The 58,070-nt window shown below is 49.7% G+C and overlaps 2 protein-coding genes across 2 annotated transcripts; one reads left to right on the forward strand and one right to left on the reverse strand.

Annotated features, from left to right (window-relative positions):
• Positions 1 to 4,832: 4,832 nt before the first annotated feature.
• KLHL28 (kelch like family member 28) lies at positions 4,833 to 16,227 on the reverse strand. Its single transcript, XM_054971070.1, has 5 exons — positions 16,047 to 16,227; positions 12,888 to 13,786; positions 10,551 to 10,994; positions 7,971 to 8,179; positions 4,833 to 5,149 (listed from the first exon to the last, which is right to left on the reverse strand). The coding sequence occupies exons 2-5, from the start codon at positions 13,784 to 13,786 to the stop codon at positions 4,986 to 4,988; spliced, it is 1,716 nt and encodes a 571-aa protein (XP_054827045.1). The 5' UTR covers positions 16,047 to 16,227; the 3' UTR covers positions 4,833 to 4,985.
• Positions 16,212 to 52,181, forward strand: TOGARAM1 (TOG array regulator of axonemal microtubules 1). Its single transcript, XM_054971633.1, has 23 exons — positions 16,212 to 16,283; positions 16,457 to 17,422; positions 22,726 to 22,777; positions 26,770 to 26,895; positions 27,977 to 28,279; positions 30,211 to 30,467; positions 31,712 to 31,944; positions 33,360 to 33,454; positions 34,798 to 34,965; positions 35,875 to 35,973; positions 36,388 to 36,566; positions 37,488 to 37,644; positions 38,019 to 38,096; positions 38,427 to 38,565; positions 38,818 to 38,923; positions 39,894 to 40,129; positions 41,584 to 41,742; positions 42,290 to 42,416; positions 44,240 to 44,358; positions 47,032 to 47,221; positions 48,342 to 48,561; positions 49,299 to 49,385; positions 51,028 to 52,181. Exons 1-23 carry the CDS (start codon positions 16,212 to 16,214, stop codon positions 51,270 to 51,272), a joined length of 4,413 nt encoding a protein of 1,470 aa, XP_054827608.1. The 3' UTR covers positions 51,273 to 52,181.
• Positions 52,182 to 58,070: the final 5,889 nt, after the last annotated feature.

Genomic DNA, 58,070 nt, shown 5'->3' on the forward strand with positions numbered 1-58,070 from the left:
CAGCAAACAAAACAAACAAAAATTCTTCTTGGAGCAGTTCCCCGCTCGAATCAAACGCGACCTTTGTAAACCAAAATGGGAACACACAGGGAAGGCAGAATGCAAACACCCAAAACTGCACTAGTTGTCTGATAAATTCATAGAAGACCCCCACCCCTCATGCATGTCAAAGCACCACGTAGCGCGTGAAGGGTCAGGATCTTGTGGAGAACTAACTTGCCTCAGACCACAGAGGTTATAGCACAGTTATGTAAGGCAAAGAGGAATCGTCACCCAATTCTTGAATGAAGTGAAAGAAATTTAAGGCAAACATGGAGAGTTCCTATTCTTTTTACAATGCTGGGAGCTGCAAAAACAATGAATTTAACTAGCTCTGGCAGGTAGGATGGACAGAAGAGAATGCAAGGAAGGAACCCAGCCTCCAGAAGGGTTCCAAAGCCAACGCTATGCTCCTGCACACCTCCACAGAAGCCGCTGCTGATCCATCTTATTCTGCACTTTAACTGGAAGGAAGAGCACCTTTGAGCATGAATAAAATGCTCACAGGGGTAGAGGGACAACATTTTCAGGCAAGTCTGGACATCGGCTCTGCCCCTTTCACTGCTACAACTTTCTGGCTCCAAGAGTGCTTTCCTGCACAAACGATGGTTATGCATCCCGCCGACTTCCATACAACACCGCAAGTTTAAGCAATTATACTTCCAGACAACTGAACAGCTTTACAACAGGAAGCTAGGGCATTTGGAAGTGCTTTCCCTTAAAGTCTAAACGTTGTTTGAATGATTTCCTAGAACTGGATGATAATTTAAGGTGTATGACATCTTAATGCAAAAAGACGTTCCCTGCAAGATAAAACTGTTGAACAATGGTTAGCTTATTGCAGCCTGCAGGTATTAAAACCAGCTGTCCAATTTGCCTGCACCTGAGTGCTTCAGTGAATAGGACATTATACTCCCAAAGAGAGAAACAAGTATGGTGTTGTGGTGGACTGCACGTAAAGTGCAGCAAAATCAGAGAGCTGGGAGGGAAAGGGTTGACTATTCCCTAGAATAGAGAGCTTGAGTGACAGGTTGCTCTCTCTTCTCTGAATTGTCAGCGATAGATTGGGGGGGAAATATATGATAAGTGCCGAGGAGCGGAGTTTTTTTAAAAAAAAACTCCATTCTGGAGTGACTGTCAGAACCAGTTTGAAGGCAGTCATTTGGTTTCTGACAGGATTTGGAGTCAGGGAGTCTGACAAGAAAAGTGAGACTGGTTCACCTTTAGAGTAGTTTTACTGTCCTGAGGAAGACTTCTATCTAAGAATTCAAAGTATAAGTGTCAGAATAAGCTTTACACAGACACCAGAGAACTGGGAGTGTGTTTTGGAGAGAGTGATTGGGTTGAGACTCCCTTTCAACCCAAAAAGAAGAGGAGTTATATCTTCTAAGGAGAAGAAGATTAATTCTGGCCGTGTTTCGAAGGGGGTTTGGGCTCTGAGGAGGACCCTGGGTCTGTGGTGAAGAGAAAAAAAGTTTTAGACTACTCAAGAGATAGAAATACCCTCTAGTTTCAAGAAAGGAGTTAGGTGCACAGAGAAAGTGACTAAGTCCAGAAAATCTGAACTGTCATAGGAAACTTCCTGAAGAAACATGGTTGCTGTAACTAAATTACTAAGTAAAACACCTCTCACTATTAAGAACCGAGGATTCATGAAAATAAGCTTCAAGGATACTATTTTGCCTGTTACATGGAGTGTATTCTGTAATAACAACATTCTACCTCCACATTTCCATCCCCTGACTATATTTATTCAACTCTTGCCTGTTAAATAAAGTTGTTAATTCCTTTTTAAATGCTGTTTCTAGTACCGTTTCCAAGAAAAAAGGAAGGAGGCTCCTGCTTTCCCCATCAAATTCCTGGGCTAGGCAAAAAGCCAAAATTATATCTGCATGTCAGGATGGGACAAACAGACTTTCAAAACCACAAATATTAACACGCTACTTGGGGCTGCTCAGTCAAAGCAGGGAAACTGAATTTTTGGCGGGAAAATATGCTCACAGTGGGAAGCGTTAAGGGTGGGGGTCCGTCATAGGTGTCTTCAGCAGAATAAAGGATTTCCTGTATTTGACACACAACTGGTACCTACGGCATTTATCAATTCATCAGCAAGAAGGAAGTCCATGCAGCCCCATCTCAAAATGATGGCTGTTCCCCCTCACACTTACCCGATTGTAATGCAGACACTCTGCATCACTTAACACACCTACGAAGAACCCAATTTCAATCAGCTAACAATTCTGAATACTGCCCAACAAGAATGATCCCCCCCCTTCCACATGCCCAGAAATCCTTGAGAAAAAGTTGTGACATACATAGCAACCTGGAATGCTTCTACAGGGAAAGTGCCTTCTTCCTACAGGTCAGACCTTGGAACACCGAATCTCATTCTAACAACCAGATTCAGGACTATTATGGAAACACATCCCTGGCTCAAGCATATTCAAGGTTGCTAAGAAATGTTCACGTCTGGCCAACCATTTGCAGGAGACACCAGCAACGTGGCCAAGCTCTCCTCTTAAAGCCATGTGGCTTACCTACAGAAATGCTCTTACATCTTCTCCTTCCAACACGGACTGCATCAGCCATTTTTCTCCCTCTCTCACACATCTGTCTTTCACCTGTCCCAAAATCTCACTCAGCACACAGCCCTCTTAAGAGTGGGAGAGGAGAGAGGGAGAGAGACTAAGCCAGCATCAGTTTAGTCCAGCAGTTCTGGGACTGATCAGAACAACACTGGCTGCTCTCTGCAGCCGCTCACAAGCTTTCCTTCACACAAGCCCCAAGGAAATGAATGGGTTCCCGCCCCCGCCCAGCACACACACACGCTCCCACTCACTTGCCATGAAAGTCACTGTTATTATTGCTACATAACAAGAATCAACAAGCCACTCCAGGGCTGCTTTGCAGAACAGCACGTGCTTGCCCATTACCCGCTTGAAAACTCTTCTGTGAGTATCTGAGGACCAGTTTCAGGAACTCGTATGTGCAAAGGTTTGCAGACGGGCAAGGCTTCCCCCTCGCGAGCACGTGACCCCAGGAGACAGCGGGCACGCTCCCACCTTCGGCCTGAGTGTCAGCCAGCTCCAAGGAGAGCAAGACCCCGCAAAGGGCAGCTTTCCAGCTGCCGGTCGGAACAAAGAAAGTCCCCTCACGAGAACCTCATCTTTAGATACTCTGAAGAAAAAGGCTTTTCAACCCGCCTCCTATTATTGCATGTTTGTGAATACAGAAAAAATGGAATAGTGCACACAGTCGAAGTACAAAACTAATCTGTGTCGGCAAACATGTAAAAACATAGCTGGAGTGTCACTTTAAAAGCTGAGTGCATACAAGGATAAGCCAGCCGGGCTTTGCTTCCCTCCCACCAAACGTCAGCTTGGCTTACAGGACACACACAAAGGGCTGCCTCTGCAGGCTGGGACAGGCCTCAAGTCTGACTCTTCTAGAGGGCAATCCCTCAAGCACAGGAGGGTCCCACGGACACAAGCAGGGGCCAGGGGGCAGCTCTCCCGAGGGACACAGCTGCCAATGCCCATCTATGCGGAGGGGTGGGGGGGTGGGGTGGCGCTTCCTCTCTTCAACCCCTAAAGAACCTGTTTGAATCTGATCAGCTCATCGGGAGGAAACAAAAACTTGGCTTGTTAAAGACTGGACACTTTCCGTAGGCACAGATGATTTAACGGGCATGGAAAACAAGGAACTTGGAAGAATTGCAGGCATGAGCCACCTCTGCGGCTGGCAGGGCTCCCTAAGCAGTCCGCTGCCTGCCAAGCCAGGGCTGCGATGCAGGCGCCACCGCTTCTGTCAGACTGCCCTCGGATTATTAACGCCCGTGCTAGATAGCTCACCTTTTAGCACCACGTCAGAACAGGGACACGCGAAAAATAAATCACTCTCCTGTTCTTTACAGCCGTTTGTGAGTCCATATCCACAGAGCGGCAGGGGAGGAGGGTGCTCGTCTCGTGGGCTGCAATCATCCACTCTGCTCAACGAACAGCACAAGGAGCTTTCTTCCAACACATGCGAGCTCAGGTCTCTTTGGGTAAGCTGGAGTCAGGCGCCACCACTAGCCGGGCAGAGGGGCGGGAGCACAACCCTGTGACGAAGTCTTCAGACACCGGCTCGGAAGCTTATCTGTCATTTCAGAAAACCAGGAGGCCGCGTGGGATCTGCTGCAGAAAGCTGGACCTCTGGGCTAAGCCTGTAAGCGAGGTGACTTCCCAGCCAAATAAGAACCCAAGAGTTAGAAAAGGGATGGGAGAACTTGGGCAGGTCCAAAGAATACAGGGCAAAAAGGCATTAAGTGTGCCGCCTGAAGGTTTTTACTGAAAAACCAGCCCCTCCTTATTAGGATCCCTAAACCTATTGAGGAAGTCATCCAAAAAAAAAAGGGGGGGGAGGAGGGAGGGAGGAAGAGAGAGAGTCTGGGCACACGGACTACGGCATGGATTATTTACAAACCTTGAGTTGAAGAAAAAAGGCAGCCCTTAGGTTAGTGTTTGTAAAAAACCGTGAAGCAATGGTAGTCTCCCAACGCAAAGATGTAGCCGGACCTCTACAGAAAAGACCGCCTGCGCTCAGAGGACCCCTCATCGCCAGCAAGGTTAACTAAGTCAGTTGCCTGGGAGGCGGCAGAGGCCCCAGCGGGGCCAGAGGGAATGGGGAGCTCCTACGGCTGGTTCTGGCCATGCAGCACTTCTCGTGTCGGTGACCTCGTGCGGCCTGACTCCCCGCCTGAAACCCTGCTCCACACCTCCTCCCCCCCCCCCGCCCCCGCCCACTTTTCTGGGATTAAGAACCACCAGAACCACATTCTCAGTGGGGATCAGCAGTCTGCGCTTCAAGCAAGCCTTCAGCCCTTTCTCCCGACTCCCAGGAAGGCAGCATCCGGGCCCCGTTCGCCAGGCACCTTCAAGCCAGTTGCGTCCACCAGCGCAGCCTCTTCAAAGTGCAGTCAAGCCAAAGTTGCATCGGCAATGCATCATGCCAGCCACGTCCTGCCAGGTGTCCGAGAGGGGATCGTATTTCTGGACAGTGTCCAGGTAGGAGGAACCGGAGTGGCCGCCGACCACATAAAGGTCAGTGTCAATGACAGCAGCACCAACTCCTGCAGAGGAGGAAGAGACACAAACAGAACGGCTGAGAGAGAATTTTAAAGAAAAGGTTTCTGAAGCACAAGCACACCAATGATGAGGAACTTAATCCTGTATCAATATCCGTATGATGGAGTGCAAGCCCTATCTAGTTCGATATGACTGATTTTGATGTGTGTACATAATCAGAATCTTACAGTGCCCTCCTAAGCACAGAATTATAGGGTTGGAAGGGACCACCAGGGTCATCTAGTCCAACCCCCTGCACAATGCAGGAAATTCACAACTACATCCCCCCCCACACACACACACTGACCCTTACTCCATACCCAGAAGATGGTAAAACACTGTCAGGATCCCTAGCTAAACTGGCCTGGGGAAAATTGCTTCCTGACCCCAAGGTGGTGATTGGCCTTACCCTGAGTACATACAAAGGGGCCACGAGAACGAAGCACTGATGTAACCCTTCCTTCCCTCCCTCTCAGGATCTGCCCAGGTCCACAGAAACAGCCTTGCTGTCCGATGGCCATCGAGCCTCTGCTTAAAGACCTCCAAAGGAGGAGAGCCCACCACCTCCCGAGGAAGCCTGTTCCACTGAGGGACTGCTCTAACTGACAGGAAGTCCTTCCTAATGTTTAGCCAAAAGCTCTTTTGATTTAATTTCAGCCCGTTGGTGCTGGTCTATCCTTCTGGGGCAGTGAAAACCACTCCACGCCCTCCTCTATTTGACAGCCCTTCAAGTACTTGAAGACGGTCATCCTATCACCTCTCAGTCGTCTCCTCTCCTGGCTAAACATTCCGAGCTCCTTCAACCTTTCCTCATAGGACTTGGTCGCCAGACCCCTCACCATCTTTGTTGCCCTCCTCTTGGAGATGTTCCAGAGTGTCCATATCCTTCTTAAATGGTGGTGCCCAAAACAGGACACAGTACTCTAGCTGAGGTCTAACCAGAGCAGAGTAGAGCGATACCATCGCTTCTCATGATTTGGACACGATGCTTCTGCTGATACAGCCCCAAACTGCATTTGCCTTTTTAGCTACCACATCACACTGCTGACTCATGTTCAGTGTATGGTCTACTAAGACCCCTAGATCCTTTTCATTTTTAAAAAAAAAATTTCAAAAAAATTTTTATTGGTGAGTACATAAATTTACATACATTCCCCATATTACCTAAATGATAACAACCACCCTTCCCCCCCTCCTTATTGACTTCCAACAGCTTTCCAACCCTTAACCCATCTTATCGTTTAAATTATTTTTAACTATATTCTTCTAAATCTTATATATATTGTATCCCTTATTCTAAGCATGTTCAAATTATTCTATATCTCAGATTCTCTAATATATCCATTCTATTCCTAGCTGTTTGACCAATCTATTTTTAATACAATCTTCTTAATAATAGTATTAGCTTAGATTAATTAATAACTAAATTTCCCCATTAATGGTAAAGTTACTTCTCTCCCCTTTATAAAATCACAAATTAATAATTCTCAAACTGCCACAGTCCTCCTTTCACATCCCATTTTTTTTCTAAATATTGTTTCAGTTTCCCCCAGTCTGCAATGTATTCTCCTGGATCAAGATCTTTCAGTTTTCTTGTCATTTTGTCCATTTCTGCCATGTACAACAATTTGTAAATCCAATCTTCTATAGTTGGTATTTCTTGCACTTTCCATTTCTGCACATACAAAAGTCTTGCTGCTGTAGTCATGTAAAATAGCAATGTTCTGTACTGCCTTGGAACGTCTTCCATTCCCAAGTTCAGTAGCAGCAATTCTGGGTTCTTATTTATTTGGGTTTGCAAAACCTCATTAATTATTTCTATTATATCTCCCCAGTATTGCTTAGCTACCTCACAAGTCCACCATATATGATAAAATGATCCTTCATGCTTTTTACATTTCCAGCATTTATCTGACATATTTGCATTTCCAAGCGCAACCCCTAGATCCTTTTCACCTACTGCCAAGACAAGTCTCCCCCATCCTATAATTATGCTTTTGATTTTTCCTTCCTAAATGCAGAAGTTTACATTTACAGAACTACACTCTTCTAAAGCCACTGAAGCCAAGAGGAGGACATAACTCTGTCTGGCAAAGTCAGCATACAGGATGGGCTAACCTGTTACCAAGCAAGAACAGAGAACCTACAGCACTCAGATTCCAGAGGGGTTGCTGTGTTCGTCTGCTGCTGTAAAACAAAGCATTGTGGCACTGGAAAGATTAACGACTTTATTGTGGCAGAAGTTTTTGTACACAAGATAACGTGGGCAGCTCAGGAGAACAGAACACCCCAGGAATAAGGGGCAAAGGAGTTCCCAGCAAGGTTTACTCTGGCTTAAAAGAACTCGGGTCTAGGATCTGGTGCATCCCTATAACAATAATAACCATAACGAAGACGATGATAGATTTATATACCACCCTTCAGGACAACACCCATTCAGAGCGGTTTATAAAGTATGTTATTGTTATCCCCGCAACAATCACCCTGTGAGGTGGGTGGGGCTGAGAGAGCTCTGAGAGAGCTGTGACTGACCCAAGGTCACCCAGCTGGCTTCAAGCGGAGGAGGGGGGAATCAAACCCAGTTCTCCAGATTAGAGTCCCACCACTCACAACCACTATGCCAGAGTTTTTGAAAGTGGTTTTAACTGCATCCACTCCTGATAGCATATGTTTTGCATGTTCTTATATTATGACATTGGGCTTTGCACAGCAATTTGGTTTTTGCGTGTGTATGTGTTAATGTCTGTCTGCTTGTGAACTGGCTTGCTACTGGTGATATTATGAGAGACATACACACACACCCCTCCCTCTTGGGATTCATCCTACCTGTTCTGGGTTCCTTCATTGGCCGACAAACAATCCACTGGTTTTGGTGAGGGTCGTATCGCTCAATGCTGGATAAGTGAGAAACTCCGTTGTGTCCTCCGACTACGAAAATGAAGCCCAGCATAACTCCAACACCAAAGTTTATTCGTTTGTCAGCCATCGGAGCGACTGTTTCCCACGAGTCCTTGCTGGGATCGTATCGTTCCACACTGCAGATGGGGACAAACAGCAGGTTAATAGCACCGATTCTGTGCTGAATTAAGCACTCACGAGGCCTTCCCAACATCACTGCTGCATTTTGGGAATCTCCTGCGCTACTGCACAAGACAGGAGATACTGTCTTTAAGATATGCTGACAGCACAGAGAACCTCTGCGTACCACAAAGAAAGAGGATTGATCAGACTTCTCAAGATGGGTTTTCCCTTGGCAGGCAAAGGAGGAAAATCTGCAAAGTACTTGGTTGTAAAAGACTCCTGCCCTTGAGACTGAGAAGGAGAACAAGAAGTGGGGTAGCAGTAAAGTGGTTAGGTTGTGGCATCAGCACTCTGCTGGTTCGACTCCCTCAACTGCCATGAGCTCAGCAGGCAGCCTCGGGGAAGCCCCGCCTCTCAACCCAGCTCCCCAGCTGTATTGCGGGGATAATAACGGCACTGACTTTGTTCGCTGCTATGAGCATTAATCTGTCTAGAAGAGCAGTATATAAGTGCAGTTATTATTATTACATCCAACAACATGCCCAGCCAGATGAAAAATCACCCCACTTCATGGGCCTAAGCACCTGGATGGATAAAAGCCACGCCTGCAATCACACGCCAGCTCACCAGAAAGGTAAGAAACAGCATCTCAACAGAGAGACGATGCAGACGACGGGATCCCCGCATCCACTTTCTGCATTTGCTCAACCAAACAGAAGCACTCACGTTGGTCCTATTGTTGGCCCCACCCTTCCCCCAGGCGGTTTCACGGGGGAAAAAGAAACGCTGCCCCGTCACCCTTCCTCCACCTCTAAGCAAGGAGCCTGCCTTCTGGCTTTTCAGAGGCACTGTGCTGGGCTCCAAACCTCCTGACACTCTTCCCGCTTGTCTCTCTACTCCAGCACACCTGCTTTGTCCCAGTACTGGGTTTCAGGGAGGTGGGAGGAGGAGAGGAAGGTTTGCCCAAGGTACAGCAGGACTATCTTTTGTGCGGGGGTTTAAAGACATTTCCTTCCAAAGCTTCCTGCCTCCCCTCACCCAAAGCAACAATCCAGAATTCAAAGGATGTTTTATTTTCAGGGTTAGCATCACCACCTGCGGCAAGCCTTCAGGGAGAGCAGACGTATAAAGACCTACTGCGGGAAGGTCTAGAAGACCCACCGTGCTGAAAGAACACCTTAAAGATGGAGATTAGTAACACAGTTAATCTAAGAAATTATCAAAAATATTTTTATCCAAGCCGCTAGGCACTAACAAACCAATAACCAAAATACAATTACAGTGTTCCAAAGATAAGCCAGTCAGAATCCAACAGATCTGAGCATCAACTTGATTTAAACTACCCTGTAAGCAAGTCTGGATTCTCCAGAGTCCACACAAAATGAATGCGGAGGCGAAGCTCTCTTCTTTGTATTTCTCCAGGGAAACCCAAAGACACCAGGAAGCCAGAAGCCAACTCCTGAGCTGGAGGCCCCACAGTGGAGACGCCGGGCCGGCAGGGGAGGAGATGCAGCGACCAACTGCTCGGGGTAGTTTAAATCTAGCTGATGCTCAAATCTATTGGATTCTGAATGACTTATCTTCGGAACACTGCAGTTGTATTTTGGTTATTGATTTGTTAACGCCTAGCTGGCTTGGATAAAAATGATCAAAAATATTTTTGATAATTACTTAGATTAACTGTGTTACTAATTTCCAGCTTTAAGGTGTTCCCTAAGTGTAGTGGGTCTTCTAGACCTTCCCGCAGTAGGTCTTTACCCTGCTAGTTGCCTATTACTATGCGGTGCCCTTAGCCTTCAGGAAGAGGCCAGGCATGAATATAATTAAAGAAAGACCACCATTTCCACAGGCTAGTTCTCTACCGGCGGGGCAAAACACCCCACGGCTGGCATTCCAGACATTCCAGAGAACACACCTTCCTATTCCAATATGGCCCCCCTGCTCTCAGGGTGCGAATACTGGGATGCCCCTGCTGTATCACCAGCCATCCCTGGAGGAGCCCCTTCCTTCAAGCAAGTTGTAAAACCAAACCAACGCCGATGTGGCTGTGCTCTTAGCCTGATAAAAGGACCCCAAGCTAACACACGCAGGGATCGCTTTGTATGGGCCTCCAATTAGCAGCGTCAAACTGATTTACAGCTTCATTAACATGCAGCTCTTCTCTCACAAGATTTGCACTGAAGGAAAACATGCTGAACTCAGCTACAGGCTTTATCTGAAGATCATCAAGATTTCCTTGTGCGAATTCTCCAGAGCAAGAACTAACAAGCCCCCTGAGGGCAGCTACCGGTTGTTTGGCAGAAGATCCAGCAAGGCTGAACCCCCGAGGCACGCAAGGGCTTAGCATCCTTCTCTTCCAAGCTTCAGGGACCCCACCGCACTCACCTGTTCATATGAGCGGGGCCGTAGCCGCCAATGGCATAGATCATTCCGTCCAAAACAGCTGCAGCAAAACAACTCCGGGTTTTGCTCATGGGGGCGACGGGCTGCCACTCCTTTACTTTCGGAATGTACTTCTCCACTGACTGCAAGTAGGACTGTCCATCGTAGCCCCCCAAGGCGTAGATTTCTCGCGCCAGAACAGCCACCCCCAGCGTGGTTCTGCTCTCATTCATGCTTTCCAGCGATGCCCAGGTGTTCGTGTCAGGGTCCCAGCATTCCACAGAGCTTTCATGTTTGCGATAGCTGATGCCTTGACACATGTGGGTGGCGTTCCCTCCTATCACGTAGATCTTCTGGTCCAGAACACAAATTCCAAATTCAAAGCGAGGGACGCTGAGGGGCGCCAAACCGATCCAGGAATCATTCTGAGGAAAGTACATCTCCACACTGGGGAAAAGGAAGAACAGCAACACAAAGGGGGGGGGGGGTCATCAGTAGAAGCTGGAGCTGAAACGCTCTTGGCTCATAGCTTCCTACCCCAAAGATCTTCCTTAGACCATTCTTTCTGTTGATGTCAACAGGCTTAGAAAGGTGTGGCCCTGATTTCTCATTGGCCGCCCTTCCACTGCATAAATGTTCAAACACCCTTACTGCAACAATACAGAAATGGCGGGGGGGGGGGGGCAGTCAGCCATCAATCAAATATTTCTTGAGGGAGAGAGGAAAGTCACTTCACTTTCCAAAAAAAGAGCAAGCCCCCAGAAGGCAGCAACTGCTGCAGGCATCCCCAGTTTTTCTATAGGCCTCACCAGCTTATAGAACCCATGGATGATCTTCAAGAAGAGGCTGGATGAATACTTGTCAGAGATGCTTTAGGGTGCTCCTGCACTGGGCAGGGGGTTGGACTAGATGGTCTGTATGGCCCCTTCCAACTCTATGATTCTATGACCCCAGGAGGGGAATGCCAGCAAATCTCCTCCCACTGCTGAACTGCTGTCCCAGTGCTTCCAAGGCTCGCCCCCCTCCACGGCAACTCTCCCACCGGTTTCCGTCTTTCAAAAACGACTGTTCAGTCCAATATAAAGGGGACGCTCACAAGACAGAAGGTTTTCTCTAGGTAAACATGCATGGCCTCCGTGCCTCATTTAAACTGCGTGCCACCTGCACAAAAGGCACCTATGTGTTAATTGGCACACGAGGTTGCAGCCATTGCAGATGACGTGCTGGTGAGCTAAGTGGGCTACTCTGTGCAGGTTGCAGCACTCTTCGAATGAGACTCCAGGCCTGGGCCCAGTCATAGAGAAAAGCCTTTAAATCTGGCACCAGTGCAGTCGAGTGAGATAGATCCAGAGGAGTCAGCCGTGGTCGTCTGTAGTAGCAAAATAGCAGCTTTAAGGCTAACCAACTTTGCTGGAGCATAAGCTTTCGAGAGCCACAGTTCTCTTCGTCAGATGCATCTGAAGAAGAGAACTGTGATTCTCGAAAGCTTGTGCTACAGTAAAGTTGGTTAGCCTTAAAGCTGCTACTGGACTCTTTTCTAGTCTAGTGAGAGGAAGCCATGCTTGTAGCTCTGCTCAAATAGGCTCTTTACAGATTCCTGGGCGAGCGGCAGTTGCCTAGGGCAACCCTTGGCTCCTCCCCACCTTTGCTAAATGCGCTTCTTAAGGACCACGATATGTTGCAGGCTTGCTGCCACAGAACATGAACGACAAACTCTGGCCCATTTTGCAATTTAGAAAGGACCACGTTTGTTGTAACAGTAAGCAGGGGACCCGCAAGGGCTTCTGGAAGAAGGCAAAACCCCCATTTCCACTTCTAACAGTCCCTCTTTCCCTGCTGCTTCCATTTCCTCATCCCTCCCATTTCTGCCCCGCCCCGCCCCTGCTGCCTGCTCATCTACCTCTCTCTCACCACCGCTTGTTCAGCGTTATTTTTTATTAGCAGGCCCCATTTCAGGTTACCAAGCTTTGTTTTGTTTTTGCTAACCCTATGCAGGAATCGTTGTTCATTTGGGGGCAGGGCCCAAAGGAGTTTACACCCCTACTCTGAAATTTCCAGATTGTTTCGTAAACTCCGGTGCTCCCCTCCCCCCCGTCTCGCAGAAGCCCCTCCTCCTTTTGGCCCCACTGGGTAGGCTTTTTGATCCGCTTGAGGGAGCCACCCATGGGAATCCACCACTGCCTCCCATGGCGCTCCTTTCCCTGCCTCACGCTTACATGACCTGCCAGACCCAGGCTGTGGCCTGCCAAAGGAAGCTTCTGCTCTGTCACAGGCAACTGGACATGAGAGTGGGGAGGCAGGGCGTTAACCAGACGGCACCTGGCTGTTGCTCTTCCTCACCTTTCCAAGCAAGCAAAGAGTCCAGCTTTCCCTCCCACAGCACAGAGCACTTTAGGAGGACAGCGAGGGCGCGTCGTTAGCACCGTCTGGTAAGACAGCCTGTGTTCAGGCATGAAATGGTACTTCAGGGCTTCGTTCAGCAGGTGCTTACAGGTGTGGTCATCGCGAATGAGGTGGTTGGCTTCATAGAGCCTCGTGAGGAACTTGACGCTCAGCAGAGGCAGGCGCACACAGTGCAGCAGTTGCGCCAGGTACTTCTGGCGCTGCTGCACATCGTACTTTATCCAAGACTCCAGTGCGTAAAAGACCATCTCTTCTGTAACCACATTTAAGCAATCATTGGAAACAATTTCGTCCAGCTCAGAATGCGTAAGCTCAAAAAACTCTTCTGTCTGACAAACGTCTTCAAAGTTCTGGCAAATGTATTTGTTGGCAGCCAGGTAGAGGTCGTGGCAGCCGTACGTCTCTGCAAAGCGAGAGATCCCAATGCAATTCCCGGGATCCAGCTGGCTTTCCAGGAAAGTGCAACATTCCTTCAGCACGAGCTTAATCTGGAGCAGGTTGGCCGCCGGCAAGAGCAACTCCACGGTGTCCTGCGAGATGAAGACCGTCCCTGTGTAAGCATACTCCACGATGGCCTGCAGAGCGGCCTCCGCAATGCACTGGAATTCCACTTCCGAGTTCTCCTTCTCGGAAAGGTTGCCGCTGAACATGGCTTTGAAGTAAGGGCTGATGCTGGCCAGCACCACTTTGTGCGCGTGGATCTTGACCTCCCCGACGCGCAGGATGATGTCGCAGAGCTCATGGTGCTGTCGGAGGAGGTTGAGGCCCTGAAGGAGCTGTTCGGAGTGCAAGGGAGTTAAGTTGGCAATCATGTAGGTGGGAGACGGCTGGTCCATCTAAGGCAAAAGGAAACACGGGTGTTTAAAAATGCTGCTAAAGATGTCGTGTTAATCCCTTCCATTTAAATCAGAAAGGTTTCGGTGACGTGTTTCAGCTTTAGGCTACTTTTCAAATCCACAGCTACCATACCCTACTGCTTTCTGTTTTTTACCGTATGTCTTAATTATTGATTGTATTGTATTCGCTTGCAGTATGTAATCCGCCTGGGATCTGAATGAAAAAGGTGAACTATATATAAACACCATCAACAATAAATAAAACATCTCTCACATTCGGGCACTGTTGACTTGGGCCACTTCCTGTGTACTAAAAATCTCAAATAAATTGAGTACTACATGCCAAACTCCCAGCACTACATGCCCGACAAGAGCATCTCATTCCTTGCAGCTGAAGAACAAAACAACTCAGGCCACTCTTCTTAACTGTACAAGAACAGTGGGGGGGAAAGAGAGAACAATTTCCGTCTCACATTAACTGCTCCCCCTAAGGAGTGTTTGATTAAGCTGTTTTCAGAGGGAAAGGAAGGAAGTAAATAAATAAAAAACCAGGTTACCCTGCGAAACTTACTGGCAGCTGAAGGTATTAGCTGTCACATACAAGTCTCTTTAGGGCGTTGGTCCAGCATACCTACGGGACCGCATCTCTCCCTCTGTCTCTTAAGGGTAGCCTCACTCATCTGAACAGGGTCTCCTGCAGGTGCCAGCCTGCACACAGGTGAAATCAACAGCAGCCCCTACACAGGCTTTCTCTGTGGTGGCCCCTGCCCTGTGAAATGGCTTGCTTGAGGAAATCAGGAGCCCCCCCCCCCCCCCGACTCCCCTGTCCTGCTGCAAAAGATGCAAAACCGAATTATTCAAAAGGGTGTTTTTACTCAGAAAGGAGGGCTGTATTGTAGGGAGGGGATCTTGAAAAGATGCTTTGCTAACAAGTTAGGAACCATAGACTTCACCACTACGTTGCCTTATGACCCATCTGTTGCTTTAAGTATGAGCTGCTTGTTGCTTAAAGTATGTGCTGCTATGGGCCAGCTGTATGAGCCTACTAGGTAGTTCTTCTATGTGGTCTAATGTCAGTCCTAGAATTGCTCATGTTTTGTTCCAGCGTTTCTTCAACTCTGGATTGGATTCCTGCTAAGGCTATGTCTTTTAAACTTGTATCTATTTACCCTATGGCATTATTTATGGAAATGTCCTTGATACTGCCTGTACTAATCTCGCACTATGTAATCCATCTTGCATCTCAGTGAGAAAGGCGGACTACAAAGGACACACATACATAAACTCTCTTCAAGTGTGAGTGATGAGAGACTTCGTGAATCTTCCTTGTGGAAAAAACTGGCTTGCGGCCTGGTCAAATTCACTAAGAGTCTCAAGGATTGTTCTTCATTCTCAGAACGAGGCTGCAGCACCTCCTGTGATCTTGTTCATGAGCCTTGATGAAGTCGTCTCATCAATGTTACTGTTTGGGCAAAGAGAAGGGAAATGAGACTAAGAAAAACAGCAGTGGAGGGGGGGGGGGGCAGTTCTAGCAAGTTCTGAACATGCCCCCCCCCCAAACGGGGCCGCTTTTCAAAAGAAGTTCTCTTGCTTTTGTGGCACTCTTCTTGGGCCTGGGCTCCGCTGCACCCTCTTCGGCACTGGGAGCATTGCCAAGAGGCTCCCTCCAAGCGAACTCCTGGTGTCGCTTCTGAAAACTCCCAAAGTCCAAAGCGGCCCAGTGCCGCTTCCAAGGGGATCTTGCTGCAGGTATGTGTTGCAAGGAGGGGCTCTCAGGACCACAGACTTCACCACTATGTTGCCTTATCTACTGCCTGTTGTCTTAAATATATGAGCTGCCTGTGCTTCTTGCGGTCTAATGTCAGCGCTAGAATTGCTTGTGTTTTCTTTCAGCGTTTCCTCACATCTGTATTGGATCCTTGCTTACGCTCTGTCTTTGTGAAGTTGTGTTTATTTACCCTATGGCATGGTTTATGGAGATGTCCTTGCTACTGCCTGTACTGATCTCGCACTGTGTAATCCGCCTTGAGTCTCAGTGAGAAAGGCGCACTATGAATGGCACACATCAATGAATACGAAGAAGTGTTCCCGGGCTGGCGTGTGGAACTCACTGACACGAGACAGGGGGTGGGCACTGGGGCGGGGGGGGGTGAAGGGGAGACGGGCTGCCAACCTCCAGGGGGCGGCTGGAGATCCCCCATCTCCAGCCAGGGGCGGGCCCTGCCTCCCTTCCCCCGTCGCGGGGCGCGCATAGCCTCACCGGAGTCGCGGGCGCGGGGCCCGGGGCAGGCGTGGGCGAGCAGGCGGCGGCGAGCAGGCGGCGGGGAAGGCGCCCCTGGCTCCTCTCAGGCCCCTCCACAGGAGCGGAGACGGAAGGCGCGTCAGAGGCGCCCGGCTTGCGACCGAGGGGAACGGGAAGCCCCGGATGTCCGAGGAGGACTACAGCTCCCGGCGTGCCCTGCCCCTCCGTCGCGCCGGCGCAGGGCGGCGTGCGTGCGTGCGTGCATGCGTGCGTGGCGAGGGCGCCGCCGCCGCCGCCGTTTCCCTGGAGACGGCGATGCTCCCCTGCGCGGGGCTGCCGGCCGGGCCGCGGCGGGGCTGCTGCTGCTGCTGCTGCTGCTGCTGCTGCTGCTGCGGCGGGGCGGCGGCGGCGGCGGCGCGCTGGCGGAGGCCGAGGCGGAGGCGGAGGGCGCGGAGGCGGCGGCGGCGGCGGCGGCGGAGGGGGGCGGGCTGGTGCCGCGGGAGCTGCGGGCGCGGCTGCAGGACGCGGGCGACTACCGGGCGCGGGTGGGCGCCATGGCGCAGCTGAAGCGGGCGCTGGCCGAGGGCGGGCCGGGCCTGGCGCTGCCGGCGGGGCTGCTGGGGCTGCTGGCGGGGCTGCTGGGCGACCCCAACTTCAAGGTGGCGCTGGGCGCGCTGGAGGCGCTGGGGCTGCTGGCCGCCCGCCTGGGCCCCGCCGCCGCCGCCGCGCCCGCCCGCCTGGACGCGCTGGTGGCGGCGGCGGCGGGGCTGCTGGGCGACCCCAAGCCGGCCGTGCGCGGCGAGCTGCAGCGGCTCTTCCTGGGCCTGATGCGCGCCGCCGGCCCCGGGCCCGTGCTGGCCCGCCTGCTGCGCCCCGAGCGCCTGGGCCACCGCCGCGCCCGCGCCCGCGAGCTGGTGCTGGGCCTCTGCGCCGCCGCCCTGCTGGCCTTCCCGCCCGCCCGCCTCGACCTGCCCGCCCTGGCCGCCGCCCTGGCGCCCGCCCTGGCCGACCCCAAGCGCCGCGTCCGCCACGCCGCCCTCGAGGCCTGCGCCGCCCTGGCCGCCGCCCTCGGGCCCGCCCGCCGCCCGCTCCTGCTGCGCGCCGTCGACGCCGTGGAGCTGCGGCCCGGCGGGCGGGGCGCCCTGGCCGCGCTGCAGGCCCGCCTGGCCCGCAAGGCCCTGCCGCGCCTGGCCCCGGACGGGCGCCTCGAGTACGCGCTGCCCCTGCCCGGCCCGGGCCCCGGCGCCGACACCGACTGGCTGCTGGGCCCGCCCCGCACCCAGAGCGCCCACGCCGGGCCCGGCCCCGAGCCGCCCCCGGCGCCCCCACGCAGGGTGCTCAGCGCCGGCAAAGGCAAGCTGCCCTGGGAGAGCCCGGCCCCGGCCGAGCCGCAGGTGAGGAGGCGCCCGGAAGGGTGTCTGGGTGTGTGTGTCTGGGTGCGCCTCATACTCAACACACGCCAAGCTCGCCCGTCCCCCCAGCATGGCCGCGCGGGGAGGGAGCGCAAGAGCCAGGCGCCGGCCACAAGGGCAGTGCTCGGCAGGATGCCTGGAGTGGGCAGGTAGGCAAGACTGCGCTAGACCGGGCACCCAAGGGTCAGGGCCAGCCAGCAAAGGACTGACTCGTAGGCCTCTGTTAGAGCTGATCGGGAGAAGGGGGCACCTCCTCGGCTGGGGATCCCAGAGCTGTCACTCTTCGGAGCTTGGGAGGAAACTGAAAGCCCAGGACTGAGGCGCCGGCAGCATGTGCAGTGTTCCGGTGCAAGCCCAGGAGGGTGCTTGGAGTGACCCGGTAGGCTAGACTGTGCTAGACCGGGCACCCAAGGGTCAGCGCCAGCCAGCAAAGGCCTGACTCCTAGGCCTCTGTTAGAGCTGATCGGGAGAGGGGGCACCTCCTCGGCTGGGGATCCCAGAGCTGTCACTCTTCGGAGCTTGGGAGGAAACTGAAAGCCCAGGACTGAGGCGCCGGCAGCATGTGCAGTGTTCCGGTGCAAGCCCAGGAGGGTGCTTGGAGTGACCCGGTAGGCTAGACTGTGCTAGACCAGGCACCCAAGGGTCAGGGCCAGCCAGCAAAGGATTGATTTGTAGACCTCTAATATGCATGTGGTTAATCATATACAGTTTAGCTTTCAAGATAAGATAATGTTTTGCTCTCCAGGTATTAGATCTAATCACCTTCTGATGCAGGCTGCATTTCAGACATGCGGCAACCAACCAGAAAACCTATGTCCATATAAGTTTTTATTAGCTTACCTGCTCTCACAAAGGCATATCAATCACATCGGCCCTAAAGAAGTGAACTGTGACTCACAAAAACTCATACCCTACCACAAACGTTAGTCTTGTAGGTGTTACTGGACTCTTGTTCTTTTCAGTAGGCCTTGGAGAGGAGTAGAGAAAAGATAAAACACTTATTTCCCCAAAAGCTTGCTTGCTTGATCATAGGCTGGAAGCTGGACTCCAGAGCACCTCTCCACAGCAGTTGATACGCACACCCATCCTGTGATGTTCTTGTGATTCTTAACTTGCTCTACTCCCATATATCCAGAGGAATTAGCCGTGTTAGTCTGTAGAAGCAAAATCAAAAAGAATCCAGTAGCACCTTTAAGACTAACCGACTTTACTGTAGCATAAGCTTTCGAGAATCACAGTTCTCTTCGTCAGATGTGGGATCTGACGAAGAGAACTGTGATTCTCGAAAGCTTATGCTACAATAAAATTGGTTAGTCTTAAAGGTGCTACTGGACTCTTTTTGATTTTACTTCCATACAGTTTATGTTCTGATGCATCAGAAGAGCTCTGTTGAGGCAGCCCAAAGCTCCATCTAGTCTAGCATTTAGCCACCAACCCACAGTGGCAGCCAGAAACCTCCAGGAAGCCAATGAGTTAGTTGGGCATGCAAGCAGTAGCCCTTCTCTGCTGCTCTCTGTTCCCAACTTATTGGCCCACAGACAGTCTCTGTGCCATTGAAGTTAATTGTCCAGGAATTTATCTGGTTCCCACTGGAGCTGCCCCCAGGGGCCTTCTGGTATGAGACAGGCCGGTGGCTGTCCTCCCTGCAGGAGGCAGCACTTGGCAGTTTTGCAGAGCCTTCTGGCCCAAACTACTAGGCTGCATTGCCATACAGTGTGCAACCTGGACCATGTCTATCTTCTGCGCTGCTGTTTCAGGGATCCTTAGAAATCTGATTAACACAGCTGTACAGTGTAGGGTGCAGCACTATTGTGCATGTCTGTGTAGCATGACAGTGGCCTTTTATTTCTCCGTTAGGGAACCATTTACTAAAATTCTAGCTTGCTGATCAATATAAATGCTTTGCATTCCATTTAAAAACTCAGTTCCACTGTTCATACTTCGTAGTACTTTCATCAAAAATTTCCAAGGCACATTATCAAAAGCTTTCTCTGCATCCAGGAACATAAATGTCATTATATTGTCGAAGGCTTTCACGGCCGGAGAACAATGGTGGTTGTGGATTTTCAGGGCTGTATAGCCGTGGTCTTGGCATTGTAGTTCCTGACGTTTCGCCAGCAGCTGTGGCTGGTATCTTCAGAGGTGTAGCACCAAAAGACAGAGATCTGTCAGTGTCACAGTGTGGAGAAGATGTTGGCAGGTAATTTATATCTACTCAGGAAAGTGGGTTTGGGCTGAGCCATCCTGTAAGAGTTTCCCAGGGTGTGGAATGCTAATGGAGGGAGGAGGTTCTTTTGCATATGGATTGGTGCTTGATATGCTAATCTTCTCTGCAGGGCTATTGTGGGATGTGGAGTATTTCGTTAGCCTGGTGTTTTGCAGGGCTGGAAGCCATGCTCCATTCTTAAAGTCTCATCTTTCCTGTTGAAGTTTTGCTTATGCTTGTGAATTTCAATGGCTTCCCTGTGCAGTCTGACAAAGTAGTTGGAAGTGTTGTCCAGTATTTTGGTGTCCTGGAATAAGATACTGTGCCCTGTTTGAGTTAGGCTATGTTCAGCCACTGCTGATTTTTCAGGTTGTCCAAGTCTGCTGTGTCTTTCATGTTCTTTTATTTTTGTCTGGATGCTACGCTTTGTGGTCCCGATGTAAACTTGTCCACAGCTGCAGGGTATACGGTATACTCCTGCAGGGGTGAGGGGGTCTCTACTGTCTTTTGCTGAACGTAGCATCTGTTGTATTTTTCTGGTGGGTCTGAATACTGTTTGTAGGCTGTGCTTTTTCATAAGTTTTCCCACCTGATCAGTGATTCCTTTGATATATGGCAAAAACACTTTTCCTGTGGGAGACTGTTTTTCCTTAGTTGTTTGATTTGTCCTTGGTTTACTCGCTCTTCTGATTTCATTTCTAGAGTAGCCATTTGCTTAAAGTGCGTGGTTTAGTTGATTAATTTCCTCGTTGAGAAAGTGCGGTTCACATATCCGTCTTGTACGGTCTACTAATGTTTTCATTATGCCTCTTTTCTGTCGGGGGTGGTGATTGGAGTTTTTGTGTAAGTACCGATCAGTGTGAGTTGGTTTCCTGTAGACCTTGTGACCTAACTGAAAGTTTGCTTTGCGGATGACCGAAGTATCTAGAAATGAAAGTTTCCCCCCGATTTCTTTCTCCATGGTGAATTGTATGTTCAGGTGGATATTGTTGAGGTGGTTTAAAAACTCCATCAATTCTTCCTTACCATGGCTCCAAATGATAAAGGTATCATCTACGAACCGGAACCATACACTAGGTTTGTGGGGTGCTGATTCTAGAGCTGTTTTTTCAAAATGTTCCAATTAAAAGTTTGCTATAACTGGGCTGAGAGGGCTCCCCATGGCCACCCCATCCATCTGTTCATAGAATTTGTTATCCCGTTGGAAGTAACTGGTTGTCAGACAATGGTGGAATAAGGCTGTTACATCCTCTGGAAAAATCTGATTAATAAGTGTGATTGTGTCTTTTACTGGAAACTTAGTAAACAGGGACACAACATCAAAACTGACCAGTATGTCCTGTGGATTGAGTTTCAGAGAACTGATTTTGTTGATGAAATGTGCTGAATCTTTGATGCAAGACGTGGTTTTTCTGATGTGGTCCTGTAGAAGATTGGCCAGATGTTTAGCTAATTCATATGTCGGCGAACCAATGGCACTCACGATGGGTCGGAGTGAGACTGAATCCTTATGAATTTTAGGGAGTCCATATAGTTGTGGTGGCTGTGCTTCCGTCTTGCATAGTTTTCTGTGCATGTTAGGATGAAGTGAAGTATATTGTGATTGCTTGGTTCATAGCATACATACCTTAACCCTTCCCTCTGAGAGGTAGGAAAAATAAAATTTGAAGGTGGAAAATAAACTGTAGTAAACAAAATAAACAATGCAAACCAATGAAGAGTTACTCCAGTCTAAGCCCACTGAAATCAATGGGCTTAGTCTGGAGTAACTCTGTTTAGGATAGCATTGAAAGTTTATTACTTGGACTGAAACACTCATACAGTCAACAGGTAGGGACTGACAATAGGTCGAGATAGTAAAAGTTTCATTATACCTTGTTTTAAGCATTTCATACATTCTGAAAGAATAAGAAATAATAGTTTTTTTTCCAGTGCTCCCACACCTACACTTCTGTTCTTTCCCCAGGTTTTCGTGTCTCTAACAAGTACTTCCCAAACATGTAGGATAAATCTTTTCTACTGCCTACATTTAAGAGTTAGCTGGTAAATTGAAAGTAAGTTGTAAGGCAGAGTAATTCAGGGTCTGAAACTGTTTTCTGGAGTAATGGAGGAAACACGAGTAATTATTAATTTTTAGTGCATTCCAATGAGTTCAGTTTGTTACAAATTAACATGTGGTGGCTAAAGGTATTTAAGGCATCAGCAAATTAGTAATGGGGGAATGAGAAGGGGGAGTCACAGAAATGGAGCACATATTGGGAGGGAGCAGTTGGGAAATCTGTGTCTGATGCACAGCGAGTCGCCCTGCTGAGGTACATTCAAAATCTTTCTCAGGACTCCTCCATTTCCACAGGTGATCATCAGTTCTCAGAGGTGGAGTAGGGGAGCAGATCGGGGAAATTACTTTGGTCTTTATTTAGAAAACTTCTGTGCTGTCTCTCCAGAGGCACGTACAGATTGCAATGTGGACAAATTGGAACAGGTGCAGAGGAGAGCGATGAGGACAATCCCTACGAGGAAAGACGGGGGGACCTGGGAATGTTCAGTTTGGAGAAGAGGTCAAGGAGAGGCATGACTGTTCTCTTTAAGTATTTAAAAGGCTGTCACTCGGGTAGGAAAGGAACTGTTCCTGTTGGCAGCAGAGGATAGGACTGGAAGTAAGAGGTTCAACTACAGGAGGGACGGTACCAGGAAAAAAGTTCTTCCCGTTAAGAGTAATCCAGCAGTGGAATCGGCTGCCTCGGGATGTGGCGGGTCCCCCCTCGTTGGCAGTCTTCAAGAAGCAGCTGGACCAGTCCTTGTCAGGGATGCTTTAGGGTGCTCCTGCACTGGGCAGGGGGTTGGACTAGACGGTCTGCAAGGCCCCTTCTAACTCTAGGATTCTATGATTCTATAAGAAATCCAACCAGGTCAGAATTGTCATCTGATGACTTAACAGTTCATCTGAAGATTAAATAGTCTCCAGATGCAGCAGTCTTAACTAATTGCAAACGGACAGGCACATCTCACTTGGTCTCCTGTGGGAGGGCATGGTTAATCGCTGTATTTTAATGCCGTCTCTTTTGTGTTCCTCTTGCAGCCCTTGTCATCAAACGATTTCTTTCATTCTTCAAAACTGAGGCCTTCTCAGGGTAAGCCAGCTGAGCGTGACGTGCGAAATGCGTGTGAAGCCCTGGGGTGTCTTGGCCATGCTTTTGTGACTCACAAGACTACTTGTGAAAGGCTTACTTCTAGGATGTAAGAGCTACACAGCTTCTTACAGAGCCCCCAGGCCAGACCCCCAAGGCTAAGGGCCACAGAGCAAGAGCCTCTGGCAGGGAGGAACTTACCCTCTACCTGAATTGCCCAGATTCTGTGTGAGAAGCCGGAAGTACTGCACCCCTGTGTGAGGACTGCTCATGCGTGGACACTCAGCAGCTTTTTGGGTCACCCCTCCCCTCGGCCACTCCCCCCCCCCCGGAATTCCTGCAGAAGCAAACAGTCACCCCCTCATCCTTTATCCAAGAGGAGGCAGCCGGGGACACAGCATAGGCCGTACAATGCAGGAGAATGCTGCGGCCCTTGCCAATTCCAGTGCCCAAACTCATTTATCTTTCTGCACAAAGCTGTCAGGAGTTCCTGCAGACTCTTCAAAACTGAGCTTGGGCTGCTGAATGTACAGAACTGGCTGCTTTAACAGGGTTCCTTTGTGCCTAAACGGTGCCCGTGGTTGCCACTGAAACCAGGCAACAGGCCCCTTTCAGGAGAAGCGCTAGATGCCAGACGAACCAGCTATACAGAAATAGTGGTGTCAAAATATGCCTGTTTTTTTTTTAAAAAAAGAATGCTCTCCTCGTAGCTCTTCTATTATAATTTGAGCATGTGGCTCTTCATGTTTTCTTTTAACAACCATGATAAGGTCAGGAGAAAGAGATGTTGATGCAGTTGGAAGGGGATGAAAAGTATTTAAAAACTAGCAACAAAGCCTGTTGTGGTAAAAAAATAGAACGGGTTCTAGAAACCTGGGATTGGGGAGGGCTGTCAGATGGGGGGCATGGAAGGGCTGGCAGGCACAGGGGGCATGGAAGGGCTGGCAGGTAGAGGGGGCATGGAAGGGCTGGCTGGCGGGGCATGGGAGGGCTGGCAGGCAGAGGGGGCATGGAAGGGCTGGCAGGTAGAGGGGGCATGGAAGGGCTGGCTGGCGGGGCATGGGAGGGCTGGCAGGCAGAGGGGGCATGGAAGGGCTGGCAGGTAGAGGGCATGGAAGGGCTGGCTGGCGGGGCACGGGAGGGCTGGCAGGCACAGGGGACTCGGAAGGACTGGCAGGCAGGGGGGCATGGAAGGGCTGGCAGGTAGAGGGGGCATGGAAGGGCTGGCTGGCGGGGCATGGGAAAACTGGCAGGCAGAGGGGGCATGGAAGGGCTGGCAGGTAGAGGGCATGGAAGGGCTGGCTGGTGGGGCATGGGAGGGCTGGCAGGCAGAGGGCATGGAAGGGCTGGCTGGCGGGGCATGGGAGGGCTGGCAGGCACAGGGGACTCAGGGGCAGCGGGCGGCTTACCCTTCTGCAGCTCAATTCTGGCCGTGAATCAGCTGGCAGGGAGAAAGTTTTCTCCCTGCCCTCCTGCAGGGTGGATGGGCAGGTGCCCCGCTGCAGCCACCCCCTCGCTCGTGGGCCAACTGATCCGTGGTCAAGGGAGAGGGGGCGGCGACCTTCTGCCTCTCCTCTGTCGAGCCGCCCCGCGCTGCAATGGGCCCGGCAGCCCTGCATTGTAGCATGCTGCCCATCCAGGGCCAGGCCACCTGACGCCGCAATGGGCCAAGCAGCACCAGCTTGCAGCGCACCGCTAGGCCAGGCCACGCTGCAACAGGCAGGGCAGCCACACACCCCAGTGGAAGGCGCCTTCAGGCCACCTGGCAGTGCTTGTCCTTTGGCCTTCCTGCCCCTGAGCGGGCAGCCACCCGGCAGCAATCCATTTCAGCCCCATGTGCACTGGATGGGCCGTGGAAGGCAGTGAGCGCTGCCGGGAGCGACTCCCCCTTATCCCCACTAGGGGCGCACTAACGCGCCTGCGCTCTGGGAAACGGGGCGAGTTGTCGGAAACCTGCTTACTGAATTAGGCGGTAAGATGGGCTGGGGGCCAGTCCCTGCATTGATTTGTGACAGCAGTGTGGGAATGCGCTTAGGGAATGGAGAGCCCGCGGGGTGTCGTGCCTGGCTAGGATCTGGATGGCCCACATTCGAATTCCCACTCTGCCACGGAGGCTGGCTGGCTGGCTGACTGACCGACCTTGGGCCGGTCAAGCACACTCCGCTTAGCCATCCATGCAAGATTATGCAGGTAAAATGGAAGACAGCCGACAGTTTTAACCTACTTTGAGTTCCCATTGGGAAAGAAGGCGGGGTGCAAATAACCCCTTGCTAAGCAGATGTGTGTTTGTATGTCTATGTGTTTTATTGTTAAATACTTATATATACTTTTTAAATTCTGGTTTAATGCTTTAAATGCTCTGATGCCTTCATGTTTGCTGCCTCGGGGGACCCTACTTGGGTGGAAGGGCTTCATAGAAAGATTTTAAACAAATAATTGCACAGTTCATCAACAGGAATCAGCATTAACCAGGGTTACGATGTTAAACCGTGATTTGCCTTCTGATCATCTGAAGCAGCCTTCAGATCAATGGCCACCTCTAGTTCTGCTCTGATGAGCTGAGACTCCGGCAGGAAAAGATCTTTCCCGCCATCTGAGGTCCTTTAGGGAAGGGGCCGTAGTTCAGTGGTGGAGCATCCTTTTGTCCGTGCAAAAGGTCCTGGATTCAGTATCTGGTGTGTGTGTGTAGAGTGCCCTCAAGTCAGAGTTGACTTATGGCGACCCCTGCTGGGGTTTTCATGGCAAGAGACTAACAGAGATGGTTTGCCATTGCCTGCCTTTGCAACCCTGGACTTGGTTGGAGGTCTCCCATCCAGTTACTAACCAAGGTCAGCCCTGCTTAGCTTCTTGAGATCGGACGAGATCAGGCAGACCTGGGCTATCCAGGTCAGGGCTCAGTATCTGGTATCTCCAGTAAAAAGAATCAAGTAATAGGTGGTATGCAAGACCCTTCATCCTTGGAGGGAGCTTAGCCTAAAATCGCCCAGGATTTTGTGGTTGGTTGTGCTCATGTGGCCGCTGTTTTCGGTTGTGCCCCACTCTCTGTTCTCAAAGTTCCACAGGCGAGATTGTGGATCCCTGCAGTAGAAGTCACATGTTCATGGGGAGATGACAAGAATTGAACCCGGGGCTGTCTCAGTGCAAAGGACGTGCTCTGTCACTGAGCCACAGTCCTCTCTGTCTTTGCTTAATGCCGTATAATTTGTTGGCACCAATGAGCTGATAAATTAGGATGGTGGGGGTTTGCTCCAGGGTTGTGAGGAGTTTGTGCCCCCAGGTTTGTTAACAGTGCTGTGCCTGTGGCAGCTTCTAAACTTGAGAAGGAATTCTTAGTTTAAAATTGTAAGCGTGTTTTTTTTAAAGAAGGGTTTCGAATGTCAGTGGCTTCTAAAAATTGTTCTCTTATTTTAATAAGTAACTAGCTTTAATCCTTAATCCTTCCTGCTCCATGCAGACAATGAAAAAGCCCATGGAAAGACTGGGCAAGCCTAGGCATGCTTTGTTTCCTTCCACTGGCACATTGCTGTGTTCACCTGGCAGGGTGCTTGGCTGGGTGGACTGATTGAAGGACCTGCAGAAAACAGGATCTGATTTCCTTTACTTCTTGCATATTTAAAAAGTTTTGTTTCGATGTGTATCTTGCCATGTCTTGAAGACTGTTTGTAGTTAGTTGCAGCTCTCCTGTGTCGCTTCTGATGTGCCTTGGCAAAGCCGGCCTTCTTGCATCTTGCCAGCTGCCTTATCCTGCCCTGTGAACATGAAGAAAGCTGGCTAAACGGTTGCCTGGGAGATCCTTGGCATACAACCCCGGGAACCTTTGCGGGAGGGGTGTCAAAACATTGCTTCCCTTTCTTTTTTCAAATTCCAAAAAAGGGAGTGAAATTCTAGGATAGGGCTGGGGTCTCTTCCTTTCTCCTTCGTAAACCCATTAAAATCTGTTGCTGCGAACAGCACAAGGAAGCATAATCGACTGGCCTTTCCTTTGTGTTTGAAAGATGCGATGGCCTCTCACCAGCCTCCTTTGTCAGGAAAACACGGGATGCTGAGTTCGCTCGGGAAGAGCGGCAGTGTGGATTCGGACTTAGAGTTCCTTGGACTGAATAACCACCGACATGATACAGGTACTGGAAGCGCTGCTGCCTGGGGGACGTTTGTGCTTGTTGGGCCCCTTCCAGTGTGTACGTCCCTCTCTCTGCCAGGGGAGCAGCCCAGCCAGCACAGGGAGCCGTAAGGAGCTGACCAGCTATGGGCCTGGTCATGAGGGCTCTGCCTGGCGACAGGTTTGCAGGGCCACACGCGGAATGCTTCGCTGCTCGACTGCCAGAGGGGGCCCTCCCTCCGTTGAATGATGAAATTAATAGGAAGCTTCCCTCCTAAAGCCCCATCAAACCAACATGCTGTGTAAGGCCGGCTTTCAGTTGGATACAGGGATGGCCTGTCTTCTGCTCTCAGCAAAAGCAAGCGCAGCTGTGCCTCTGGTCCTCCCTTGCCCCCTCCCGCTGGAGTGCAGCAGTGGCAGATTCTGGGGCCAGGGCCGCTTTGCTGGCTTGCCTGTCAGAAGGACACTTGCTGAGTGTGAGGGGGGACATATTTAAGGTGCCCCGATGCGGAGCCAGAGCTCCTGCCCTTGTCAGACCGTGGCGTGGATTCTGAGGGGGGCCACGGGGCTGCCTGCAAGGCAGAAGGCAGAGAAGGGCCTTTCCCGTCCCCTCTCCCTGAGGCTCTTGACCTGGGGATGCTGCTAGGGACTGGATTGGAGACAGGGGTGCTGCTGTGGAGCCAGCGGCCCTTCCCTGTCCGGCCATCCCAACGATTATGGCTGTTTTCTGGCCACTCCGCTCCACCGTGTTCCACTGCCTTTTGGGAGGCTCTTCATACTTGTCTGAACAGAGTAGTAGGATGCAGACCAATAAATCCAAAACTGTGTGACTCCAGAGTGTGTGTGTGTGTGCGCGCGCTTTTGAACTGGTCCTTCTGCTGCGTCCTACAACTTGGTTGTTTCACCAAAGTGGAGGGTATTAACTGGCTACAAGGCACGGACGATCAGCAGCAAGGAAAACATTTCTGACTTAGCGTGCTTACAGACAATATCTCCATGCTGTTAGAACGTGAAATGGCTCGCTCGTGCTTCAGTTTTAGGCTGACTTGTGTTTCTGGATTCTGCCCGTGTTATTTACTTTATGCTTTGCCTCTCCCGCGCAGACTCCGTTTTTGCCAGCCTCTGTTTCACCAGCAAGCCTCAGCGGACCTTTTGCACCCCCCCTGAGCATGCTCCGTCTCTCCTGAGCTCACACACCAGCCAAGGGTCTTTTATCCTTCCAGCCTATCCCTTCTCGTCGCCCAGGCACAGTCCGAAGCATGCTTCCCCTCCTGCAGATCCACTGAAGAAATCACCAGGTCATGGTGTTAACTTCTCGAATTCCTGGCCCCTTAAGAGCTTTGAAGGGCTTCCGAAACCTACTCTCCAGAAGAAGTTCTCCAGCCCAATGGCCGGAGGTGATGCAGGTAAAGGTCCAGGTGAGACTAGCCTTGTGCGGGCCCCCCAGCAGGGCAAGAGGCAGAAGGAGGCAGAGCAGTGGCCGGACCTGCCCCAGGGGAGTGGCTGAGGGCAAACCTCTCCCGGGTGTCGGAGGGGAATTCATGAATGAAACGTGAACTGCTTGGCTTACAAAACGATTGATTTATATCTCCCCCGTTTCCTTCTGTGAGCACGTGATAAGCAGTGGTATTCCAAATAATAAATTCTCCGTCTAGCATAACTTAAAACTTTTTATGATTCTTCATAAAGGCCCACCTGAGACTGGCTCAGTTTCCAAAGGTTTGCCTTGTAAAAGGATACTGAGGGCTCTTCTACCGGCAAGCGCGCCCGTGAATTTCCCTTAGCATCTCACGAAGCAAAAGTGAAAAATCTGGGAATGCTGGTTGTCTTTGGTTGATTGTCTTTAATGAACGCCCGGCTTCTAGAGTGTATGATTGGGCTTTTCTGTCTACTCGTATGTTTTATTAATTTTTAATTTAATTAGTTTTTGCATTAATTTAACTGTTATTGCAAACAGCATACCTCAAAAGCCCCAGATCAGTTACCTTCTGTAGCCCTTTCCCTCTGCTGCCTTCTTGAGGCTCCCGCCTCACAGGGTGTTTTGTTGTGGGGATAATAACAACACACTTTGTAAACCGCTCTGAGTGGATGTTAAGTCATCCTGAAGGGCGGTATATAAATCAAATGTTGTTGTTGTTACTACTATTACTATTGTTATTATTATTATCCTCTTTCCCTCTTGTGCTCAGCAGAAACTCTGCTAGTGGTCGAGAAAGGTCACCAAACGTCCCCCCTCAGCAGCCTCCTACCCCCCCCCCCACTTGTCAAGCTGCATTTTGTTCTGGGGCTCCCATTTATTTATTTACGTCATTTATAATCCGCCTTTCTCACTGAGACTCAAGGCAGACTGCACAGTTTTAAGTTAGTACCGTCAGTTTCAAGGACATTTCAATAAACAATGTAATAGGATATATAAATACAAATTTGCAACGATTTAAAAACCAATGGAAATCCAATACACAGAACTGAAAAAAATGCTGAAACGCAGCAGTAGCCGAACACGTCTTTAAGTGCCAGCTTTTGGGAGGTCTCCCAAAGCAGGAAAGAATCTGTGCCATAGGATCCCACCCAATAATCGTGCCGTACTTAAGCTTCTTCCCTTGCGCCATCTCATGGCCAGGGCTGAGCTGCTTTCCACCACAAGCCACTAGGGCTGGGCCACCCAGGGGAGGAAAAGGGCTGGCCAAGCCCTGGCACGAACCAGTCCTGGCCCTGCTGCCATCTTCTCTGGAACTGGCGTTCCCTTGGCGCCTCCTTCCCCGTGCACCATGCTGCCAGTTGGCCTTGGGGGTCAGGATGGTGCCTGGTGGTGGAGGCAGCCCTAGTGAGAGGACAGGGACTGGGCTGAGGAGATCAGAAGCAGCCCCCTCTCCCCAGGAGACAGGAGGAGGTCCGTCACGTAGCTGCTGCAGCCCCTTGCACGACGTGTACCTGCAGGGCCGGGAGCGGGAGCAAGGACGGGTCTCTCTGTGTGGAAAAAGAGTGTTGTTTTAATTTCTCAGTGAAATGTATTCTCTGGTAACACATGTTTGGACCCTGAGCGCCATGAGAGCGGAGCTGCTTTTGCAGATCAGGACCCCCCCCCCCCGTCTCCCTCTTTCTGCTGCAGCCTGGAGCATCCCCTGAAGAGCAGCTCATGGCGGGGGGGGGATGGGGGGGTCATTGGATCCTTGGGAGCCGTGTGGAGTTCATCACAGAGGGTCTGCAGTGGCTGGAGGGCACTGGTGGAAATCCTTTGAAGCAGAAGTGCCCCTGGCACAAGAGGAAGGAGGCTCAGAATGCCGCCCATACAGCTTCCCTTATTCTTAAAATTTCCTGCATTTCTTTTCTCCCATAGAGGCAAAGGCTCAGGGCGCTCCTCCCATTCAGCTGAAACCTGCCTTTGTGAGATCTCCAGCTTCACGAAGAGGCTTGAGTGGAACCAAGCCAGTGCCTCCAATCCCTCGGGGTGGGAACCCCGAGAAAGCAGAATTCAGCAGCGCGAGTCCTAAGAATGGGAACCCAGAAGACGTCTGGCTGAACGAATGCGAAAGGAGACTGGCTATTGACCTTTCGGATTTGAACATCAGTGAAAAAGACCTAGATGAGGAAGAGGTGGGAGTTTAATGCTTTTTAATTTTTACTGTTAATGGCAAATTTGCTAGCTTTCCCCCCTCTGTGTTGCACATACAGGTAATTTACATGGCCAGTACAGGTCGGTTGAAATCCTTTTTCTATTGGAGGATGTGACCATTTGTATTGAGAACTGTCTGAGCAAAAAGCTCTCCTACCACAGTTGTTTTGTGATTATCTACTCAATGGACACCTTTAATTTCATGCTTGGTTTTTTTTTTTATCACCGGCCCCTGTGGTGCTGAACATTAACTTTTGGTGAATACTAAACCGAGCAGCAGCTAGTGATAAATTGCTCATCTGAACCAGGGCCTTCTGCAAATACCACTCTGCAGTTGGGCTAAATCAACAACTGCCTGTACATCCGCTTTCTCTGTGGTAGCCCCAACCTTGTGGAATGGCCTCCCTGGCTTTTTTAACAACAACAACATTTGATTTATATACCACCCTTCAGGACAACTTAATGCCCACTCAGAGCAGTTTACTAAGTATGTTAGCATTATCCCCACATCAACCATCACCCTGTGAGGTGGGTGGGACTGAGCGAGCTCTGACTGACCCAAGGTCACCCAGCTGGCTTCAGGTGGAGGAGTGGGGAATCAAACCCAGCTCTCCATATTAGAGTCCTGCCGCTCTTACCCACTACACCAAACTGGCTCTTCGCAAACTATGCAAGACTGAATTATTCAAGAGGGCTTTCGTCTCAGATTTTAGGCCAGCATCATAAGAAATAGCACAAAGAAATACCTTGGTAAGGGACAGGGACTGTAGACTAAGCTGCTGGGCACTGTCTCCTGATGCAGATATGCGCCTACTGGGTAATTTGATGTTCTGAAAGATGGCGTGTTAATTACTCTTTAATTCAGGAAGGTTCCATCTATGTGTTTGGCTTTATGCTGGTTTTAAATTTGCGGCTGCCATACCCTATTCTGTTTTTAATTGAATGTCCCAACTGTTGATCATACTGTATTTTTGTTCTGTGATTACCCTAGCTATTGATTATCCTGTATTCACTTCCGCCTTGGATCTGGGCGAGAAAGGTAGACTATAAGCAAACAATAGCAATAATAACAATAATCAGACAAGCCTCCTGAAACTGTATGTTTCCTTCCAAAAATGGTGCCTGCTTCAGCTTGAAGCCTAGTCCTCACCCAGGTGATCAGACCGTTTATATATGCCGCCTTCCTAAATGGTGTGAGCTTAGTGTTTCCCCCCCTTCCCTTCAGATGCAGAGTTCTCTTCGGTCTCTACGTAATAGTGCTGCTAAGAAGAGGGCAAAGCTAAGCGGCAGCACTTCTGATCTAGGGAGTCCGGACTCCCTGCTGAAGCTGGACCTGACTTCCGAGTCTCCGTCTTGCTTGTCTTCTCCAAGCACCAGTTCCTATAGCGAAAGTGGGGTCTATAGCCAGGAGTCGGTGACCTCTCCACTTTCTGCAGAGCCTCAGGGAACGAGAACCACGTGAGTTTTGTTCAGACCAAGGATGACTTTCTCGGTCTTGTACCACTTTGCAGATGGGTAAGACTGGCACCTGCTGGTTCGCGTACATCCCCACCTTGTGGAATGGCCTGTCTGAGGAGGTCAGGAGGGCCCCCACCCTTCTATCATTCCACACAATGTGCAAAACAGAAAAGTTGAAGATGGCATTGTAAAAAAAGAGATTAGAACTGGAGCAAAACGAACAGCCCAGAAGTGCACCTTTTATAATGGGATGGTCCACTGCAGCGATTATTATAGGTGTCACCTGCGTTTACTAGATCTTCTTTACTTTGTAATCCACTTTCTGTATGCTTCAGTTGAATGTTTGCATTGTTTCCCAGCTCTCTAATCCTAGTCCTATTGTATTGTTCATTGGTTGTCTTACGCTGTCTGATAGCACTGCTTTATGTCCTTTAATCCACTTTTAGTCTCAGCACAAAAAAGTGGACTGTAAATAAAGTATAAATAAAAGGAGCCCCGTCCTCCAGTTTGCAGGATCTGAGCAAGTCTGTTGATGATAGGACATTTTGGAGGTCTTTCCTTCGTAGTGTCGCCATAGATCAGAGGCGATTTGATGGCACATAAAACACACATAAATAAAGTAAATATGCAAAATATAAAGTTTACAATAGAATTTTACAAGCTGAGGCTTCTTAGTGGAGCTCAGTGTTCCTGAAATAGAAATGTGTTGCTGTTACATCAACAGGATTCTGTTAAATCAGTGGAGATGACCAGCCCCATCTGGCACGCCGCTAAAACTGGTCTACAACCCATAAAACCATTCTGATAGATGCAGAAAAACCAGTAGTAAATAAAACCAGAAACAAAGATGACCATAAGCATAAAATCAACGACATATAAGTAGCTGCCGCCCCAGAGAGCCACTGCTAGATAGGAGACCTTTATAGACCGAAGATCTAACTCCGTAGAAGACCGCTTTCTGTGCTCATTAAGATTCTCTGGGAGTGTCCCTTTGAGCTTTCCATCTCGGTGCCAAGTTCAGATGCCTAAGGTGCAGCACAAATGGCGTTTACCAGCGATTATACACTCCATTTATTGCCATTTATTTTATTTACTTCATTTACGTGCCACCTTTCCCATCAAATAGAGACCCAAAGAGGCTTACCACATGCTCCCCTCCTCTTTTTTTATCCTCACAACAACACTGTGAAGTCGGTTCAGGCTAAAAATGAGTGACTGGCCCACCCAGCAAGCTCCCATGGTAGAATGGGGATTTGAACCTGGACCTCTCAGAGCCTAGCCTAGCTGGCAGTCTTGGGAAATGAGGTTCCGTTTCCGTGGGTTCTCAATGCTTGGGTAGCACATCCAGGCATTCACTATTGAAGTCCCTTCTGTACGACAGAAATGTGTTCACGGGCGTCTTTCTGTTTTGACAGGTCAGACATTTTCCCTCTTGGAGGCAATTCCCGGCCCGCAAAGATCTCACCAGTGTGGAGTCGAGGTCCTGCCCTAGAGCAGAGTCCCGGCACAGGTATGCCACTGGATGCCTAAGGGCAGATCAGACGCGGCGAAGGCAAAGCTGTTGTGCTCACAGACGGCCTCTGGATGCCTTCGCAGCTGAAGGTGCTGTTTCTGGTTATTAGCCATGAAGTAGAGGGTAGTTGAAAGGAAGAACTCGCAGCAGCGGCGGGTATGTGATGACTGGGCGGGTTGGTGGAGGAGCTGCTCCTAGTCGCACTAAATCCCCCTGGGGTGTGGACAGGGCCCGGCTGTTTCTGTTCCAGCTGCTGAGACTGATCCTGGTTGATTTTTAGAAAGGAAAGAGGGCACATATGTGGGGGCAGCTCCGTCTAACTGTTGATCATTCCGCTTCTTGCCCATTTCAGCTGGCCAAAAAAAAAGAGAGAAAGAGCCAGTTGGATGACAAGATCGTGTGGACGCTCTTGCGTTCCTTGGATAGGCCTGCTCTGCCCACTTGGCTTGTAGAAGAGGTCCGGGGGCTCACTCCTGACACTTTTCTGGCTGTTACCCCAAGCAGTAATACGCTTGTATCCTTCCAAGGAGCCCAGGAGGGTGTACATCATTATTCTGTTCACTTTATCCCCTCGGCAGCCTCTCTGCAAGGGAGGTTAGACTGAGTGTTTGTGGCAGGCCGAAGGCCACCCGGCGAGCTTCCATGGCAGATTCTGGTTTGAGGCTCTTAATCACCACTCCGTGGCAGCCTGGCTCAGTAATCCTTGCAACATTCTGGTGAAGGAGCGTCGAGATGCGCACAAATGAGAGGCTGGCTGAAGCGGGGGGGGGGGGGGCAGTGGCTGTCTGGGGCTGCCCCCTGAGTATGTAGCTCTGCTGAGACTGGAACCTGATAGGAACCAAGCTGGCCTCATTCCTTAGGCAGTAAGCATTCCTCCTGGTACACCACTTGGAGTCTCTCTGATAGGTTTATTCTTAACCATACAGCTTTTTGGGCACCGGGTTATTATGGCTGCTTGTTCTGGCCTTGTTCCTTGTGACTGGTTTGAATGCACGGCAGGGTGATACACCTTTTCTTCCTCTGCCAAGGACTTGTTCTTCATGAGGGCCCTCTCAGTCCAGCTTCTTTGCACAGTGTTCCTTGCACAATCTTCCCAAGCCCTTCGTCTGTCTCACCATTTTCCGCCTGGTTTGGGGAGACTTTTGGAAAATGGGAATGACAGAAAATGGGAGTGACAGGGGCTTTCACCAGCAGGCCACGAGAAGGCGCCGTGGAGCAGGGGATGCCCCGTGAGTGGCTGGTGAGCGCAGTGTTCAGGGACCAGCGTGGGAACGTGGTGCTGACAGGCACCGTCTTGGCGATCCTCACGGGAGTCTCTGCTGTGGGTTTTTATCCTCCAGGGACAGCGTTTCATGACAAGGCGGCTTCCAGCGTGAGCATTAGTGGCCGGCGTCTGAGCTACAACAGTGGATCGGGAGATTATGAAGAGGACAGGCCGAAGGTTGTGATGCCTGTCACCTTGAAAGGGCAGAGCAAAGAGTACCAAAGGCACAGTAAATCCACAAAAGGTGAGCTAAGTGGTGGATGCCCCGAAATGGAGGACTGAAAGGGAGTGCCACTCCTGGAGCCGCCTGGGGCTTCTGCACATTCTCTGGACTGAGGCCTCTTTAATAATAATAATAACAACATTCAATTTATATACCGCCCTTCAGGCCAACTTAATGCCCACTCAGAGCGGTTTACAAAGTATGTTACTATTCTCCTCACAACAATCGCCCTGTGAGGTGGGTGGGGCTGAGAGATCCCTGAGAGAGCTGTGACTGGCCCAAGGTCACCCAGCTGGCTTCAAGTGGAGGAGGGGGGGATCAAACTCCAGATGAGAGTCCTGCTGCTCTTAACCACTGCACCAAACTGGCTTTCTCTTTCCACTCTTCTCCTTCACTGACCCTGCTTGCTGTGTGTATTGCAGCCGGCTTTCACTAGCCTTCCTGCATTGAACTTCTTTTTTTCCCCTCCAGCGCAGCGCCTCCCGTCCTTCCTTCCCTGGAAGGCTGATGCTGCTGTCCCCCCCTCCCCTCCCCCCCTGCAAATTCTGGCTTTCTTTTGAAAGTTAAAATTGTCAGAACTGGGGTGGGGGGGGGTCAGGGCGTATGCTTTGGATCCCGTCTGGAGTCCTTTAGGAGTCCATCGGGCACGTGGCACCCCATGGACTGGCCCGAGGCTTTGGGTAAGGGTTTGCGGCGCTGTGAGCAAGAGCCCCCCCCCCCCCGGCCGCTCTGTTTCTGGCTGCGTGCCCAAGGAGAGCCCTGTGGCTGCAATGTTCAGAAGCGCTGGCACCGTGCTTTCAGATGCCAGTTTGGCACTCCCTGAAATGGAAGAATCCACAGAGGATGCTTTGGACACACGCCCCGTAGACCACGTGGGGTCCGAAGGCAGTCTAGAAGTGCACCTACTAAATACATGGTCTGTCTTGTTAGGATTTGCAGGGCCTTCGTCGAGTCTGCAGCCACTGAATAGTCTAGACTTCATCTCACTGAGTGCCTTGTCGGATGACTCCGTAGTCATTGTTGGAAGAGGTACGACTTGTGTTAATTCTCTCTGATCCTGGCCCCCCCACACACTCCACACTCCACACTCACCGTTGCTTTTTGTGGAACAGCGGCCCAAGTGAAGTGGTGAAGGTATTTTCCCAGCTTCAGCAGAGAATATAAATGCTTAAGCTATTTAAGAGCATTGCAAATTGAGCGCTGTCCTTTGAAACCCAACTGGAGCGCCCCGCCGACCACAAGAGGCGAAGGACGGTGAGAGCCCTGGGGAAGGCCATGCTGTGGGCGGTAGTGTGGTCTGGATCCCTCTCATCAGAAAACGCTGTTTTTTTTACTGTGTGCTGTCCTGTGATTCCTTCACAAAAACACAAACACAATTCCTTGCACGCAAGACGGATCGGTTGGCACATTCACAACAGCCCAATAAGGTGGTGTGTGTTTCAGGAGTGTTTGGAAGCCCACCTTCAGCTCCGCTCACCTGTGGCCCATCGCTGCTATTCCCCGTGGAGAATGGAGATGCGCCTTCCCTCAAACCGAGGGTGGAGCCTCTTGCTGGGATTTATGGGAGAGCTGTCCAGCAGCAGAGCCCTGCGCCCGGCCTGGAGGTGGACAGTGACAAAGATGTAAGGAAGGGGGGGGGGAGTCTCGTGCGGCCCTGGTGGGATTTGGCCACTTCACTGTGATTGCTGTGCTTGGGAGCTTTTTCTGCAATGTCTCAGGATCAGATAGAGCCCCGTGGCACAGAGGGGGGAGCAGCAGCACTGCAGCCCAAGCTCTGCTCGCACGACCTGAGTTCGATCCCAGCAGAAGCCGGGTTCAGGTAGCCGGCTCAAGGTGGACTCAGCCTTCCCTCCTTCCGAGGTCGGTAAAATGAGTGCCCAGTTTCCAGGGGGCAAAGTGTAGATGAGTGGGGAAGGCAATGGCAAACCACCCCGTAACAGAAGTCTGCCAAGAAAACGTCAACATCACGTCAACAGATAACTGACGAGGGACCTAGCCTAGTGGTGTAGATTGCTGGGTGCAAGTCTCTTTCTCTCCTACGATGGTTTTGCACATGGCCCAAAAGAATACAGAGGGCTCAGCCCTTGAGGGTAAATGTACATCATGGCCCTGTGGCAAGCAGTGGTCAACCCGGCAAGCTAAGAAAGCCTCGTGCCTGCATGCTGGCTTGCATTGCCACCCGAGTCTGTGGGCAAGATTAAGGTTATTGGGCAGCATGAGGAAGCTTAACTTTGGCTGCCTTCAGGATAAAGTGTCTGCACCGTTCCTCTACGGCTATTAATCTCTCAGTACGGCGTTGCCCGTATCTGTCCGTGGCATCATTCAAAGTGCACATCAGTAAAGTGCACATCAGTAAAGTGAAAGCACGTTGGGTGGCTGTTTCTTTAGACAGCTGTTGAAGGGACTGTTATTCTGTTGTTCTAAAATTCTTTTTGAGTGAGTTTCTCTAAAAAGGCTGGGAGAAATTATGGCTGGAGGGGAAGGGGTCCGTCCAGTGCTTGTATTATTTCTTCCCCGAATAGATGCTTTACTGTTCTGTGCAGGTGAAAATGGCCCTATCCAAATCCGCCCGGGAAAAAATGAGACAGAAGAAGAAAGAAGAAAAAGAGCATCGGGAAGTCGGACATCTTGACAGAAAGGAGCTGAGCCTTGGGGAACTCTTTAAGGAAAATGATTCTGAAAAGATGGTGCCAGAAACTAGTAATCCATGTTTGTTTGTTTTCCCTTAATGAACTTATTCTGTGGCTGCAGAGATGATGAAGTCACAGGCTGGGTTCCAGAGAGGTTCCTCTTGTCTGGTGGGGTGCTAGCTTGGTTTCTCCCTTTGCACTGCCTTTGCAAAGGATAAATCTGGAATCCTGGTCCTGAAATCTTCTTTCAAGCTCAGTAACGCTACATGAACTATCGAGCACCTTTCCTTTATTCAGACATTCCTCTCGTTTTGTGCTATTCGGTATTCTGATGTTTTGATCTATTCCTATTTGACTTTTGGAGATTTTTAAAACAAATAACCAGACAGCCCTTCCGTAATCATGGAGATGTGCCTGTAATCAGTTCTGGTTCTTTGCCCTTAGGGAATGCACCTCTCAGCCCTCTGTTGAAGAGAACCTCAAGCATAAAAAGAACACCGCCTCCAGGCCTCGGAGAACCAGGTAATTCTTTGCAGCGTGGCCCAAGTCTGCGCTCAGGACAGGACGTGACCATGTTGCTGTGGTGGATGAGGCTGGCCCCTTGCACGATGGGCTGAAGTGGCTGTGTGGGCTGTAGTGGGGACTCCCAAAGAGTCGTAGACTTCAGAATGTAACTTTGTAATGTTGGGATTTTTGACTTCCCCTGTTTCCTGGTGGCGTGGCAGCATCCTGTCCTGCCACGGAGCCCCACACCCTTCTTGCCTAACGTCCACCAGCTTCCTCCCACCGTGGAATTTATTGAGTCGTTTTTGTCCAAGCCAAGTGGTGATTTCATGGGTGGAATGTCTCCAGGTCCACAGATGCAGTTCAGAGATCAGACACTGTTGATAACGCACAGCACAGAGATCATGGGACCCTCGGAACTGAGGCCCTCCCCCAAGCCAGAAACCGCTCTTTCAGAAGCGTTACAGTATCTCGCCGATGAAGATTGGTACGTCATGCAAAGCATGCTCTTTGGATCATTTGGGTATCTGCTAGGGTCAGAAGGGAAACATTATTTCCCACACTTAGTCCATCTGGATGGGGGCAGCAGGTGGGGGGAAAGGCACCTTTGTTTCGAATGTTAGCAGGCATCATTTTGGAAAAAAAAGATTCAGCTGAAAATTTAAATACGAGTCTTGATGCCAAGGAAGTTGCCCGCCCTGATCTTACCTGAATGGCTTGCTCTGTATCACTTTTACAGGGAGAAGAAAATTGGAGGCCTTAACTCTATCCGGTGCCTTTCTGCCCATCACCCTGATGTGTTGACTGCAAAACTGCACGAGACCAGCTTGGCTGTTGTTCAGGAGGTGAACATTTCATACCCAAATCTTTTCCTGCAAGTACTGGCTCGGAGGGCTCTGATGGCAGCGTCCAAGCCTGTGGCGTTACCGACAGCTGCTCCATTCCTTCTTTCTGTTTCAACATCTGGGATGCTTCTGCGCTGCCCTTGAGCCCTATTTAAGAGGGGGCTTTTGCCATTCACAAAGTCTGGTATTCCAGTTTTTCTGCTGGTTCTTTGGGCAGCCCACAGTTTTGTATAATATGCCAGAAGCACTTCCAGTTGGCTTTTGCTTGCCCCCTTTCCATGAATGACTCTGGGCTCCCCTAAAAGACTAATCTTCTGATTTTCTGGCCGATGCTTCTTAAGGAGCCCTTATTTGTAACCCAGCCCCTCTGATCTCAGCCACGTGTTCTTCCAAGTAAGCATGAGGAGGGACACGGTTCTGAGAGTAGCCCAAGTACACTGCAGAGTGTATTCATGGGCTCTGCTTGCGGGACAGAACCTTTCTGTCTCCCCCTTCCGGCTGCAGCTCCCTGCGTCCTCTGAAATACCAGCTCCAGAGTTCAGGGGTCCTGCAGGAATAACACTGGGGGCTACAGTGCGGGGGGGGGGGAGGGGACAAGCAGAAAAGCCCCACCATTGGCTACAGTCCAGTGGGATTTACTTCTGTGTAAATTTAGGATTGAAACGTAACTTTTGAGTGTGGCTGCTTCTCTGGAACTGAGTCTGTTGGAAGAAACTGACTGTACGTCTTAGAGCACCTTTGCCACCTCTGTGTGTTTTGGGGGGCTGAGCTGCCCCCTGTGGAATGCAGTGGGCTGAGAACCAACTAAAATTCCCTGCCAAGTGAACAGGCTGCTCTGTTTGTTCTCATCTTTTAATTTTTGGAAAATACAATTCCCCCACAACTTTGAAAGAACTTTCTAAAAATTCCAATTTGGAAAATTCAAAGGGAGAAGTTGTGTTCGGCTGACGCAAGCCTTTCTTTTGTGCAGGTGAAGAATCTGCGCTCTGTCGTTTCCCGAGCGGCCGTTGTTTGCTTGGGGGATTTGTTCAACTACCTGAAAAAGAACATGGATCAAGAGCTCGATGCGACAGTCAGAGTCCTTTTGCACAAGGCAGGAGAGTCGAACACTTTCATCAGGGAAGACGTGGACAAAGCGTTGAAGGCGATGGTGAACAATGTCACTCCTGCACGCGCGCTTGCTTCGCTAGTCAGTGGAGGCCAAAGGTAACACTCCAGAAGACCTTTGCAGGGGGGCTCTTGTGCTGGCATAATCAAAAAGAGTCCAGTAGCACCTTTAAGACTAACCAATTTTATTGTAGCATAAGCTTTCGAGAATCAAGTTCTCTTCGTCAGATGCCTGATACAGAGACTGGTCAAACACAGAAGAGCAGAGGGAAGAGGCAATTAGGGGGGGAGGGGGAGGGAGCAACCAAAACGTTCCTTTGCTAGTATATGTATATGTAAACATCTCCTTTTAGTGTGTGTATCAGTTGGCTTCAAAGGAGTTTGCCCTGTTAGTTTGTAGAAGCCAAACAGCTAGACCATCCAATTCCAATGCAGTATGGGCCTTCAATAACCACAGCTCTCCCTGCCAGATGCATCTGACAAAGAGATCTGTGATTTATCCAGTTTGGTGTAGTGGTTAAGACCGGCAGGACTCTAATCTGGAAAACCGAGTGACCTTGGGTCAGTCACAGCTCTCTCAGGGCTCTCTCAGCCCCACCGACCTCACAGGGTGATTGTCGTGAGGATAATAATAACACACTTTGTAAACTGCTCTTTGTGGGCATTAAATTGTCCTGAAGGGTGCTATATAAATCAAATGTTGTTGTTGTTGTTGTTATTATCCATATGAATTTTCTCTCCACTTTCAAGCAAACAGTAACAAAGAGCTTAAGCGTAAAGTCTTGGCAAATCCTGTTCAAGGTGAAGCTGTGCTTACTCCACGGACCTCTCTGGCTCATCTTTCTTACTGTTTGTACATTTTTATCTCGTCCTTCCTCAAAGGAGCGCAGAGCCACCTTTCCGTGTCTTATCCTCACAACAACCCTGTGAGGTAGGTAGGTTAGGCTGAGTGTGTGTGACTGGCCTAGGGTCACCCAGCGAGCATCCGTGCCAGAGTGGGGGGGTGGCCCTGAACCTGGGTCTCCCACGCCTAGCCCAGCGCTCTAACCACTACACCACACTGGCTTGTCTTCACAGACTTTGCGGCAGTTCTCAGCAATATTCACTTCCTCTTTTTTTCTGATTGCGTTCTCCACATTTGCAGAGCTTTCCTTCTGCAAGTGGCTTAGGCCTTTGGCCGTACCTCAAAACTGTAAAAGCTCAGCAGTCTCAGTTCTTTCCCTGTTGCTTCTTCCGACAACACGACCAGCCCCTGCTCCCGTAGTGATGTTTCTGGGAATCTTGTCACGTGCCAGGGTGGGTGGCTTTGCTGCAGCGCATCTGACCCTGGCATTGGGGGCTCTGGGTTAGGGGGGGTGGCAGGCTGAGGTGTGGACGGTCCTTCCGGGCTCTTACCTGCTGTTGAGGGTTCTGAGCCAGACCAGGCCTCCAGACTTCTTCGCCCGTGGCCTTCAAGCGCACGCAAGGAGCCAGGGGCTGCCGGCAGAGCTGCGGTTAGGAGGTGAGATCGTGGCGCACTCTCTCCGTTGAGGATTTCTTGTTTTTCCTCCCAGCCACTTGAACACAGCAGTGAGAAGATGCACAGCCCAACATCTTTCGGATGTCGTGGAGCACATGGGACCAGGGCGCATCTTGTCTGGGATTAAGGACGTTACAGACAAGATTTTGTCTGTTGTGGCCAGATTTGTTCAGGATGGCTCACAGGAAACAAGGTCAGCAGATACAGAGCGAGAGATAACAGAGCTGGCATGATGGACTCTGAGATTAGTCGAGGGATTAATTGTTGGGATTCTGAGAACTTCAGCTGTTACGGAAACTTTTTAAGTTTCTCATTGAAGAAATGTGAATACGGGGGGGCAGAAGTAGTGGGGAAACGCCAGTCACCTTAACTAAAAACTCTGCATGTACATTATGGGTCCATCTCTGGCTCAAAATACTGTTCTGTTCATTATTTTATACTGTTTATTATTTTATTATTTGTTTTCGATTTTTATTCTGCCCTCCCTGCCCAGGCAGGCTCGGGGCGGATTTTAGATATGGGGAACTTACATGATGCCTCTCCAGAGGCCTTTTTGAGAAAGCCTTCCAGTAAAAAAAAAAAATCCTGTAACATAAAATCATAAAAAAACATAATAAATTAGCAATATAAAAGCAAAATGAGCCACAGACATGAAAATAGCATAATGGGCTTGTAAGACTGGTGTTGGATATGTGCAGTCAGGCGGTCTTCATGAGTGTATTCATTTGCGGCGCTTGTAGGTACTACGGCCGGAAGATGCTCTTCACCTTGATGACACATGCCGACTTTGAGAGAATGCTTGAAAAGTATGTCCAGCCAAAGGACTTGCCTTATGTTAAGGAGACAGTCAGCAGTCTGCGGAAGAAGGTATGGCATGCAGCTCTCCCGGAGTATGACGCCTGGGACATAATGTGTCTGGGTTGGTGGGTAGGCTTTTGGGAACCGTCTTGATGGCAGTCTTGACTTTAGCAAGGGCAGGTGGACTTTGGCCAACTCAGCTTCCGTTTTAACAGCAGACTCCCTCTCCCATTTTGAGGAGACAGCCAGCGTCCTGGCGTGAGTCTTGATGATTGCCTCACGTCCATAACACAGCTCCCTACTGTTCCCCTCCCCATCACGCCCGCTTCATAGTTGACCAATCATTATGAAGACTCCACACATTCTGACTGGACTGCCTTTGAGAGGAGAGGGTTCAGTTTTCTTCCTGCCCCTTTCTGTCATCCACTGCTAGAGGTCCAGTATCCGAGAGATTCTTTCGGAGATAGAAATTCTGTTTTGTCCTCAGTCTGAGCTAGAACAGGAAAAGGACTCTGTGGGAGGAACAGGTTGGCTGGTTCCTTAGTGGTGCTGCCACTGCGTAACTGGGGTCTAGGTCAGATAACTAGTACAGGAAATCTCACAAGCACTGATTGCTCACAAGTTTCTCTAGGAGTAGTTGAACTGCTTAGATGCCTGCCTGAATTGAGCCATAAGTAGTCCTAAAGGGAAGCAGCCTGCTTCCCTGCATTCTGTGCTGTCTCCAGGGTCTCATCCTACAAGGGCATAGTTGGGCCCTGATCCTGTGAGGAGAATCTGTCTTCCGTGATGGCAGAGGGAGCCCGGACAGGGCCTCTCTCCTGTACAGGGTTGCCTACTTAATCTGCACTTATAGACTGCCCTTGTAGACAGATGAGTGCCCCATTCAGAGCGGTGAACAAAGTCAGTGTTGTTACTATCCCCACAATACAGCAGGGGCTGAGAGAAGTGGCTTGCCAAGGCCACCTGCTGAGCTCATGGCAGCGGTGGGATTCGAACCAGCAGAGTGCTGATTCACAGCCCAACCACTTAACCACTCTCCATTAACTTGGTCAGTTATGAAGAGAGCCTGGGGGCCTGCTAGCTCAAGTCCTGGCTTTAGGTGGTTGGGGGTTAATTGACCCTGGGGCTGAGAGATCTCCTGAACCCTGTGCTGGAGTTGCTACAACTACTGTTGTAGTGTGGTGGACTTGTAACCGCCCCAGAAGTCGTCTCTGGACAAAACAAGGGGTTCTTCTGCCAGCCCTGATTATAATTGCATAGGAGTTGCTGTCAAGGCAGATTCCTCTGCTGGAGAATTGGAATCTAGGGGCTCGTGGCAATGTTGGGGGTGGGGCGGGTCTCCAGAGCTCTCAGATCTCCATCAGAGGAGCAGTTGATTCTCGGGCCCTCCTGTCCTCTGCCAGATGAGGAGACTATTCCAGGGTGCGGCCCTGCAGAGGAACAGGAGGTGTGCCGGTGTGGCTCTCGCAGGGAGGAGGACTTTATGTGCTGTTTGCCTTTGGCTTTCCCATTTTTAAAAACATGATCTTATCAGGACCAAATACACAGTCCCAAAGGATCATTTTGTATACCCCGAGTTGCGGAGGTCTGAACCTGGCCACTCTCCGTCCTGTTGGAGCTCCTTGGAGGCAGAGTGGGCTGCAGAGGAAACAAAGAAGGATTTGGCATGGTTGAATCTGCCCTCAAGGCAACAGTTAGAGCTGCCAAGCTTATATTTATGGATTTGTATCCCTTCTTTTTTGGTCCCTTGACGGCAGGGATCGGTCTCCCGGGGGGATGCCGCCCTCTGAAAACGTTGCGCTGCAGGCAAAGTGAGAGAAGCCATGTGATGATTCTAAAAGGGAGTGTGTAGAAGGACCTGACTTGAATACGTTCTTGTCCTGCCATCACAGGGACTGGGAGAGATGCCCATCGTCGCGCCCTCTGCCAAAGGAAGGCGTTCACACAACAGCACCACGGACAGTTCCAGATCCTCCTCTACGTCACGTGACCCACTCACGGCTGGCGACAGGTATTGATTCATTTGATTTTGTTAAAACTTTTGTCACTTCACCTTCCTCCAACACAAACTGCAACCCTGGTCAAGTAACAGCATAAGTTAAAGACAGACGTTTCCAACACAAACTAATAAACCCACAAAGAACCCTGACCCAGCAAATCTCAGCCATGTCTTCCCACAATGCATCCTTTTCCTACCCCTCTCCTACCCACAACTGGCTATAACTTACCAGCCTCTCAGAGCTGTAAACGTGGTGATCATCGAAGTAAAGGTTTATGTTATGATCTTCACTTTCTTTAGGGTGGATTTTGCTTTGAATCTCCCCCTTACACCCTCTGGGTAGTTTGCTGCCACCAGGAATATATTATTCCAAAATGTTTTATTTAAATTTTCCCTTTTGTAACGTGTTTGAGCGTCAGGCTCCTTCGTGGTTCTGTGTGGCCCTGAAGATAGGAATGGGAGATAACAATGACTGCTACTCTGGGATATAACAAAAAAAAAAAGTTTATTTTTTAAGAAGCGTATTGGTTACATAAAAGTCGTTCTTAGTTCTTCCAGTTGCTTCATCCAAGCTCATTCACACAGATCTCTTGTAAGGCTTCACACACAGTTAGCCTCTTTCTCTAGGCTCTATATTTCCCTCACCGAGAACTCCTCAGACAGCACACAGCTAGCCTGTTTTCTTTTCACTCTCAGTTCTTTCTCTCTCAGGCGCACACACAGTTTGCCTGCTTCAAATAGAGTGAATATATAGTCTCCCAGACACACTCAGTTCAGGCTTCCACTCAGGTTGCCTTTCCCTCACAAATACATGAACACCCTCAGGCTGCCCACAGCTCGCCTCTCCGGCCCTGACTGAATCTTTTTCTCCCTCAATAACTGAAAACCGCCTTCACTCCGCCCACTCTCTGTCATCAACCAATCACATCACTCACTCATCTCTCTCTTTCACCCCCCCCCACTCTTCACCTATCTCACCAAACATTTAAAGACACATGCACCCATTTCTTGAAATCATTACAGTTTATTTTGCCGGGGCTGAATAACTGCAGATGTAAACCATTCTTAACCATCGGTGTATAGTGGAAGTAACCTCGTTGTGCTTTTTCTAATGGGCTCTATGTTACAATGTTAAAATAATACTTGCAGGAACAGAAATGCAAAGCATAAGGCGTAAAAAGATTTTCTCACAAACTCTGAGTAGTCCAGATGAATGAGTTTTAATGGGATAAAGGGGGCTACCCCCAAATTTCCTAACACCGACACTCTGCAGAGAAGCTTGGTTTTCTAGCCTCTTCGGAATATCAGCAAGTTAGAAGCTTTCCAGACTAGACTAGGCTGCGTGGTTGAACTTTCCTGCTTTGTAAGCTAAGTGCTGGCACCTGAGGTCAGGCGGCTGCTCTGCACTAAAGCTATGCCAGACGGTGGCTCTTCAGTGCCACAAAAGCATTTCTCTCGGACTTCGAACGAGCAGCCTCCAGTGAACCGAACGAGCGTCGAGAATGAGCTGCAGGCTGGCCGGAGTGAAGCATTTGCTGTGTTCAAGCACACATTTATTAACGTAGCCTGAGAGCCAAAACAGACGTGGCGAGATACCCGGGTTCAACTCGTGTTCTCTTACCTCAAGGTTTGTCGGGAAGTGTAGGCGTCCTCGCAGCTTATAGTTTAACATTTACAGAGCAGCAGGGAGGGAAGTGCAGACCTGGGGCGCCTTTCCTCCCGCTCTCGAGGTGCATCGCGGCATCTTCCCTTCCCCGCTTACACGGAGTATCGCTTCATCTCCCCCCCCCCCTCACCCGGCCTGGCCCCTGCAGAGCGACGCCTGGCTGCACTGGGAGAGCCGGGAGGAAAGGCGCCCAGAGCAGCTCCCCCCCTCGCTCGCCTGGCCCCTGCCCAAAGCCACATGACCCAGCGCTGCATAGCCTGGCGTGCTCTGCCTCTACCCCGATCTCACAGACCGTCGCTCCACCCACCCCTTGCCCAGCCCCCGCAGAGCGACGGCGAGCTATGCAGCTCCGAGCCGCGGGGCTTCAGGTGGGGGCCAGGCTAGCGGGGGCGGGGGGCAAGATGCAGCAATGCTCTGGGCGCCTTTCCTCCTGCTCTCCCCGTGCAGCGGCTCGGAGCTGCATAAACTTTAAGCTGCGAGGACGCCTACACTTCCCGACAAACCTTGAGGTAAGAGAACACGAGTTGAACTCTAGTATCTCTTCATGTCTGTTTCAGCTCATAGGCTGTAACATCGAACAAACCATACAAAGTTAATACATACATTTACTGTGGGAAGTACATCTGTATTATTTTACTGACTTTAGTCAGGAAGTAGCACCTTGACAGCAAGTGGCTCTGTGATCTAACCAAGTTGTGTGACTCCCTTCCCACGCACACCAACACTTGAAGTGCCAAGGTTAAAAAAAATAGATAAACAGACATGTTTTGTAGGCAAAGGAATTACTTGCTGAAAGCTCCCTTTCCCTCTTGAATACATCTGGGCTCGAGGTTACTAGTCTGTGGCTACTGGAGGTTGTGCCTGGCCCTGTGTGCCAGCTTGCATTGTGACGCGAGGCGAGGTTCCTAACAAGTACATTCTAAAAGATGGCCAAGGACATACCTGTTTAGCACAATGCAGAAGTGAAAACCTCTGTTGATAGGCTTGACGATTCATCTCCGGTGCTGCTTTCTTGACAGAGAGGTGAGAGAAGCATGTGAGATAACCCGGAAATTGGGTCCTCGTAACACCTCAGAAAGTGCCGAATACGTGAAGGTCATAACAACTTTACTGAATGCCAAGGACTTCCGGGAGCGGATCAGTGGAATTAGACAATTGTTAGCAGACACAGAAAGCAACCAAGACCTTGTGGTTGCGAACATTGTGAAGGTAACAGCACGCAGCAACACTAGAATGGGCAGGAAGTCCGGAGGGTAAGAAACCCACAGCTGTAAATGTGGTGGGGGGCTGCAAGAAGGCTGGCTGCATCTGGACATGGAAGGCGGCTGTGGTTAGAAGAGAAGCCAGAGCAACCCGGGAGGTGGGACGTGGAGGAGAGCGTGGATCTGCCTGAGGCTGCCCAGTCAGGTGGCTGGTCCATCAGTCCAGTGCTGTGACTAACAGCAGCTCTCAGGCAGAGGAGATGGTGTGTGTTGAACTTGGGGTCTTCTGTAGGGCACTAAGCAGCGGCCCCAGCATAGCCATGCAAAGGGGTGCCCCCCCAGGCATGGATCCCAGACGTCTCACAGCCAAGCAAAAGAATCACCGTCTCAAGCAAATGAGCATAATGTGAGAAAGTATTCCACCACCCACCCCCACTGCCTGAAACTGGCATCACAAGGGAGCCTGGCTGGGGCACCCACATGGCTGCTTCAGGGCACAAGAAGTAGCTCCCTCCTCCTTTTCTTTCTGGCCTGGCCTCTGGGGCCCCCCCTCGCCTTTTTAGCCCACTAGCCGTTGCATGCTTCCACCTCCTCTCCTTGGAGTTGGACCAGGAGCCCCACAGACTGGACCTCGCTTCTCCCTGGCCCATGGATTTGCCGGACAGCCTTGGAGAGAGGAATTGCTTCACCCTCCACCTGCCCTTTGTAAAATGGCCACTGGCCTCCCTCACAACAATTGAAATTGACGTGAGGAAAAAGAAAACCGTTTTAGTCGGTGATCGACTTATCTCCCCCCTGGAATGCCCCTGCAGTTCTCAGGTTCTCAGCTTACGTTACAGATGAGGGTTACACATTGTATGCGCCCATCGTTTGCAAAACAACGTATGATCTTTATTGTGTTTTGCCTTGCCAACTAGTCAAGTATCCCTGTTTTGTGAATGAGGCGAGGTCAGTAACTTACCCATGGAGATGCTTCAAGGCTCTAACACAGGGGGGACTTGAACCCAAATCTGCTTAGAACCAGAGCCCTTAGAGGATAAGCCACACAGTATGATAACTATGTAGAAACAGTTCGTTTCTGTGAAGGAACAGGATTCCGACTCTTGTGGCCACGTTCTTTCGTGTAGATCTTTGACGCTTTCAAGTCCCGCTTGCACGACTCCAACAGCAAAGTCAATCAGGTGGCCCTGGAGGCCATGCAGCGGCTGATCCCCCTGCTGAAGGAGAAGCTCTCCCCGGTCATCAACATGCTCATCCCTGCCTTGGTGGACAACAACCTGAACTCCAAGAATCCGGGCATCTACGCTGCCGCCACCAGTGTCATCCAGGCTCTTTGCCAGCATTTAGGTGAGGGGCTCTTTTCAGCCGCTTGTCCGGCTTCTTCTGAAAAAGTTTTTGCCAAAACACACTCTTGCAAAGGGAATCTGTGGAGATGGATCCAGTGCCTTCCTTCAGCAAATGTTTTCTCTGTCAGAGGAGGGCACAGGATTGAATCCGTTCCTGTTCAGGGCCTGAATGGCCCTTGTGTGGGCCGAGAAGAATTTCTCCTTGCACGGGGTTGGATCCTTCCCACTAACCACAGTGCCTCTGCCTGTGCAAAGAGCCATCCTCCATTACTAGAACGGGTCCGTGAGAGCCAAGCCATAGAGTAGTGCAGTTTTCTCATACTTTCGGTGGGTGGGGGGGGGGATTGTAGTTGAACTTGCTGGAAGGACATGTGGCCCCCCCCCATACCTGTGGACAGCTGTTAACTGTAGCGGCCACTAGCAGAAATGTGGGCAACCTCCCACAGGCTGGGTTCCCTTTTGTTTGAGTCGTTCCTTTGCTTAGGCCAGCCTTCATTAACAGTTGCATACAGGATGTGGAAGGATAAGTGGAAGGCAGACGGGGAAAGGCAGGCGGAAAAGGAAAGCTGCGTTCAGCGATGGGTGAAATGACTGAGGGGCGGGGGGAGCGGCATATTGGAGCCCTCGTCTAGCAGTCTGATGGCGGGGGGCGGGGGGGGGCACCGCATCACAAGCCATCCGGCCCGTCCTGAAGCAAACACAGTGACTGGTGTTTGTCTTGCTTTCCTCTGCATCTAGACAGTTATCTGCTCCTCCAGCCTTTCTGCACGAAGGCCCAGTTCCTGAATGGAAAAGCCAAACAGGACATCACTGAAAAACTAGCCGGTAAGCCTGGAACATGCCACAGATCTTCCTCATCCGCCGAATCTTCTTTCCAAAACAATGGCAGCCCAGCCCCTGCTGCGGCGGAGCCCGGGTGTTCAGGGCGCTTGTGCTGGGAAGCATGGAGGGCGGCTGCCATCCTGAATGCTCAGGGCAGATCATGCAGGATTTAAAAGCACATGAAAAGCCAGTCCCGTTACGGAACAGTGACGGAATACCAGTCCAGTTGTGGAACAGCTGGGAAAAGATTTAGGTGGGTAGCCATGTTGGACTGCAGTAGAACGGCAGGATTGGAGTCCAGCGGCACCTTAGAGACCAACAAGATTCTCAGATCTGAAGACGGGAGCTTTGACTCTCGAAAGCTCACACCCTGAAAACCTTGTTGGTCCCTAAGGGGCCACTGGACTCCAGTCCAGCTGGGGAACGAAAGGGTGCTCAGACACAGGGCATCCTGCCAGTTAGCTTCAGAACGCTGAGGTGGGATTCCAGGTGTGGACTCGACTCGGTGGCTCTTGGGTCTGGCCAGCTCCCTGGACCCTCTCCAGAGGCTGGCTTAACCGATGCCCCTGTGGCGCGGAGTGGTCCACGCCTGCTGATGGAACCCTTCCCTCTTTCAGCCAGGCCGGTGTCCCTCTGCCTGCCTGGGAATTTCTCTCGGATTGCTTGACCTGCTGGCCTTATTTTGCAATCACAGGCTCTCCCCGTGCCGGATCAGCGCAGTTGTCCGTCTAGTCCGGTACCCTGTTTCACACACTAGCCCACCAGAGGACCCCGGAAGTCCCACGAGCAGTGGGTGGAAGCCAGGCACCCTCCCTTGCTGTGACCCAGGCCCCTCCCTCTGCGTATTTTGTCATTGTGGCTGATAGCTGCAGAGGGAGAACGGTGGAAGAATGCCCAGTCCTGCCTCTTCTTAAGTGGCCTTTTCATTAGAGAGAGCCAGTTTGGTGTGGTGGTGAAGAGCGGCAGGACTCTAATCTGGAGAGCCGGGTTTGATTCCCCACTCCTCTGCTCGAGGCCAGCTGGGTGACCTTGGGCTAGTCACAGCTCTCTCAGAGCTCTCTCAGCCCCACCCACCTCACAGGGTGAGGATAATAATACACTTTGTAAACCACTGAGTGGATGTTAACTAGTCCGAACGAGTGGTATATAAATTGAATGTTGTTGTTATTAGAGGTAGCCGGAAACTCTTTTTTGAGGCCTCAGGTGTTGGGTGGAGAGGAGCTGACCACGAGGGAGGGAGGGAGGGAGGCCAACACCTCTCTAGCATTCACACGACGGCTGGTCGCATCTGCCCAAGGAAAGGCCTCCTGATTGCCCGGTCCTGCCCCTGCTCTTTGAACATGCCTCATGGCACCGTGTCGTGACGACTTCAGCATGACAGGACATTTAGACTGAGGTGTAGATTTTCATCCTGCCTTTCCTCCATGAAGTTCAGGGTGGCTTACCTCCGTCTTCCTCCTTCGTTGCACCCTCCAGAACAACCCGGTGGGGCTGAGGGACTGTGACCATCCCGAGGTCACCACAGGAACTTGAAGGGCAGAGTGGGAATTCGATCTCGGGGCCCCCAGACCCCAGCCCAACACTTTGTAACCGCTACATGCGCTGTCTCATCACCTGTCCCCCTTTATTCTTTTCCTGATTTCAGAGCTCGTTGTCGAGTTGTATCCCCGGAAGCCTCATGCCGTGGAGCAGAAAGTCCTGGTGGTTTTGTGGCACCTGTTGGGTAACATGACAAACAGCGGCTCCTTGCCTGGAGCTGGTGGAAATATCCGGACAGCCACTGCTAAGTTGTCAAAAGCGCTTTTTGCACAAATGGGTCCGAATCTGCTGGTCCACGCGGCATCCCAGCCCCCTCACATCAAACGAACTTTGGAGGAGTTCCTTGACTGACCTACCTGAAGCCGCCTCGGCAGGTGTCTGTCCAGTGACTGCGTTCGTCACAGGTTGCCAGGCTGGGCTCGCGTGGGTTGAGCCACGTGGAGTGGAAGGGTCTCAGCGGCATCTGTGCCTGTGCAGAAGCGGGCTCAGAGGGGCTGTTCTGAACGACCGACTGAGCAGGACTTGACTCCTCCAGTCAAAGTCCTGCACCTCAACCAAAATCAGTATGGCGCTTGCAAGTTCTTCTCTTCCCTGGTGCTGTTCCAACGTCTTGCCCAGTTGGGAGCGGATGTCTTTTGAGGCAACGCCAGTCCCTGCTCGTTTGCACTCTTCTTTGGACTTTGTGGCATGGGCCCTGCACATACTAACGGAGATGAAATAATAATAAAATAGTCGTTTTAATTATGAAATCATGTTATGGCACGTTCTCTCATGTAGCCTTACGTGGAAACAAAAATCCTTGAGAGACGTGTGACAAACAGGGTTCTGTGTGACGTTTGTGAACAAAGGCGTCTTTTTTCAATCGGTCCCTCTCACGACCGGGCAGTCTCGGCTTCGTTGCTTCTGCTGTTGATGAATCGCATCCGCTTGACATTCGGGCATCGTTATCTGCACACACTTGTAAAACCTTTAACAGGTTATAATGAAGCATGTTGACCAAAATTTATAGGAAAAGAATAATTTTTACAGAGTTTGACTGACACATGTCTTAAAAGGTACGTCACATGTTGAATGTCGCTTCCATACTTTAGTGTGAAAAACAAGACTGAATTTTCTCTGTCCAAAATTTATAAAAGGTGTTAACTTTCCCACCCTGCTGTGCAATCCTCAGCGATATAGTGCCAGTTCTCCTCCTCCTCAAGTACTGTATTCATTTGAAACACAGAATGTTCTAAAAATAAATGGATTTATTTCTGTATATATGAAGACTCTTCTTCATTTGAACAGCTCAATTTAAAGCATAATGCCCAACTGATCTTCAGGAAAGCATAATGCTGAAGATTTTGTGGCATGCATTTTGGGTAAGTGGCCAGACAACAACTAGCAAAGGTGCAACACAGTTCAAGAAACCGGCTTAAGTATTGGAGAGTGGAAGGAGATGGACTGTGGCAGAGAAGCCCTTCCCCCCAGGAGATGCTTGTAGCTTGGAAACTAAGGAGCTGCCTATACCACAGCATGAAGTTCTATCTACTGTGTAGATGTAAACTGGCTTCGTAGTTATTTCCAATGCCAAAGGAACCTTGAAAGCTGGACTTTCGAGGAGGGAGTCAGAATGGTCCAGCAGAATTCACACCGCCTTCTCTACCCTCCCAGTTGCAGGATTCTTTAGATGGAGCTATAGCACTTAGAGCCGCCGTAAGTTAGCAGCGTAGAGTTTCCCCCAATTAATCCCCTTCTTGCCTTAGACTCTTTGAGCAATTTCAAAGAGAGAGTCACGGTAGAAAAAGCATGAACCGAAGAGCAAATGCTGTGACTTGCTAACTACTCCAATGTCAAGAAATATCAACATATATTTTTTCAGTATTGTATGTATACACAGAAGGAGTGGCCTATACAGAAATTTGAAACAGATTACAATTTAAAGGCAAGCATTGAATCGATCATTCTAAACTTTAACTCAAAGTGCAAGCTGTTGTATGTTACATTCCTATGTCCATATTCCAAGTGCTCGTGCCTATTTTACAACAACCTAAAGGTATTAAGTGTAACCATGGAATAATCACATCCTTGGATTTCCACAGAAGAGTATTCTACAAATAATTTAAGAAGGATGCTATATGACTCTTATGTGATGCTTTCTGCACATTGATTGGACTTTTTGCACCGTCTCTTTAAATTTATATAATGACTACTGGTTATAAACAGTCTACTGGAGTGGTATTATATTCCATGGTTACACTTAATACCTTTAGGTTGTTGTAAAATAGGCACTAGCACTTTGTATATGGACACAGGAATGTTTATACAGCACCTTGCACTTTAACTTTGAGTTAAAGTTAAGAATGATCTATTTGATGCTTGCCTTTAAATTGTAACCTGTTTTCAAATTTCTGTATATGCCACTCCTTCTGTGTGTGTATATCTATCTATCTATCTATCTATCTATCTATCTATCTATCTATCTATCTATCTATCTATCTATCTATCTATCTATCTATCTATCTATCTATCTATCTATCTATCTATCTATCTATCTATATCTATATCTATATCTATATATCTATATCTATATATATATATATATATATATATATATATATATATATAATACTGAAAAAATGTATGTTGATATTTCTTTAAATTGGAGTAGTTGGCACGTCACGGTGTTTGCCCTTTGGTTCTTGCTTAGACTCTCCGATAACTCCAGGCGTTTGGGCCACATTCCTGATCCCTTCGGTAGCACGGATCAAGTTGTGGCCTTTTAGGTGGGTTCAGAATAACTACAGTCATGAGAAATCCATAAAAAAGAAGGGGGAAATCACTTGTAATTAAAAGTAATCAAAGCTATGTTTCTTTCTTCAGTTAGCCCAAATTGTGGACTCTTCCAGAGAAGAGCCAAAACCGGCCCGCCCAGCCCCTTGCCTGTGATCTCTGTTCCACCCTGAATCTTTTTGAGGACTCTAGCATTCTAAACCCGCATCCCGAAAAGTTCTGAGTTCTAAACTCTGTCTGACACCCTCTCCTCCCCTATTTTACCAGTAGCTGTAGCAGCTATTTCTGACTCTGATGTCGACAGTCCTGAAGCTTCAGGAAAACTCTTCTTTGCTCTGTCCCCTACCCACCTTCCGCACATGCATGGGAGAACAAGTGGTTGGGAAGAGCAAATGCTCTGTTGGGGAGACCTTGATCTAGCAGCCTCTTGCCTGCCTGGGAAGGCTTGTCCTTGGAGTTCGGGAAGAGGCCGGGGGCTGTGCAACCGGGAAGTAGCTAATGTGTCCTTGAAGAGGGGAGTGGTGCCTAGTGAGGCACCTGAAAGGCCTCTTCTTGGTGGACAGATTTCTTTCTTCCTACAGGAGTTTGACTACTATAGGATGGTTACAAATGTTCTAGTTTTACTCTTCTGTTAGTAGGTTACACGTTTTTACTTGCCCTTCCACCAAGGAGCACAGGACCCTGTATATAGTCGTCCCCACCATTTTTTCATCACAACAACCTTGTGAAGTAGGTTAGACTGTAAGAATTACTCACCAGCTCATGGCCTCCTTGTGAGTATCATGGGAAGTAAGGCTTAGATCCAGGGCTACAAGATCTGAGCCCAACACTGTAACCATCACAGCACCGCACTGGCTTTTTGACGTTATGTGGGCAAACGCACTTTGTAATAGTGATAAACACAAACTCTCAACAGATGCAGGCCGCATCTTTTCTCATTCTCCTACCTTGGGGAACATGTTAGAAAATTCTTGGCCAAGTTTTCTATGTGGGAGAGTTTAGCTGCTCCCAAGTTACTTCCCCTTAAAGAATTTACAGCTTAAAACATGTTGGAAAGTTGCATTTTTTCAAGGATCTGTTGGGTTTTGTCTTGTTTTTTTGTGTAATCACACTCGGCACCTGTGCATCTGTCACAATTCTAGAAGGCTGCACTTTTTGTCAGTAGGAGAGGTGAGCAACACAGTAGACTTGGGCTGACCCAGAAGCAGAGGTGAATCGGTGTCAGGCGATGGCTGACAGGAAATGGTAGGCAGATCCCTGGACCATTGCAGCAAGACAGGTTCTCGGTTAAATGGTTTTTATTCAGAAATCAGATCATTTCCATATATATGTCCTTAGGACTACTCAGAAGCAAGGTAAGCATCTAAGCAGCAAGAGTAAAAGTTGAAAGGAATGACATCATGTGAGAGAGGTTACATTCAAGTCCGCTCTTTCCCCCCCTCCCAATCAAACAAGATTTTGCCGCTTTTCTTGTGAGAACATTTCACATACTTGTAATATCAAGTTGAGTCACTAGGAAGCAATGGACACAAACGGACACAAATCTGACATTAGAAATGGAAACGTCCAGAAACCAGCGGGAGAACCCTTCAATCTACCAGAATGTTCCATCAAGGACTTAAAGGTCGCTGTAGTTCAACAGAAACCTTTCAAAAACAAAATCCAACGGGAAGCTGCTGAATTGGAATTCATATGTAAATTTGACTCTGTCAAGTTGGGACTGAATAGAGACTATGAATGGTTATCCCGTTAACAGAAGTAACTGACGTCCTTAACAGAAGCAAACTGATCTCCATATCAGAAGGAGCTGTTTGCATCTACTCCGCCCTCCCCTCTCCTCCTCTATATCTGACCAGTTTCTTTTTGCCCTCCATGCATCTGACGAAGAGAACTGTGATTCTCGAAAGCTTATGCTACAATAAAATTGGTTAGTCTTAAAGGTGCTACTGGACTCTTTTTGATTTTACTAGGAAGCAAGACATAGCAAAGTCTGAGAGGGAGTACAAGGTCAGAAACACTGGAAGCTGTTATAGGCCATCAGCTAAACACCTGTGAAACAAATAAGTTATGACACTGGTAAAATGATATCGAGTTACAGCAGGATACATTGGTTCAGCACAAAAGGATGGTTAAAATTAGCATGGGTGGGGCTCAGACACGACGGTCGGTCAGGCGTTCCCTTTTAGGCCCAGTGGAAACACCTCCAGCGGGGGCACAGGGGTTAAAAGTGCAAGAGACGAATCTGAGGCCAGAAAGCCTCGGAAATGCAAAGGCAGCCCAAGCGGGTCTGAACGGAATCGACTGGTCTGGGAAACGGGAAACGGAGAGGCAACGCCAAGGCTAAAGAAACTTGTATCTAGTGGAGGAATTTCCTCCGTTGACGGTACCATTTATTGTTTAAAGGGCAGTTCCTCCCGCTGCCCACCCCCTGCTTTTGCCTGTTCTCAGCTGTTGCCATTTCATTGTCTTCTCTGCTCCCTAAACTATGGCAAAGAGGGAGGAGCGAGACTGGCAACAATTCAGATCTCTCTGTGCCCTTCCTTGACCATTTTGCAAATGGGTTTTAGAAGGAGACAACTAAGCACTGCCAAAAGAAACAGGAGTCCAACATCTGAAAGATCCAGAGGAGTTAGCCGTGTTAGTCTGTAGTAGCAAAATAGTAGAGTGCAGTAGCACCTTTAAGACTAACCAACTTTACTGCAGCATAAGTTTTCAAGAACCACAGCTCTCTTCGTCAGATGCATCTGCATCTGACGAAGAGAGCTGTGGTTCTCTAAAGTTTATGCTACAATAAAGTTGCATTTGACGAGAACAGTAGTTCTCGAAAGCTTATTGCAGCTGACGAAGAGAACTGTGGTTCTCAAAAGCTTATGCTACAGTAAAGTTAGTTAGTCTTAAAGGTGCTACTGGACTCTACTATATTAACATCTGAAAGACTATCAGTATTTGTTTTAGCATACGCAGTCATGAATGTAACAGGCCTTTCCTTGTTCACAGACAGCCTGCTCACTTAAAGCAATTTCTCACCTACAACAAGCCACCCAAGAGAGGGGCAGACTCAGGAGCCAGGAACCGGACCATGTAACCACCTTTGTCTTCATTCAACCAAGACAGTCACAGGACCACAGATAACATCAGTTATGCTATCTGGGGCTCAACCTCCACTGTGATATATGCAATCCTGTGTCAACAAAGCCCTTCTCTCGACATTGGGCAGGCAGTTCAGTTCCCGATGCAAAAAACAGGATAAAAATCTGATACTAAAAACTGCAATATTCAGAAACCAGCAGGTATGCCTTTTAATCCAAGAGGGAATGCTGTTGCTGATCTAAGAAGCATCACTATTCTCCTACATGCATGCAATGAAGCGAGCTCTGGCTCGTGAAAGCTCCTGCTGGAAAAAATGTGGTTAGTCTTTAAGTGCCACTGAACTGCTTAATTATTCTCCTGCAAAAGATTTCAAATGCAGAAACTGATACAAAACTGATGGATTAGGATTCACCTGGAAGTTCATTGCACCGTTGCCCCAGGACTACTCTTAACTATTATTTTGGATTTCTCGCCATAGGTACTAATATCTTGTATATTCTACCACTTACAGACATTCAGCTAGACCAACAGAAGTTCTAAGGGGATCTACTTATGTTTCACCCTGTACTTACCTGGGTTATAGATCCAGAGGTGTCAGCCATGTTAGTCTGTAGTCGCAAAATAGTAGAGTCCAGTAGCACCTTTAAGAATAATCAACTTTATTGTAGCATAAGCTTTCAAGAACCACAGTTCTCTTCGTCAGATGCATCGTCAGCTTTCAAGAACCATAGCTCTCTTCATCAGATGCATCGTCAGCTTTCAAGAACCATAGCTCTCTTCGTCAGATGCATCGTCAGCTTTCGAGAACCAGTTCTCTTCGTCAGATGCATCGTCAGCTTTCAAGAACCATAGCTCTCTTCGTCAGCTTTCAAGAACCATAGCTCTCTTCGTTCTCGAAAGCTTATGCTACAATAAAGTTGGTTAGTCTTAAAGGTGCTACTGGACTCTTTACTATTTTACCTAGGTTAGATTTTGTTAATCTTACTTTGCAGATCCATCAACAGTTGGGGGTGGTCCTCATGCACTCTTGAGCAGATTGATCTGTAAACATCACTTTACATTTTAGGGGCGGGGGAGGTTTGAGGTTTTTAATAAAATTCATCTGCACCAGCCACTTGCTTCCTTTGCATTAAATAAGTTAACACTGGTTGGATAAATGGATTTATGACCTTTACCCTGGGCTTTTCTTCCAGCATGGGACCCGGAAGGGCCAAACCCCTTCCTGCTTGGTGACTTTGGGGGCACCTCTGATGCAGGCCGCTAGCTCCACCTATTCTATGGGGTTGG

Source organism: Eublepharis macularius, chromosome 2 (genome assembly GCF_028583425.1).
Source record: "Eublepharis macularius isolate TG4126 chromosome 2, MPM_Emac_v1.0, whole genome shotgun sequence".
NCBI lineage: Eukaryota > Metazoa > Chordata > Lepidosauria > Squamata > Eublepharidae > Eublepharis > Eublepharis macularius.

Coding starts and splice junctions, on each gene's coding strand:
- TOGARAM1 (XM_054971633.1), top strand. CDS start 16,212: ATGTCCGAGGAGGACTACAGCTCCCGGCGTGCCCTGCCCCTCCGTCGC. Junction 26,896..27,976: donor TAACCACCGACATGATACAG/GTACTGGAAGCG, acceptor TCTCCCGCGCAG/ACTCCGTTTTTGCCAGCCTC. Junction 33,455..34,797: donor AGAGCAGAGTCCCGGCACAG/GTATGCCACTGG, acceptor TTTATCCTCCAG/GGACAGCGTTTCATGACAAG.
- KLHL28 (XM_054971070.1), bottom strand. CDS start 13,786: ATGGACCAGCCGTCTCCCACCTACATGATTGCCAACTTAACTCCCTTG. Junction 10,995..12,887: donor CTCTTTGCTTGCTTGGAAAG/GTGAGGAAGAGC, acceptor CCTTTTCCCCAG/TGTGGAGATGTACTTTCCTC. Junction 5,150..7,970: donor AATGAAGGAACCCAGAACAG/GTAGGATGAATC, acceptor CCTCCTCTGCAG/GAGTTGGTGCTGCTGTCATT.